The following is a 71,677-nucleotide window of genomic DNA, read 5'->3' as shown; positions in this document are numbered from 1 at the left end:
TTAATAAAAAGGCCATCTCTTTAATCTCCAGCACCATAAAAAAAATGTCCATCTCATTGTTTTAATTTTAATTTCTTTGTTTTAAAGTTTTTTATGCTTATCAACTATTTTTTTAATCAATTATTCTTGTTTATGACAAGCTTATTTTGCCCATTTTGCCTGTGTTTCTTTGTAATATTCCCCCACATATTAAGGACAATTACTCTTTCTTACATGAGCTGCAATTTTGTTTCCTTAGTTTGTCTTCTAACTTAATTTAGGGTGTTTTAGAAACTCTGGGTTTTCCAAAAGACATGCTCACATGTCTCAGAGCAGTATTCTCTGGGGTTTCTCTGGCTTGTTTGTGATAGTTTCAGACACCACAACAACCAGCATTTCTCAGAAAATAGATGGGCAGTTTGTAGTAAAAGAAAATTTAAGAAATAAAATTTCTAACAGTGAGCATCTATTTTGATCAGTTAATTAACTCAATAAAATAATATCATAATATACTACACTGCACACACACACACACACACACACAAGAAAAAAAAAGCTCTTGTACCTGAACAAAGAGAGGCACTTTGCATTTTGTTTCAAGTAGGTGACTAAAGGTTTTTGTTGTTGTTGTTGTTAAATATTTTTTTAATTTTCAATAGACCGCTATTTATTTTTTTATTTATATGAGGTGCTGAGAATCGAACCCAGTGCCTCACTCATACTAGGCAAAGAGTCTACCACTGAGCCACCACCCCAGCCCAACTAAAAAACTTTTCTTCTATTTCAAAAAGTACCCAATGTAGAATAACTTTGTCCATGGCCTAGGTAATAAATAGTCAATACTTTTATATTGCTCTTTAATGTGGTTTTTCACCCTTTATACTTTAATATCAATTGATTATAAAAATGAGTAAATGAAGTAAGAGTTATTACTTTATTGTTAAACCAAAATACTGTATCATTTTTTCTTTTGTTTTTATTTTGGCTACTTTGCAAAAAAGTAACCCAAAAATAAACTCTGAACATTTTCTTGTTCATCAAATTCGCTTTTAATTTTTATTAAAATATTTATATATGTGCATTTTTACACATTTTCAGTAAACATTCCCAAATGTACTTTGAATTCACCTCTTTTGCAGTTAAAATTATTTATGTGCATGTCAAAATTGTCAACATGGTTGTCATTTTATTGGCTGTATAGTAGTCTAATAGGATGATATCCCATAGACTATTTTCCAAAGATTTTTTGGTCCTGAAGTTCTTTTTAACTCATATCAAGCATTATTCTGTGCTTGATTTTGTCTACTCTATCTTGCCCTATACATCTCCCTCACCTCCTCCAGCTTCAGTCAACCAGAGCTTAGACAGATGGGACACAACAAAAAGAACACATAAATGATGTTTAATTTTCCCATCAAAACTGCTCTGCAGGATCAGGGGTGCAGCTCAGTGGCTGAGCACTTGTCTAACATGTACCAGGCCCTAGGTTCAATCCCCAGCACTGAAAAAAAAGCAAAACTAAAACAGAATAAACAATGTGCTGCTTTCATATTTATTTTCATGGAAGAATCACCTGTTCTCCCTTGACGGCTGGAATTACCTGAACAGATGGACATTTTCACTGGAAAATGGTCTTTTTTCCCCTCAAGACCCATTAAGGAGAATCATTGAATACTGTCCCGGAAACTGAGCAAGTGACTTTAGTTGCTGACACATCATTCAACACTGCTAAGATCATCACAATGTTACTCAATCATTAATATCTTTTAAAGGAGTCATGATCTCTATGTTTTAGACATGATTCCTTAAAATGGTGCCAAATTCTTTTCTTTAATTGTGTGCATTAGGGAACATTTCAGTTCTCCAGTTTTAGAGATTTCTAGTTCTCCAAAAGTATAAGGCATTTGCCAGAGCATGACACATTGCTCTCTCTAGACAATGTCTCAGAATCATTTAATTTTATATTGGGTACCCCCATTTCCCAGGCAGATCATATAGCTGAGTTCACAATCTTTAGAGGGATACCTGTTCTTTCAACCAATACACTCAGCATGTCCTCCCAGGTATCTGAATGGTGGGACACTCCACAACAGCCTTTCCACTGCATGTCCAGCTAAACCTTCACCTGTGGCCCAGCCCCCCCAAGAAGCAAGGCGGCCCCTAGGAAACCTAGATACTCCCCATTTCTCAGCCCTTTGTCTCAGACCCTATGATACCCCTTAACCGACAGCCTCTTTTTATCTCACATTGGGTTCAAATTCTACCCAACAACCCTTGGCCAAACCCCCATCAACCTCTAGCACACCTTGAGCACCTGAACCACCTCATCAGGTGCATATCCACCTTTCTTCTTTCTTTACTGAGTCACATCCCCAGCCCTTTTTAGCATTTTTTTTTTTTTTTTATTTTGAGACAGGGTCTCACTAAGTTGCTTAGGGCCTCACTGAGGATGGCTTTGAACTTGCAATCCTCCTGCCTCGGCCTCTCAAGCCACTGAGATTAAAAGTGTGGACCACCACACCCGGTCATAACCTACCTTTCTACAGCCATTATCAGAGTCAGAAACATTATTTCTCTACTTTATTCATTAAGATGAATAAAAAAAAAACACTAATGCTGACTGTGGATTTAGAAGATATCATACTAGGATCTCTGAATAATTTTTCATTTTACCTTTATAACAATGCTTGGAAACATAGGAATTACCATCTTGGGGAGGTGGAGACTGGACACCTAGGCAGGTGCCATGCTAGGAAACTGATGCAGCTGAGACTGGAAGCCAAGCCTGAATCACCTGCAAACTGAAGGTTCTCACTGGCTAGTAAATTATCGCCAAATATGACTTAAAATCTTTATGTGTTAAAACAAAAACGTCAACCTTCACTGGCATTGGTAGGTGATTTGCATGTTTTACAAAGTGCCTAACATGCCCTTATTGTGCTTTCTGATATCCAGAGAGGTGAAAGACCAGGCACAAGCAGCAGAGAAGGCAGGAGAAAAGGTCCTTGAGGAGATGAAGAATCTGCAGGCCAAAGCTCTCAACGCATACCTGATTCTAGAATAAAAATCACCAGGAGGTCAGTTCCTCTTGTTTGCTCTCTGCAGATCACTGTGGTCCTTTGTGTCCACTTATGGTCTGACCATTTGGGGAAGTTCCTACAGAGAAAAAAATTTGACATGTAGATGTATATATGTTTAAATTATAATTTTTCTTTCTAAAAATAAAATGTTATTAGTATCATGGCAATTTCGAAGCTTCTTGGTGCAAGATTTAGTGCTGGAATGTTGGAACAGAGCCTTCTTGAGCAAGAGGTGAGCCCCGGTGCCAAGGGACCAAGAGCCAGGGGCTGACAACATTTTGAGGGAGTCTTTTGGAGGGGTAGGGGGCAGGAGCCAGAGACAGGATAGATTTGGGAAGAAGGCTGCTCTCCCACCTCTGCACAGATTCAGCGTTGCTGACTTTGGCTTCGGGAGCCAGTCCCAGGAGGCATGGACACTAGTCCCCCAATGGCAAGGGGAGAATGGACCTGGAGGGGTCACTTTGAGATGACTAGAGCTTGCAGACTGGTACGGGAACAATAGGAAAATATCCCTCTGGGGACTCCCTGGGACAAGAGATTGTTGCAAAGGGGCCCAGAATCCCAGCTGACATAGGTTGGTAAGAATAGGACTTTCTTTCCCTTGTGGCACCAAATAAGTAGGCAGGCACTGTGCCCCTGAGCCTGGCCTTTCAATAGTGTTTGTAAACATGACCAGTGAGGCTGGCGATATTTGAGTTGTGTTGTAATAACACATAATTATCCAAATATATTTGAGTGTATGACTTCCACTCATTTTCTTTCTTTCTTTATTTGTTTATTCTTATTGATTTTTTAAATAAATGACAGCAGAATGCATTACAATTTTCATTATACATATAGAGCACAATTTTTCATATCTCTGGTTGTATATAAAGTATGTTGACACCAATTTGTGTCTTCATACAAGTACTTTGGATAATGATGTCCATCACATTCCACCATCATTGCTAACCTCCTGCCCCCTCCCTCCTGCTCCCAACCCTCTGCCCTATCTAGAGTTAGTATATTCCTCCCATGCTCCCACTTCCTATCCCACTATGAGTCAGTCAACTTATATCAAAGAAAACATTCGGCCTTTGTTTTTTGGGATTGGCTAACTTCACTTAGCATTATTTTCTCAATGCCATCCATTTACCTGCAAATGCTAAGGTTTTACTCTCTTTTGTTGCTGAGTAATATTCCATTGTGTATATATGCCACATTTTTTAATCCATTCATCTACTGAGGGGCATCTAGGTTGGTTCCACAGTTTAGCTATTGTGAATTGTGCTGCTATAAACATTGATGTGGCTGTGTCCCTGTAGAATGCTGTTTTAAAGTCCTTTGGGGAAAAGGTACACTCATACATTGCTGGTGGGACTTTCCAAATTGGTGCAGCCAATATGGAAAGCAGTATGGAGATTCCTTGGAAAACTGGGAATGGAACCACTATTTGACCCAGCTGTTTCCACTCATTTTTCTATGCATAAGCTATATATATATGTGTGTGTATGTGTGTGTATGTAATTATAAATCCACCACACACACAGATAATTGCCTCAGGACTTGCCTGGCCCTTTCAGGAGACCTGGTTGCCATGTCCAGGATCCCTTCGGCCAAGAGCCATTCCCAGGGCAACTCTGTTTTCCAGGTACAGCCTAAGTGCCATAATACCAGGTGGCTGGCGGGGAATGGGGGGGAGTTGAAGTGTTCACTTGAATCTGGTTATCAGAAAAAGTTGTTTTGGGTTTTGTTTTTGCCATACTGGGGATTGAACCCAAGAGCCCCCTGCCACTGAGCCACATTCCCAGCACTTTTTATTTTTTATTTTAAAACAGGGGCTCCTTAAGATGACCAGGCTGGCCTTGAACTTGTGGTCCTCCTGGGATTACAGGCCTGTGCCACTGCACCAGGCTAGTTGTCTTCTTTTTAAAACCACGTGTGTTTGCATCCTGTCTTGCATCAGGTCTTTCTGCACAAAGGAAGAATTGCTGTCTGCAGGGGTAGTGTGGGTAGGATAAATGGCTGGTGGGACAGTCAGGCCCTTAACTGGGCTTCACTGAGGACCACAAGGGCCTTCCCAAAGAACAGGAACAGCCCAGGACCTGGATGCTAAAGGCTTCACAACCCTGTACAAGCCCAATGTGGCTGGATCCACCTGGATTTCGGAAACCCTGCTTAGGGGACCTACTGAAAACTTCTATTGTATACACTGGTGCTAGATGCCCAAAGGTGCTTTTTTTCCTTTTGAATCGCACCACAGATGTGGGGCTGGCTTCTGGTTGCCTGTGTAAGTGGCAGGAAAAGGTGAGAAGATGAGAACTGGGGCCCTGGCATCACCAGGAATATGGCCACTCGTCAAGAACTCTGTTGGGACCAGCAGGTGGTGCATGGAGGGGCTAGCAGATTCCATAGTGGGCAGATGCCCATTGTGCATATCTGAGCATTGAAGTGGCACCCCCTTTCTCCACAGAAAAGTCTTAACTGGGACTCTCCAGAATTCTTCACCATGGCTATTTTTAGGACTGTCAGCAAAAGAGTCTCTGCAAAAGAGTTCAATGTAGATGAACTTCCTATTTTCATGTCGCCCTGTTTTACTTGGCCACTGACCCGGAAGATACCAGTGCTCCAGGTGCTGGACACCCCTTTCCTAGTTTTCCACAAACATATCCAGTATAGTAGTTTGTAGAAATGGGCAAACAAGGCCACTGGCCTTGAGCTGGGCTTCACAGAGATGTCTACATTTTTAAGATAAGAGAAGTTGCCAATTGGTCTCCTGGTAACAGCCGCAGGGGGAGGAAAGAAAGGGGAGAAGAAGCTCTCCTTTTCTCAGATGTTGTCCTTGAAAGATTAACTTGCCCAGAACAGTGAAAGAAAAGGCTGCTTTTATGTGAACTTCTACAAACTGTGAACTTCTGAGCCCCTCCCCTTACACGCTGGGTATAAAGCTCTGAAACTCCCTGAACACGGGGTTCAGGGGATTAATTGATTACAGCAAAAGCTGTGCCCTCTGAACCTGGCTGCAGCCAAATAAAACTGCTTCCTGCTATCTTCAGTGCCTTGCCTTGTTTGTCCCTACAACAGCAAAAGGCTCCAGAGAGCCCTCAAGGCCTGGTGTTCGGCCCTGGCCTATAGTAGTGCAGACTTATGGTGCCAGTTCTTGGTATACCGACTCTTGGCTGAGGACATCTAAGGCCAGGTCAGCCACAAAGGCCCAAACTCCTCTTTTCACTGAAGCTCAGGGGATGGAGACCAGACTCGATCAGGGGAACCCATTGATAATACTGGATTCCCTCAGCATTTGTCACCCTCCTTAACCAGAACCAGTAGCCACCTCTCTCTCCTCTTGCCAAGAGAACACACTTCCTTACAAATACCTCTTCCCACTCCACTCCAGCCAGTATACACACACACACACACACACACACACACACACACCCTAGTCTCTACATCACCTTCAGCTGCCTGGTAATTAGTACCAGGCAAGAGGGCAACTGCATCCCACCTCCAAGCACATTGTAGCCCCCAGAAGTAGCCTGAAATGACCAGATGGCCACCCCATGACCTGACCCCTCAAAACATGGGGAAAAGGCTCCTGTCTTCCACCCATCCTACCAGACCCTGCGGTAGAACATTCACACCCCAACATTCACAAGTGTGCCCCAGAGTTCCAAGCAACTAACTCCTACCACCTACAGCAGAGGAGACCTCCTTATACCAGAATCATGTGACAGGAACTAAGGGACAAAACAGCCCTCACCCTGAGTCTCCATGGGGAAGTCTGCATGTGTTCACTAGACCCAGAGACTCTGAGGAGTCACAGGCCTTTGGCACCACTAGTCACCAAATGCTCCAGGAAACAGCGTCAGTCTGCCGGCCAGGTGCTTTACACACAAAGCCAGGAGGCTAGGTAGAGCTCCTACCGTTAACTCATCCATTCTGACATTTTTCTGGGACTTGTTTTTCCATCAGGAAACCTAAACTCCAGGGACAGGATGCCAACTGTAGCATATCAGGCAGCTTTTCATAACAAAGGTTCTTAAGGACTCCTTCCTTGTTGTCATTCATGTTAAGTTCAATTTGGCCAAAAGTTGCCTCCATGATTCAGATCCCTACATTGCAAACAGCTATTATGTAAACAAACAGCAACTGAGGGAAGAGCAAGTTCTTCTAGCAACTAAGTGGATCTCAGCCAATCACAACTGCCAAACTTCCACCAATCACAGCCAAGCTCCAGCCAATCACTGCAGACAAACTTCAGCCAATCACAGCAGCCAAGTTTCAGCCAATCACAGCCAAGCTTCAGCCAGTAGCTAGCTGCCAACTGATCAGAACCCACCCCACCCCCAGCCCATCCACATCGGGCACATGCCTTTCAGTTTTGGAGGCTGGCTGATTGAACCCCAATCCTGCCCTTACTAATCATGTGGCCCTCTTAATTCCAAACTTCAATTTTCCCACATGCAAAGACCAGCTTCAGTGTTCATTTCACATAGGATTGTGAGGGGTCAAGAGCAAAAGGGAGAAGATGCATGGCATAAAAGAATTATTTTAAAATATGAGCTCTTCTTAACTCACAGGGCAGGACCAACGCACTGTTAATTTTCAAAACTCTTTTATTTTGGGAAAATGTTAAACTTAAGGAAAACTTGCAAAAATGGTACAGAGAGCTATTATCTTACCCAGCTTTCTACAATGTTGATAGCTACTATGATGCATTTTCCAAGATCAGGAAATTAAAATCAATAAATTGTTTTTTTTACTAAAGTCCCTTGTCTGTTCCAGAAATCAAAATCCACATTGCATTTAGTCATTGTGTCTCCTTGGTTTCTCCTAATATGTGACAGTTCCTCGAGCTTTTCCTTTTATTATTATTTTTTATTTTATTATTATTATTTTTTAGTTGTAGATAGTCACAATATCTTTTATTTTATTTATTTATCTTTAAATAAATCGAACCCAGTGCCTCACACGTGCTAGGCAAGTGCTCTACCACTGAGCCACACACCAGCCCCCCTTGATCTTTACCTTGACACTTTAGACAGTTGCTTTGTAGAATGTCCCTCACCATGTGGATTTAGCTAATGGTGATATTTACCTTGATCTCCTGGTTAAAGTAGTGTCCCTTGGTTATTAGTTAGTTCTCTGTAACTGTGATAAAATGCCTGATAAAACCAACTTATAAGGAGGAAATATTTATTTTGACTCACAGTTTCAGAGGTTACAGTTGGCTGACCCCATTGCTTTGGGCCTGTGGCAAGGCAGAGCGTCATGGTGGGGAATATGGAGGAAAGCAGAGCTGGCATCCAAGAAGCAAAAAGGAAGAGCAAAGGGCTGGGGGCCCATATCCCCTTCAAGCCTGTCCCCAGTGACCTAACTTTCCTTCTGTGGTAGGGACAGAGGAGGCAAGGCACCGAAGATAGCAGGAAACAATTTTCTTTGGCTGCAGCCAGGCTCAGAGGACACAGCTTTTGCTGTAATCAATCAATCCCCTGAACCCCGAGTTCAGGGAGTTTCAGAGTTTTATACCCAGCATGTAAAGGGAAGGACTCAGAAGTTCACAGTCTGCAGAAGTTCACATAAAAGCAGCTTTTTCTTTCACTGTTTTGGGCAAGTTAACCCTTCAAGGACAACACCTGAGAAGGGGAGAGCTTCTTCTCCCCATTTTTCCTCCCCAGGCCAGTTGTTACCATGGATCCCAGTTGGTGACATACCTTAAAAATGTAGACATCTCTGTGAAGCCCAGCTCAAGGCCAGAGGCCTTGTTTGCACATTTCTACAAACAACTATACTGGATATGTTTGTGAAAAACTAGTAAGGGGGTGTCCAGCACCTGGGTGCTGGTATCTTCTTGGACAGTGGCCAAGTAAAACAGGGTGACAGGAAAATAGGAAGTTTATCTACATTGAACTCTTTTGCAGAGACTCTTTTGCTGACAGTCTTAAAATCAGCCATGGAGAAGATTTCTGGAGAAGCCCAGTTAAGACTTTTCTGTCAAGAAAGGGGGCGCCACTTTACTTCCACTCGGCCCCACCTCCTAAATATTCAACCACCTCCCAGCAGTACCTCTGCTAGGGACCGAGGCTCCAGCACATGAGTCTTTAGGGCATTCAAGATCCAAACCCTAGCACAGCAATTAATAAAAATCTTGGGCGAGAGACTTTAAGAAACACAGATGTCAGTTACTCATGAACTTTTTTTCTCATTCTGTATCCACATACACTCCACTGTTTGAGTCAGCTTTTCTACTGCTGCAACTAAAAGACCCAACCAGAACAATTTCAGAGGAGAAAAAGTTTATTTGAGGGCTCACTGTGACAGAGGTCTCATTCCACAGACATCAGGCTCCATTCCTCAGGACAGAGGTGACGCAGAACATGGTGGCAAAAGAGTGTGGCAGAGAGAAGAGGCTCCCTTTCTGATCAGAAAGCAGAGAGAGACTCCACTCACCAGATACAAAATATATACCCCAAAGGCATGGCCACCCAATGACCCACCTCCTTCAGCCACACCTACCTGCCTTCAGTATCACTTAGTTAATCCCCATCAGAGGATTAATTCATGGATTGGGTTAAGACTCTCACAACCCAATCATTTCTCTTCTGAACCTACTTGCATTGTCTTACACATGAGTTTTGCGGGACACCTCACATCCAGACCATAACACACACACACAAAGATGTTCACATATGTATGGATATTTAGTCAGCTGTCACTGTGACAGAACACCTGAGAAAATCAACACACACACACACACACACACACACACACACACACACGTCTATGTTTATGTATGCATATAGATACTTCCAATCTTAATCCCACACCATGAGGTTCATTTTGGCCTTCCCCCTTCCTTCTTCTACAGTGATAAACTCTGTTCTCATTATCTATAACACATTAACTTACTTCTTAGATCTTAGTGCATTAACTGCTAACCCATCTCCCTGTGAGAAACACATTTACTCATTAAATTACTATTTACGTGTTCTTTTTTTACTTGAGCTTTATAGGGTTCAATTAAAACACACAGTTTTCCAAAGTCTCTTACGTTTCTTTCTTTTTTTTCCTCCACTCCCATCAGTGTGGTTGAGTTATTTATTTGAAATTTAATTAGGTTTACTTGTTACTATTTGGGTTCTATCTTTAGCTCCCCCACATCCTAGTGACTTGCTTGTTTGGTGGGAAGGAGAGCTGGGTATGGGTAATATTACTATGATTCTAAGAACCAGAACCATACACAGACACACAATCAGGGAAGTGCCATTCTTGCTGCCTCATTCCCACCCTCATCTTAACGTCCTATTTGTACTCACCCCCTGTGAATAGGTTCTGGTTTATCCTTTTCACAGGTAATTTTTAAGTCTCCCAAGGACTGAGACTCATGCTCTCCTTCTGCATTTCACCACCATATACACCAGTCTCTGGCCTTCTCAAAGACCTAGCCTACCAACAATTTCCTAAGCATAGCCCCTCATTCTTACCCCTGGGCCTTTGCACATGTTTTTCCCCAAGACTCCATCATCTTCTCATCTGAGTGCATTCCCAGCCCCAGCTTCCCAGCCCTCTGCACCTTGGGCCCTGCACTTATCTCTCCCTAGTCCCTGTCACCACAGAGGTGAGGCCCAGACAATGCTGTCCAGGGAATGGCCGCCACCACATCCATATTTAACACCATTTTGTCCATATTGCTTATTCAGCATCACCCAGCCATCAGTTACTGAGGCCCTGACCGATTTCACCCATCCCGTCCCCCTTTCTCCTGGGTGCCCAGCATTGCATTATTTATGTGGACATTCTGGCTCATGATTTTGAATCTGTTCACATCTTACTAAACATGTACTCCTGTCCATCTAAGTTTCCCCACCGATAAACAAGAGCTAATTTATCTTATTTCTCTCCCTGATCCTCAAGGGCCATCCTAAGGCTATGGCCCCTTGGAAAGGACTTGTTGACTGTGTTGAGAATCTGGTGCCACCTGGTGGATGCCACGGGAAAGGCTTCTCCTGACTCCCAAATTGTAACCTCAGTCCCTCTGTGAACCAAATCAACTCCCAAATATGAATTGTGTCTGGTGTTCTTTCTTTTCTTAGACCACCTGTAGGTGGAAAAAGGCAAGGAAACCTTAGCTTTATTTTTTTCTGCAATCAATCCCATGTAAGAAGTTCCTTCAGTGAAACTATAGGCCATGTGAAGTATAGAGGTTCTTGTGGGATTAAATATCCAGGGTCCTTAGGGATTGTGGATATAATGAAGAGCTGGCTGAATGAATGAGGATCTCAGGGTTCAATAACTGTCCTTAGAGACTTCCAGCTCCCTTTTTCTTGCACTCATTCAGATTATCACCTTATTCTTTCCTCTAAGGCTCAGGAAATATATTGTCAAAGATCCTCAGGATAATTCACCCCAATTTCTTCTCTGTTAGAAGTAATTATAATTGTAACCTTTTCAAAGATCTTCAGTTTGTGAAGAATTTTCTCAGTGATCCTCTAACATTCTGAAACACACAGGATAGCTACAGGTTGAGTATCCCTTATCCAAAATACAGGGGACTAGAAGTGTTTTAGATTTCAGGGGTTTTCTGTTGTTTCTTTTGGAATATTTCCATATATATAATGAGATATCTTGGAGATGGTACCCAAGCCTAAACACAAATTCATTTACATTCTGTAAATTTACATTTTTCATAGCTTTTCATAATAGTTTTAGTGCACTTGTGTTCTGACTGAAACCCATCACATGAGATCAGGAGTTTGTTGAATTAAAGAATATAAAATAAATATAGAAACTGTGTATCTTTTACCCACTTAGATTCTCAGGGATAGGTACATTTGTAGAGTATATCACCTATAGAAAACATAGAACTGGATGGTAACAGGAACTTAGAAAACAGAACCTCAGATGGAAGGATGTCATCTAGCCTCTCCTGGTAAATGTAGATATAGTCTCTGTAAATCTAGTAAGTTCAAGTAGTTTCCCTGACTTTTATCAAGTAGGTGGAAATAACAGCATTGATTCAGAGGTTTGTTGTGAGGTTAAATGAGATCACTGTGAATGAATAAATAAATTGTGGTATATATTCACAATTGAGTTTTGTGCAGCCATAAAGAAGAATGAAATTATGTTGTTTTTAGGAAAATGGGTGGAACTAGAGAGCATCATGTTAAGCAAAATAAGCTATACTCGGGTTATAATACCGAAAGCGTTTTGTCAGCTTTTTTGTCGCTATCACCAAAAGTCATGACAAGAACAATCTTAGAGGAGGAAAAGCTTATTTGGGGCTCACAGTTTCAGAGGCCAACTTCATTCCAGAGGCTTGACCTGAGGCAGTCCATCGAGGTGAAAGGGCATGGCAAAGGAAAGCAGAGCAAGAAAATCCACTCACCAAAGACAAAATAGGTACCCCAAAGCCATGCCCCCTGTGCCCATTTCCTCCAGCCACACCTGCCAGCAGTTACCACCCAGTTCATATCCGTGGATTAATGCACTGATTAGGTCAAAGCTCTCCCAACCCAATCATTTCTAAACTTTCTTTGTCTCATACATGAGGTTTGGGGGAACACCCAATATCTAAACCATAACAATAAGTGTCATATATTTCCTCTCATATCCATAAGCTAGCGGGAAAAACACTCAGGGAAAGGATCATGAAAATAGAAGTAAAGGCAGGGAATGGGGTGTGGGGCAAGAGGTAGTACTGGGAAGCCAAATTTATCAAGTTCTATACATGTGTGAATATGCCACAATGAAACCCAGTCTTCTGTGTAATTAATATGTGCTAATAAAAAAAAAACTTTATGGCAAAACCATAAAAAATTAGATTATGGTGATAGCGAGATGCACAATAAGAACACATTAACTATTAGCCACTCCTGAGATCACAGTATTTATTTGTTGAGGGAGTAAAACAGTCCTTACCAACCACTGTTGCCCTCCCCACCTCCATCCATCCATCTCTCATTTTCAGTAGCTGAGCTGGGGCCTGGGTATGAAAGAGGACTTTCCAGGTGGTGAGGGGAATGCAACACTGTCCTAAGACTCTCTTCAAGAAGGGCTCCAGGGATGGGTTTGGGTCATTGTTCAAAGATTGAGGACGGTGGGAGTGTGGACACCCTAGAGGAAGGAAGATGGTCTGATTGGCTCAATTCTCTCTCAGTTCTCTCCCAAGATATGGAGGTGTGGGTCTCAGGTCTCTCTCTTCAGCCCTTGCAGCCTTCCAGATGACATCGTGTTCTCTCCTAGAGGACATCCTGAGAAAGTCCCCTGTCCAGGAGCACCAAGGAAAGGGGCAGCCACTTACTAAAACACAAAGTACATTGGTCCCCTCCCTTTCCTCAGCACGGGGAATCCTATCAGAGCAGAGCAAGCACCTTACCCAAAGAGTGCGGGTCAGCATGTAAACGGGGCTTCCTGATAGGCTGAGCTACCCATCATTCTCTTGAGAATCCAAGAGAAGCGGGTAGAAAGAGATCTCAAGTTAGCAACAGGAACAGAAGCTAGATGAAATGGAGAAGTTGGGTAGGGCAACCACAATGGGCCTTGAGCAACCAAAATTAGGAGATCATGAGGAAATGGGCTTATGGTGTTTGGAAAACAGAAAAAGCAGCAGTTGCACCAAAAAACTGGTCAGGATGGAACCTGTGCATGTCCATTCTTGAGCTGCCCCATGCCTGGCCAGCACTGGTAGCAGGGCCAGGACTTCTAGCCATTTCCTTTGTTTCTGGACAAAGCTTAAGGGAGTCTATTGTTTACCTCCAAAAAGCCTGATCAGATCTTGGACATTGGTCAAAGCTTGGATGCAGAAGTCTGAAGAAATATTCTCCAAAAATTTTTCGTTTTAGATATTTGCAAGAAGTTTGTTAAAGCTGTGAGAATACATTAGAAGAAGCAAAACGCTGAAGTGATATAGGTGGTAATCAAAGGATGCTGACAGCCCCAAGTAATGAACAAGCCTTATACACTCACACACACACACACACACACACACACACACACACACACACTCCATCCTAGGTTCAGCTGCCAATATCTCAACAACTAGAGGTCTACCAAATGTGGGGCTCTTTTGTAAGGACTTCCTCTCCCTGATGGTAGAGGTGGACCTGGCTTAAGGCTGAATCTTGGTACAGGCTTCTTTTGGGTCCCCATTAATACATAAATAAGAGTCTCTATTACCAGGAGCCCCAAGCTGCCACCTTGGGCTCCAGTGGTTCTGTTGAACCCCTCCTCTTGCCCCTACCTTCCAGAAGTCCTTACCTCTGCTGTAGGTTCATACACCCACCTCCAGCCACAAGCCTGACCAGGTGCCCACCAGACCCTGTTACTTCCCTTAATCACTCTGGACTTAACTAAACTGTTCACCCACTTTTCTCTGGGTTCTAAGTCTGAAATACTTACCAAGACTAACCTCATCTTGCCTCCCACTCCTATTTACCTCCACCATCAGGAGCAATCAAATCAGATTAGTAGAGAGGTTAACAGAAAGCATGGTGACTTAGCCTTCACCAGCATGGATTTTCACATGATGACCCACACAGGGGAGGACAGCCCACAAGCACCCATGTGAGGAACCATCTTTGTTTCTCTTTCTGTCCTAGTTACCAGAAGAACAAGCCCTAGGAATAGATCTGTGGGTCAGAGGACAGACCAGCCCTCTCCACTTCTGAGCCATTAGAGCAAAGGGTCTAGTCTCATGGGTGGTGAGGTTCTGGCATGGCAGGGGCAGCTTTGTATGAAATCCAAGGATGAAGTTTTAAAGGATAATAAGACTGAGTCTTAATCAAAATGAGACTGTCTTAGAAACTGGTATTGACTGACAAGCTACAGATTTAGACTGTGCATTATTAGGAAAGGTAAGAATTAATAATAATAATAATATAGTACATAATAATATATAATAATAATAAGCAGGAAATCTGATAGTTTGAAGAGCATGGTTGGTTACAATTAGTGGAAACCCCAGTCATTTATTCCTCCATGAGCAGATAATAATCAAATGAAATACACTGTATTCGTTACCAAAAGCCCCAACTTCTGATGTCAAAAAGATACCCAGGAATGATAGTCAGTGGAAAAACTAGGATCATGGACAGAAAAGGGAAGTGCAGCACAGCCCAGGCCAGGGATCCAAGATTGGATTTGTTCTCTTCCTGTCAATATATGACAGTAAAATGTGCAATGTACGTGGCATGTTAAAATTGGCAAATTGTATATCGTGGCAATAAGAGAAGATGATATCTCAGAGAATACAAGAAAAAAATGAAAAATATACAATATTTGAGTAGGTTTAAGTACTTACTGAGTTTAGTTGCAGATAATATGGTCCCATGACATTTTAAAATGTATCTTTTCAGCATTGCCCTCTAATGTGGCCCACTGTAATATCACCTACTTACAGTATCAAGTAGAGTGATCTAACATGTGCCCAAAGCACCAAGATTTTGGTCTTAAATACAGTTCCCCAGTAAAAGAAAGCAGGAGTCCTTAGTAAGTATCTGCTTTTACAGCTCAAAGCAAGGATAATTAAGATGAGCCTGGAACAACAAATATTTTTGGCCAGAAAGAATGCCTCCAAAACTATCCAAGGCAATCAATCTTAAGGGAAAAGGGAGCCAGTTTTAAGACAGTTTTAAGTGGCTCCCACTGAGCAAATTGTGACAATTTTGGCATTTTAAAAAAAAGCAATATTTCTTTGCAGAACCTATGAGGCATGCTAAAAAGAAAATAAAAAGAAAGGCATGTACAAGTCTTTAATGATGTTTACAGTGTATTAACTATGTGCATACTATATTCAAGTTTTGGTCCACATCACAATTTCATCAATGCAAATCAAGCTGCTAAAAAATTCATTGAAATCTTGGTAGGGGGTGAGAAATCTCATCAGCTCTACTCAGGCAACAAAAAAATTATAGGAAGTCTTACTATAACAACAAAAAAGAGACTTGGAACGTTTAATCACCCCCACAAAGACTCAGCCTAATCAACACCAACTCATAATGAATGATCCTGGGATCCTCACCTAATCCCTGCCCTAGGCATTATAAGCCCCCTCAACTCATGGCAGTGAAGTGTAAAGTGGTCACTATGATGGGCTGAGAGAACATGTAACCCAGTGGAAAATCTTCTGCTGTATTGATCCATATTATGGTGCTGGCCAGGTTGTCTATAATAAGAATTCTGTGATCATTCCCCTGTTTGATATGTACTTCAGTTTTAAGATGTTTTAAATAATTAAGAGAATCAGTTGTATTTCTTGTCATACTTTTTTATAAGAGTTGCTAAAAGGTTAGGAAGATTTTACTCAATAGATTTGAAAGCTATAAGAGATCTGGGTGGTCTTTATGGAATTTGATTCAGTAAACTGAGTCAAGCACATGGCCCTTCCTAATGTAGATGTGCCTCATCTGATCCATCAAAGGTTTAAATAGAAGAAATGGCAGCGTAAGAAAGAATTTCTCTCTCTCACTTTCCCTCCCTCCTTCCATATCTTAAAATGGGGACAGGGGGCTGGAGACGCATTCAGTGGTTGAGCACTTGTCTGTGCCATCCCCAACACTGTAACCAGCAAAACCTGGCACATCTGTCTCCTGTCTCTGGACTCAGACTTTGATCCAAACCTACCCAATTGGCTCTCCTGCTTCTCCGGGCTTCTGATTAGACTGGAACTATATATCATAGGCTCTCTTGGGTCCTCATCTTGCTGATAGCAGATCTTGAGACTTTTGAGTCTCCATAACTGAATGAATCAGGTCCTTTCTCTTTAAACACACACACACACTCGTTGTATTGTTTCTTTTTCTCTAGAGAACTCTAATGAATGCAGGGTTTCTTGGATTTAAGAAAATCAACTGAACTCAATTTGAAAGTGTGATTTGAAATGTCTACAGAAATCTGATTAATTAAATAGAGAAATTGTGTAATATAAATAAGGAATCTGTGAAGTCAATGAGCTAACTGAAAGTTAATGAAAGAAGAAAAGAAAGTCTTATTTTTATACAAAACTTTCTGGCCTTATTAATAAGATAATATTTTGTAAATCAAGATTTTTAGGCTTAAGAGACATAAGATATTCAAACTTATTAATCTAATCGATTGAATAGTAATTAAAACATTAGTAATACTTATTACTTTCATTCCCCCCAAAACCCCCCGGGGCTGGGGTTGTAGCTCAGTGGTAGAGCGCTTGCCTAGCATGTGCAAGGCACTGGGTTCGATTCTCAGCAGCACATATAAATAAATTAAAGATCCATCAAGAACTAAAAAAAATTTTTTTAAAAAACAGAATTTTTTTTGGAAACTGTCATCTACCATTTCCTAGAAACTTGTTTTGCATTTATTTCCTATCCATCCCCCTAATCTGGTCTCAATCACTCACACCTTTGCAGTCCCCACAAGGTCACTTCCCTGTGAACTTTCAAATGCTTGGTCTATCATCAGAAAATGCCCTCCCCCTTCCCTCCTCCACTTTCCCCTAATCTATCCCTTCCCTTTCCCTTCCCTTCCCTTGTAAATCAGGGTAGAATAAGTGTCCTCTCCTCTTGCCACAGCCATTTTCTCCTTCACAGAGCCCAGCTCCTTTGAAGTGCATGCTATCAGACTTTTCCATACATGGCCCATTCTTGCTGCTATTATGTGCCTACCTCCTGGTCACTTCCTTTCATTCTTGAGGTTTTTTTTGTTTTTTTTTTTTTAGCACCTGGGCCACTATATTCTTTACCACTCCCCCTTCAACCATTCTTGCCAACCGCAACTTCCTCAGAGACAATCCACCTGGCCACCTGTTACAGAGCCTGCTGTTCTGATTGCCCCTGGAATTATGGAGTGACGACACAGAGAAGTCATGCCATCACTGTCTCTGGTAATTATCTAGTCCTGGGAGAGGCAGGATTAGCAAGGTCCCCCAAATGTTAAATAGAGGGGGAAACATAATTAACATGCCTCCTCAACTCCTAGCAATCTCTTCTTCCTCCCCACCTGGGCCATCTGCTCTCACAGTCACAGCCTTGACTCTGTCACCACCAAAATGCTAGGGATGTAACTCAGTGGTAAAGCACTTATCTAGCATGTATGAAGCCCTGGGTTTAATCCCCAGTACACAGATACACATATACCACCCTCTTATCACCTCCTTTTTACACTTCTACCTGGGGTGACCCTGTTCCAACAATCCTTACATTTCACTGGGTCTATGATCTTGCCACATCTTCCTTCTGCAAAGTGCTAAAAAACAGTACTGGGCATGCCACTTTTAAGTGTTAAGTAGATAAACTACCCCTGGGCCCTCACTATGTTCCTCATTAGCTTAAAGTTCAAGGTTCAGGCAATCACTTCTCTGCAAATACATACCCTCACCAACATTGCCGCTTTCTTTCCACTTAGTAATTGACTGGCAAATCCTAGCTCTGATTAAACTCTACTAACCATCACCCATCCCTGTACCTGAGTACCCAAACACTATTGGAGAAAATCACACAACACTAAATAGGCTCACAACGTGTTTTTGACTCAGATCTCAAATGAGCACTCAAGGCTGTACAATAATCATTACATTTTCCTGGTGGCTTCTCCCTCTTCTTAAAGCACAATTTTTCTCTTTTTCCAGGTTGGGATGGAACCCAGGGCCTTGTGCATGCTAGGCAATCTCTCTGCCACTGAGTTACATCCCCAGGCCTCTTTCTCCCTCTTCAAATGAAAATTTTACATCTTTACATCTGCTCTCTTCAAACCTCAGGTCTGTCTGAGAATCTGTCCTCTCAACCCAAGGTCACTGCTCCTCCCTCGTGTCTTGTTGTCTCCCATACTCAGGAAAAGATCAGGCTGAGAGGAAACCACCTCTTCCCTCCTGGAACAAGGGGCCCAGTGTCCACAGGATAAGCACCCCACCCTGCCCCCTTGACCACCAGCAATTCCCACAGCCTTCCCAATCTCAGGTGCAATGGTACCTTCCTGAGGAGAAGCATTCATTCCCTCCCTCCTTTGTGGTCCTATCAGAGGAAAGGGACAAGGGCTCTTTGCTCTCATGAATTTGCTTGTCTGCTTTATTGACCAGGGAATGGCTAAGGGCTGTGTCTGACTTTTATCTGTCTTTTACTCCCATCACTTGGCACAGGATTGGAGTTGAATGAACAAATGAAATAGAATCTGAGAAATCCACAAAAAGGCCACGGAGGCATTGTCAGAGATAGTTGGAGTCCTAGGCACAAGATGAACATGAGGACACGCTCTTAATGAGAAGCCCAGCCTCAAGCAAAACATTCACCTGTCCCCTGGGGCTCTGCTCCTCTTTCCTGAAAAGTAACTTTCCCAGGTGCTTCAGAAGAATGAGTGATAAGTATTCTATCTGATCTGTAGTATGGTTAGCCAACCTACTTTTCTTTATCGGGGATGGAACTCAGAGGTACTTGACCACTGAGCCACATTCCCCAGCCCTGTTTTGTATTTTATATAGAGACAGGGTCTCACTGAGTTGCTTAGCGCCTGGCTTTTGCTGAGGTTGGCTTTGAACTCGAGATCTTCCTGCCTCAGCCTCCTGAGCCGCTGGGATTATAGGCCTGTGCTATGGGGCCCAGCCCAACCTACTTTTTTAACATATGCATTGGTTATTGAAATAAAATTCATATAATACCAAAATATGCTGGGGGTGTAGCTCAGGGGCAGAGCACATGCCTAGCATGAATAGCAAGCACATAGTTAGCTATTATGCAAACAATGCTGGGCATTATACAAACATTAACTTATTTTATCCCTCTCAATGACAATAAAAAGTAGGTAGTACTCTCATCCCCATTTTACAGATGAGAACACTAGGCCCAGAGAGGGAATTTGCCAAGTCTCACACGGCTAGTAGGGATGGAGTTGGGATTTAACCATTTTGAATTGGCTTCAGCATCAGGTTTTTCATCATTGCCAGATTTACATCCAGTCTTGAAGCACTTTGTGATAGGGTGCTTTTCTAGGTCAAGATAGAAGGGACAATTCCAGGTCAAATCTTCCTTTTCAAGGACAAGTGACATGAAATGCTCCTCCCCCTAGATATATAAAATGGCAGTGTCTTATTAGCAGCTATTTTTCTAGGATTAGGGTGGAACAGGGTCCTTGAGACAGATATTATCTTCACTTTAAAGAGGAGGAAACTGAGGTTCAGAAAGGTGACAAACTTTACAGGTTCTTTCCCCTGGGCCACAGTGATCCTAAGCACTGATTCTGGGCTGAGAGTGTGGACCAGGTCTGGCTGGCAGTCACAAGGAGTCCAGTGTCTCCCCTAGAGTCATCAGGATCCTCTCTGCCTGGCCAGCCTATGATTCCATAAGAGGCTGCTGGGCCACTTCTGAAACAGGAAATAATGACTTCAGAATGCTCAGGGTTACAGGATCAGCTGTGGGACTCAGGTATGGTCTGCTTGGTAGCCTGATTTGGTTAACCACTACCACTTGTCCTTTGGTGGGAGGGAAACTGCAGAGAGAGTTTGCATTGGTGGTTTGGAGTTACACAGTCCATAAATTGCTAATCTTCAGAAGTCCAACCCCAAAGCTCATAAGCCTCCAGATCTCCTAACATCTTCACCTTTCTGCCCAGGAGGTGAGCACTCTTTCCCTACTTCCCCAGAGGCTGGAATGGAAGTGAAATCTTGACATATTGGAAGAGAATTGGCTAGCCCCATCGGAGAGAATTTTTATGAAGGCAAAGGAAGCAATGTAAAATACATAGCAATCAGTGTCTGATCGGGGTCCCAACCTTGCTCCAGTGCATACTAAGTGCATATAAACTGGGTGCCCTGTTCAAGTTCTGTGCTCAGTTTCTTCATCTGAAAAGTAGGAATAATCTGTTTTAGGGATCCACAAATTATTTTTCAAAGCCTTTTAAAAATATTTTTAAATGGACACAATCCTTTCATTTTATTTATTTTTTATGGGGTGCTGAGGATCGAATCCAGTGCCTCACATGTGCTAGGCAAGCGCTCTACCTACCACTGAGCCCCAATCCCAGCCCCAAATTATTTCTTTAATGGACCCGATGGCACGTGTTAAATTCTATGAGCCTAATTGTCTCTGTCCTAGCCACTCTGCCCTTCTACCAAGAAAGCAGCCACCGACGCATAAAGGAATGGCGTGGCTTTGTTCCCATAAAACTATTTATAAAATCAGGTGGTGAGCTGGATTTGGCGTATCAGCAAACCGATCCCTGATCTACCTCACATTGCTATTGGGAAGAAGCGACTGACAAGCTGTTTCTCTGCGGACTACACAATGTGGGAGCAGCTGGAAGGCACCGAACGCGGTTAATGAAAATAAAGCTAGGAGCTCGAGAGCGCTTCCGGATGGGAATGCCCGGGGCTGACGGAGCTGACCGTCAGGTAGGCATGGGCCGCAGAGGAGGCTCGCACGCCGTCCAGAGTTCAACCGGATGATCAAAGTACCAGCACCGCTCCTTCGGCAGCCAGCAGATCGCTCCAAAAAGTTCCAGCCGCCTTCTCCAAGAGTCCCTCTCCAAGCCCTTTCGGCTGGTCCTCTCCCTCAGATCCCAGCCACAGAGCCGGACGCCGCAACTGGGTCTCTCAAGTCCCCGCCCCCAAAGCCTGGACCCGCCCTCTGGAGTCTCCGCCCCCAGAGCTCAGACCGGCGAGTGACGCACCCGGCCCCGCCCTCTGGAGTCCCCGCCCCCAGAGTCCGGACCAACAAGCAACTCACCGGGCCCCACCCTCTGAAAACCCCGCCCCCAAAGCCCGGACCGGCGTGCTTTGCGGTCGCCCCTGCCGGGCTCCGCGCACGTGTCGCCGCGTACTGGGCAGCCGCAGAGCAGGTGAGCGCGCCGAGCCAGGCGGAAGGTACCTGGACTCGCGGGCCGAACTTTCGTCCCTAGCTTCCCTGCCGCAGGGTGTTCGGGGGCCTAGGGTGTAGGCATAGCGGAGCCCCTGTGCGAAGGTCCTGGAGCCCCTCCTCGCCCAGCCGCCCGCGGGGGAGGCCCCAGAAGCTGCCTTGGCGTCGGCAGATTAGGTGCGTTAGAGCTTCGTCCAGGATCCTTCCTTTCCTACGCTAAGTTTCCTCTTTGGAAAGAAAGGCCCAAATGAGATGACGTTAGTATGATTTCCTTATTAAAACAGGCTAAGCAGTACCCCGCGTTCTCGTTTGCTGAACGTCATTGCTAATTAAACATTTTTCACAGACAGGAAAATAGTAAGTTTCAACCAAAGTTATGTAATTGTGATTATTAGGTGACATGCCCAGATGAAATGATAAGGTGTTTGGAATGTTTCAAAATAAACCAGTCAGGGATGTGGGGTAGGAATATAAATGAAACAATATTGGCTGAGTTGATAATGATTGAGTTTGATATATTATTTTCTCTACCTTTGTTTATGTTTACGATTTAGCATAACAGGTTTTCTAAAATGAGTACATTGCTGTGGTGCCTGACAGCCCATGCTCAAATATTGTGCCTGAATTAACTGTTAGGGCTAATAACAGTACTGGGTGGCCTAACTGGGAGACATTTATTTTCTCACAGTTCTGGAGGCTAGAAGTCCAAGACCAAGGTTTGATCAGGTTTGGTTTAGCCTTGATTTGCAGATGATCTCCCTGTGTCTTTGTGATATTCCCTCTGTACATGTATTTTTCTTTTTTTTTTAATATTTATTTTTTAGTTTTAGGTGGACACAATGTCTTTATTTTTTTATTTTTTATTTTTATGTGGTGTTGAGGATGGAACCCAGCGCCCTGCGCATGCCAGGCAAGCTCGCTACCGCTTGAGCCACATCCCCAGCCCCTGTATATGTGTTTTTCTAATCTCACTTTTATGAAGACACCAGGCTGATAGGATTAGAGTCCATCACAATCTCATTTTTCCTTTCCTTTGTAATGACCCTATCTTCAAATACAGTCACATTCTGATGTACTAAGAGGCCACAATTCAGTCCATAACCCTACACTTTACTAGCCTGGGATTTGGGCCAGTCTTCTTAACCTGGCCATGCATCAATTCTCACAACTTTAAAAAAGGGGCAATCATAGCATAAGTCTTGGGGTTATGAAGATTCAGTTGTTTGTCCTACAGACAGCTTTTTTTTTTTCTAGGTGGACGTAATATCTTTATTTTTATGTAGTGCTAAGAATCGAACCCAGTGCCTCACGCATGCTAGGTGAGTGCGCTACCACTTGAGCCACATCCCCAGCCCATACAGTTAGCTTTTTATCAGAGGGTTCACCTCTAGGGATTCAACCAATCACAGATTTAAATATTTAGGAACAAATTTTTTCATCTGTATTGAGCATGTATAGACTTACATAATTATTCCCTAAACAATACAGTATAACAGCTATATACATGGTATTTGCATTACATTCGGTGTTAAAAGTAATTAGAGATTATTAAAATATGTAAGAGGATGTGCATAGGCTATATGCAAATACTAAGCCATTTTATACAGAGAAGAACATTCAGAAATTTTGGTATCTGGGGGGGTACTGGAACCAGTCCCCTGTGGTTACAAAGGAATAATTCTCTGTGTATATATGTTTAAATATCTCTCAAGTTATTAGTAGTACAAGTATATTTTCCTAATATAGCCAGCCCTCCATATCTGTGGGTTCTGCATCCATGAATTCAACTAACAATCAAAAATATATTTTAACTGTATCTGTACTGACCATGCAAACTTTTTTCTTACCATTGTTCTCTAAACAATATAACAGCTATATACATGGCAATTACATTGTGTTAGTTATAAGTAATCTAGAGATGATTTAAAATATTCAGAAGGATGTGCATATGTTATATATAAATATTATATCAACTTATATAAAGAACTTGAGCATCCTTGGATTTTTATATCTGCAGGGTGGGTCAGAGGTCCTAGAATCAAACCTTTACAGATACTGAGGGTCAGCTATATATGTAAAGCTCTTACAACTGTGCCTAGCATAAAGTACCCAATAAATTGAACATATGATTCATTTACAAATTAATGATAATAAGGCTTCACAATGAAATGAATGGTGGGTGGAATGAGGTAGTTGGGTACTTAGTACTGTATATGGCCATAAGAATAAAAATAAGAATTATAGCTGTTTTTACAAGGGATGTCTGCTACTAAGCCAAACACGATTGTTTTATGTATGTTCATTTATTTACTCATTGCAACCACCTTTGAGGTGGGCCACTGTCACACGCCTATTTGGCAAGTGGAGAAATGATTCTTTGAACCCATTTGGTCTGCCTGTAGAGCCAGCCCATGCTTTAAACCTCAATGCAGAATTGCCTCAGTAAAGAAGGATTTTGCTCTTGTTCTCTTTTTCTTAGCCAGGTTGTCAGCAGTGGCAGCACTCATGGCTGGTCCCCTGTGGCGGGTCTCAGCCTTCATACAGAGACACAGGACAGCCCTTTTGGTGGGTTCCTGCACAGGCCTGTTTGGAGCTCAAATCTCGTACCACCTCTTCCCGGATCCCGTGGTCCAGTGGCTTTACCAGTACTGGCCCCAGGGCCAACCGGCCCCACTCTCCTCAGAACTACAAAGCCTCTTCCAAGAGGTCCTGCAGGATATGGGCGTCCCTTCTGGCCACTACTACAAGCCCTTCACCACCTTTACCTTCCAGCCTGTGAGTGCCGGCTTCCCAAGACTCCCTGCCGGGGCTGTCATAGGCATCCCTGCCAGCTTCCTTGGTGGCCCAGTAACCAACAGTGATCATCCTCTGGTCATACATGGGCAAAGAGTAGACTGGCAGACCCCAGCAGGCACCCGTCTAAGAGATGCCCTGACCCTCTCCCGTGACGCCCAGAAGTTTGCCTTGGCCAAAGAGGTGGTATACCTGGAGACTAGTACAGCTGCCCTGCAGGCCCTGCCAGCCCCAGCTTGCCTGGCAGGAACCTGGGCACTGAGTGTGGGTGCCAAGCATGCACTAGGGCTCTATGGAGGCCCCATGAACATACGAGCTGCCTTCAACTTGGTGGCAGCAGTGGCAGGCTTCGTGGCCTATGCCTTCTCCGCAGACTCTCTTACTCATGCCCTGGAAGGTTGGCTGGACCGCCGCACTGCCTCCCTGTCTACAGCCTACGCCCGAGGTGGAGTGGAATTCTATGAGAAGGTTCTGTCAGGCAACCTGGCCCTGCGCAGTCTCTTGGGCAGACGCGGGGAGAAGCTGTATACACCCAGTGGGAACATTGTCCCCAGACACTGGTTCCGCATCAAGCATTTACCCTACACAACCCGCCGGGACTCTGTACTGCAGATATGGAGGGTAGCACCCAACCCAGGCCGCTCCTGAGGTGCTCATGACCAGGACAGTTCCAGTTCATGCAAATACCACTCTGGCATTGTCTGGGGGAATCCCTTGGGACCTCTGGACCCACAGACCACAGTCAGAAAAATTATAGGCTTTGGAGTTAAATATCCTAGATTCTATCTTCTCCTACCACTTATGAACTCAGGGACCTTGGGCAAATCCCCTTTATGAATCTGAGCCTTGGTTTTCTCAACTATAATGTGGAGAGGATATAAACTACCTCACAGGATTATAGGGATATATGAAGTCATGAATAAGAGGACCTGGCAGAAAGAGTACCATGAATAAACAGGATATCACTCCTCCTTTATCTTTGAATTCCGTTGGTTGTAGGAGTCAGGCCACATCTTCCCAACTAGGTGCTGGTAATAGTCAACCCTTTCCTACAGTGAAGAACCCTCCTCTGTCTGCCCAGTGGTCAAATTCCAGTCTTTCTCCATTGAGGTAGAGGTTAAAAGATTTAAAAGGCTAGGGGCTGAAGTTGTGGCTCAGTGGCAGAATGCTTGCCTCACATGTCTGAGGCACTGGGTTCTCAACACCACATATAAATAAATAAATAAAGGTCCATCAAGAACTAAAAAAATATGTTTTTTTAAAAGAAGATTTAAGAGGTTAAAATGTGAATTTGGTGGGGCTTTTAGAGTGGTGTGCCAATAAAGTCCTATGGATGCAAATGGTACACCCAGAGAAGGGAAACCAGGGAAGAGATGGGGCACCAGGAAAGGCACCTGACCAGAAGAGGAAGGGAGGTGTTCCTGGAACACAGCAGAAGCTCTGCCTAAAGATGGAGGAAAGAACAAACCATTGCAAGTCTGAGGCTCTGCTGGGGAGTCCAAAGCAGTCAGCCTCCTGGGGTACAGAGCAGGATCAGGGCTTGGAGAGCAGAGGGGGTTAAGTGGCGCAGCTTTGCTTGGTGAGGACACTGGGGACAACAGAGGGTGGAGGTAGGCAGTGAACCAGGCATGTGTCACAGGATCCATGGGGACTGTATCCTTGTTCCCCATGAACCCTCTGGTGGTACAGAAAGCAGCCCCTCAGCTTTGATCTTTGGACAGGAGACCCCCAACAGGGCAAAGTGAGGAGAGCTGTAACCAAGACTAATTTGGCCATTCATGTCATTTTTACATTGGAAATTATGTTTTTTCTGGAAGAGTTTTGAAGAATTCAGGCATGGTGCCAGTAAAATTCAGGACAAAGGGATTAGGTCACACCCAGGGAAGGCACTTGGTGGTGGTAGACAGTTCCTGGCAGGAGACCTTGTGAAAAGAGTAAGCCAGGGTGGTCATGGTACACCTTCCTGCTAGGATTTCAGTGTGGTCTAGAGCTCGGTGTGTTGTGCCAACCTGCAAGTCCCTCCACCAGACCTGGGCTGGCTGAGAACAGGGGACCCCTGCTCATCTCACAGATCCCTAGCACCTAGGACAACATAAGGCATAGGCTTGATAAGTACAGAGACAGATAGATGAGGTAGAACTAGGTGAATAATAGTCCAGTCTGGCAGATAGCACTTTACAGGGCTCCTTGGGATGTCACCTAGCCATAGCTGCTGCTGTACATCAAGGACCATCATGCCAAGGGGGTCAAATATGGAGTCTGAATTTGATGGACTCCACCTTCTCGCCACTCCCTGCCCCCACCCATCTACTTTTAATGTTGGCATGAGCCCAGATGGCAGCATCAGGCCTTCATGCTGATCTGCCCAAGTGCTATGATTTGTCCCCCAATGGTTGATACGGTAGAAGTTTCCCTGTGCAGCAGTGTTAAGAAGTAGAAGAACCTTTAATAGGTGGGACCTAGTAAGGGATAATTAGGTCACTGGGGGCATTGTCCTCAGTAACAATGAATACTGATCTCTGGAAGTGAACTCTGGTGAGAGCAAGCTGTAGTTTAAAAATAATAATAAAATTGGCCACTCCACCCACACTTCCTGACTGGTTATGGGATCTTTCCTTCTTGAGTGCACTCCCACCATTGTGATGCCATCTGCCATGAGCTCCTCACCAGAGATGAAGAGAAGTTGGTCCCATGTTCTTGGACTTCCACGATATGAGCCAAATAAACCCGTTTTCTTTATAAATTACCGAGTTTCAAGTATTTTGTTACAACAACAGAAGATAAACTAATATAAGAAGGTAGCCCCAGTATGGGGGAGAGTAAACCCCAGAACTGTTCCTTACTCTCTCCTTCCATTCCCAAGTCACAGTCTTTGTCCCCACTCATTGTTCTTCCTAGTCCCCACACATGCTTAATGTGCCACTTACTTCCAAAACCTAGGCTCCCAGAGGCTTCACCGTGTGTGGGTATGTTGTCCTTTCACCCCACAGCCACACACACATACTTCTCCAGCCACAGCCAGAATACAAAAAACAGAGTTCCAGAGTCATCCTGATCCTGGCTGGTCCCACTATCTCTGTCCCTTCTGGTGTCCACAGTGCAGGGCCCAACTTGAAGCTGAGCACACATGGAAGCCATTGCAGCACATGAAGCCTAGAAGGGTATATAGTAGAAAACTGGTTCCCAAGGTGGAAATGTAGCTCAGTGGTAGGGAAACTGCCTAGCTGCCTAACATGCAAGAGCCCTGACTTCAGTTCCCAGAATGGCAAAAAAACAGTAAGATTGTAGCCGGAGGGGCTGGGGCTGGGGCTATAGCTCAATGGCAGAGTGCTTGCCTAGCATGCATGAGGCACAGGGTTTGATCCTCAGCACTACATAAAAATAAACAAATAAAATAAAGGCATCCTGGCCATCTACAACTACCAAAAAAAGGAAAAGATTGGAGCTGGACTTGGTAGCACACCCCTGTAATCCCAGCAGCTCAGTAGGCTGGGGCAGGAGGATCACAAGTTCAAAGTCAACCTCAGCAAAAGCGGGGCACTAAGCAACTTATTGAGACCCTGTCTCTAAATAAAATACAAAAAGGGCTAGGGATGTGGGTCAGTGGTTAAGTGACCCTGGATCCCATTACCAAAAACTAAAAAATAAAATAAGATTGGTTCCCTTTATTTTAGTGCTTTTAAGTGGTACAAATACTAGGGTGTTCAGGTCTTAAAATTACTTCCCAAAGGCTCGTAATTCCTTGAAACCAGAATCCCTCCCCACCCCTCATCCCACTTCAGGAAACTTTGCTGCCTAATACAGCTCTACTTCATAGCTTTTCAAAGACCCAGTCAGGGCACTTCTTAGGTTGCTATGAATTGGCTCCTTTGGGAAATTACAAAGTTGCTGCCCATGTAATTTCTGAAAGATGGTTGCTTAGAGCAAAGGATCCAGGTGGTCCTATGGGAAGATTCCAGGCTAGGAGAGAGGGCATTTAAGTGGGAGGTGGTCTTTTACACATACTATACTAGTCATATTTTAACTCTAGAATGTCCATTGTTAGGTTGTGGTAAGAATGACATGAGCAGACATTCTTGGTGACATTCATAGTACGCAGCCCCTAGCCATAGAGATCCCTGGTCCTGCTGTTCTTGGCTACGGGCAATCTTGCTGCCTTTGGTTCTAAACAATGCAATGCAGCAACACTGAGGATCCTGTAGTTTGGGTCTGGAATGTTCCCCATAGACCCAAGTATTAAAGACTTTGTCCCCACTTTGATGCTACTTGATCCCCACCATGGTGGGAGGTAGGGCCTAGAGGGTGTGCCCTCAAAGGGATAGTGGGACCCTGCCTCTTTCCACTTTATCTTTTGTCCCCAGCTACTGAAGTGAGTGGTTTTATTCTACCATACACTTAGGCCCTGATGTGCTGCCTTACCACAGGCCTAAATGCAGCTCAGTAGGCTGGGGCAGGAGGATCACGAGTTCAAAGCTCACCTCAGCAAAAGGCAACCAACTATGGACTGAAACCTCCCAAACTGAGCCCTGTGAGAACTTTTATCTTTATAAGTTTATTATCTTGGGTAGCAGACTAACAGGAAGGATATATCATTGCTATGATTAAGTTCACAAAAGTTTGTAACTTCCATCTTGCAAGCTGATTACTGTCTTGGTTTTCATGTCTTAATGAAACAAGCAGCCATGTTGGAGAGACCCAAATGCCAAGAAACAATTGTAGGGTGGCCTTTGACCATTACCCAGCTAAGAATTATGGACCTCATTCCAACAGTCCACAAGGAACTGAGACCTGGCAGCAACCATATGAGCTTGAAAGAGAATCCTGCAGTCCAGCTTTTAGAAGAGACCCTAGCCCTAGTCAACATTGCAGCCTGTAAGAGCCCCTGAGGCAGAGAACACAGCTAAGTTGTGCCTGGACCCTGACCCACAAGTACAGCAAGGCAGCAATTGCATGTTGTGGTAAATCATCTTGTTTTTGGCAACTTGTTGTACAGCAATAGATAATTATGTTATTAGCAGATAAAATATTTTTAGAAAGCAGTGTGGCAAAACTTGATAAAATCACAAGACTATATCTTTTAGCCCTGTAATGTCAAACCTAGAAATTTATCCTAGGGCAAAAACCCAACAGACATTAAATAGTATATGCCCAAAGATGTACATAAGAGCTTAGCCATAAATATCTTTTTAAATACATATAATGGAAATGTTGAACAGCAGTGACTTAGAAAATGGTGAATATTGTTCAGACACTGAAAAGGATAATTATAAAACCTATGGTAAGAACATGGGGAAATGTTAATTATAAATAGCAAATCATTTTTTAAAATGAAATGTTACCTGCATGAAGATTATAATAATGTAAACATTGTAACCTGGGAGGAAATTCACAAAATTAAAAGTGATCCTATTATGGTGGATTTTTTTCCATGCTGGAGATCAAACCCAGGGCCTCATGCATGCTAGGCAAGTGCTTTATCCCTGAGCTACATCCCTCTCTAGCCCTGTTAAGGTGGAATTTTGAATGATTTTATTCACCAAAGTAGGAGGCAGATAAATGTGTATTTATGTGTATATATTTTATATATAACATATATAATGTATAAATATATGTGTGTGTATTTACATTGTGTGTGTATGTGTGTGTGTGTGTGTGTGTGTGTGTGTTAAGTGAAGTCCTACTCAGAGGAGCCTGGACCTATGCCCTATTTCTTCATCAAGGTGACAGATTCTGGCATCCCTGCCTTGGCCTGTGTTCTTGGGGTGTGGCCAATTTTCTGTCATTAACTATGGCAGCCATGAAAATGTGCTGCTCAGACCTGCTGCAGGAGGAGATTTGACCGACAGCCCCAGTTGTTGTTTCTCTAGATCTGCCACCATGTTAGCACAGAGACCAGGCCTCCATGGGCTATTTTCAGCCATTTTCAGCCAGTGACTGAGCATGGTGGCAGTACCACTGCAGGTAATCTGTCAGTCTCCTACAGGTAGCTGCCACTCAAGGATTCCTTATTGGCCTGGACAAAACCTTTCTTAGAACTCTCTAAAGTCTGAGGCACTTCCTCCCCACTTGTGGTCTGAAAGATCTGCCTACTTTCCTCTGTGTTTTTGGTGTTAATGGGTTCAAACAGGAGACTGAAACCACATGCTGAAAAGGAAAACCAATCTGAACAGGAAAAGTTCTCTAGAAATAATTATTGTTGCTAGGCGCAGTGGCACAGGCCTGTAATACTCAGTGGCTCAGGAGGCTGAGGCAGAAGGTTTGCAAGTTCAAAACCAGCCTCAGCAACTTAGCAAGGCCCTAAGCAACTTAGTGAGACCCTGTCTCAAAATAAAAAACAAAAAGGGCTGGGGATGTGACTTAGTGGTTCAGCTTCTGTGGGTTCAATCCCTGGTACCAGAAAAAAGAAAGAATTGTTCAATAAGGCATGATGAGGGACTAACTAAGAAGTGTTCTCTTGAGAACTCTAAAGAGTTTATGAACAGTAGCTATAAGGAGCAGCTCCTTCTGTCCTGCCAGGGATGAGATCCAGATCTCACTGTGACCACACTCACTGGTGCAAACAAGTTGCCAAGGTATGGCCCCAGCACAACTTGCTAGAAATTTACCTTCTGAGATAACAGAGAAACCATCCACAGGAGGTGAAGCAGTGTGTTGGAACTTGACATAAAGCCACAGAAAAGATGCTGGGGAGCTGTCTTTAGGGAAGGGGCCTCACCAGAGCTCACTGCTGCAAAGCCCCAGATGGATGCCAGGGCAGGACCCTGACTGGCCAATTAAGCACTAACCGTTCACAGCATGGCTGTAATTATGCTCACTCTTACCTGGAACAGCCAGGAGCATACTCTTTCTGCTCACTGGCTCAGTTTTCCAAGACTCAAGTCACTATGAGTGTTGAATTTTCCTAAATTCATCTGCATGTGAAAAGACCACAGCCCTTGCCCTATTTCCCAGCAGCATGGACTCCTCACTTTCCAGACCCCTGAGCTGAAGCTCCCTGATCTGGTCTAAATCAGGTCAGAGCTACACTCAGCCGACTGGGAGGCCCCTTCACAGCTTGTGAGCAGCCCTGTGGGCCTGAAATGTGCCTGTCTTTGTCAAATTGCCAAGGCAGGAAAAAACTGGAATCAGGGCCCTAAGAGAATGGGGACCCCAGGGTGCCCTTGGTCAGGATGTGAAGGCCACCTTTAGCCTCAGAGTCAGACCACGTGGATTAAGATCCTGACTCTGCAACTTTATACTCTGAGCTTGTTACTTTCCCTCTCTATGCTTTAGTTTTCCCCATTTGCAAGTTGGAATAGTAACAGTGCCCACCTACTTGCTCCAATGAATTGTTTGCAAAGCACCTGGAACAGTTCCTGGCCCAGAATTAAAGCTTGAGGAAGTTGAGCAAAATTTTTATCTACTAGTCATTCATTGCCCAAGGCACAGTGGTCAGGAAGGGACTGAATCAGAGCCCAGCATGGCACTTTTGGAAGCATCTCAGGTGACTGTGGTATGAGTCAGAGTTGGCAGCAGGCCCTGCACAGCCTTCTCAAACCGCAACAGAGTTTTGTTTATGTCTGACTCCACCCCAGCCTGGGACCCCCAAAAGGGCAACAGGCAACACCACCTCCTATTCCTGGAAGCTGACGGGAGTTGGTGTTCGGGAAGTGTTTGCTGAAGACAAGACTGTATTTGCTGTAAGGTCAGCTCAGTGTCCCTTTCTCAGAGAACCTCCCATCAGAGAGGCTGCTGTGGCCAAGCCTCTCAACCTGACTCGTTCCTTCTGGATAAGGCACCGCTAGGGCCCCAGCACCTTTCAACTTTGCTCCTAGCCACCCTGTCATTGCTCCTCAGTGCCTGGCACACTGATTACCCCGCACTGACTCCTGGGGAGCAAAGTCTGTCCAGCATTGAGGTCCACAATCGGGCCCTGCAGAGGAAGCATGTGCAGGCGTCCTGGGTAGCAGAGAGCTCAAGGGCGCAGAGCTCACCAGAGCTCACCAGGAATTTGGGCCCCAGCTGCCTGACCCCAGCCTGTGGGGCCTCCTCTCCTAACGCAGGAGAAGCGCAGCTCCCCCCACCTCCAACTTCTACTCCAGGCATCTTGAATCTGGCCCTCAGAGCTCTCCCTGCCAGCCAAAAGCATGTCAGGAGCCATCTGCTGCCTGAGCTGGTGGCAGCTGCTGGGGACATGCTTGCATACATATGAATTGATGTTGTTTTGCCTCGTGATAATATCTTCAGTTGAGCAAGGGGAGATATGCTAAATTATTCAGAGGTAACCTTGACCTGAGGAAGGCAGACCTGACAGCCCAGGGGAAGCAACAGGGAAAGGCTTAGAGACAAGCAGGCCTGGGCCTGAGGAGGAGAAGTTGTATTGTGGCCCCAGGATGCAGTGCCTGTGAGAGCACCAGGCCCACATCCCTGATGACACCAAAGCTGGGGTGGCCCTCACCAGAGGTGGCAGAGGTGGTCCATTGAGGTGACTCTTCTCCTCAGCCCCACACTGGAACTTTTTCCATGAGACAATACTACAGCTCCCGTGTAAGGGTAGGGACAAGTGCATCGTGTGCTATCTTCTCCATCAAGGCTGTGGCCTCAGTGGGATGGAGGGATCACAGCAGCACCCTTTTTTGGAGTGGCAGAGCCTCCTGGAGACTGTGGCAAACCCCGAGTGTCCTGGAATGCTCTTGGGAAGTGCATATGGAACATGTGAGCCACGCAGGAACCTCAAATGGGCATTTCAGTCATAACTTTGTCCCCATATGATACTGGTCCAACATCTCACTTCTAAACCTTCCGGCAAGAGAGGAAGATGGAGAGTACAATGAGATCTCTTTGGGAAAGGAAACTATGAACCACCTGGGGCACTTGTGGGATGCCAATCCCCAGGCTCTGCTGAGACCCAAGAAACTGCTGTTGTCACCAGTTTCTCCCTGAGGTGATTCATGTGAACCCCAAAGTTGAGGTCACTGCTTTTAGATGAGCTGACCCTAAGGTAATGTTCTTTAACTGATCGAGGAGTCAATCCATCAGCTCCTTCCAAGAGAAGAGCCTCACCACACCAGAGGCAGAGTCTCCTGCAGGCACCAGGAGGCCTGCTCACAAGGCCCCTGCCCACAAGCTGGAGCCACAGAAGACACTCGCACCACATCTACAACCACACACACACACACACCCCATACACACACCCCATGCACACACCAACAACACAACTCATACAAATACCACACACACACTACCATGTTTACACACTACATGCAAACCACACAATCCACACACACCCCACTCACACAACACACACACCACACACACATCACACATACACCCACAAACACATTCACGTCATACTACACACATCCCACCACCCGTCCACACATATCCTACACACACACCTCAGATTACATTAGTAAGTCCAGCCCAAATAGGGGTGCTCTTAATTCACTGGCCCCATCACATTCTGAGGTGCTTAAGCAGAGCAGCAGGGAGAGCTGGTCAGGTCTCAGCAGGGTCTGAAAAAGGTGAGGGGCCTTCAGAGCCTGCTCCTCTGCCCTTTTAAGTATCCTGTCTGGCCACTGATGGTGCCACCCACTTCCCTTGGAAGGTAGGCAGCGAAAGTGACTCCACCCCTGAATTTAGTAAGTGAAGGGCCACGTCTATGCGAAGCATCATTCGCCACCTCGCAACCCCTAACAGGAATCCAGAAATCAGATCCCTGAATGAGGAAGCCATGAGCAAAGCCCACACCCGGTGAACCCCTGGGGGAGCCAAAAATAAACCTTGGTGGTTTCCAGGCACAGATTTGGGGGTCATTTGTCACCACAGCATTATCTACCCTATCCCGCTGCTATACTACACCTAAAAGCCAAACCACCGCAAAGGTTAAATTCACTGTGCCTTGACAAGTAGTGTAATTTGGACGCTGAACTAGAGGTGAGTGTGTGTGGAGAGGCTCCTTAGTAGGAGGTGAGGATTCTGCTACTTCTGAGAATCCTTTCAGCCCAGTGCCCACGGATGCTGCAAAGCCTTGCTGAAAAACAAACATCAAAAAACGATCACGCAACATCGAGCTGTAAAAATGCTTCGCTTGTGAGTGACAAGACTGCCTTTGTGTCTTTCTCCCTGCTCCCTACTCCCCACCCCCTTGGAAGGAACACACAGGCTCAGTGAAGGTGATCGCTCCCAAACGTGAACAAATGGGACTGGGACTGGGAACACTCCATTTCTTGATTTTTAGCCCTCCCTCCACTTTTCACACCCACCTCTTTGAAAAGCTGAAAGCAACGCACAGATGTAAGGAGCTGTTTTCCTCCGCGTGGTTACAGCCCCGCCCCTCTGTTCCCATGGCAGCGCACTCGGCGCGCACTCTTCGGGCTGCGCTCTGTCTGGCTCCTGGTCTGGCTCTCCCAACTGGGCCGTGAATGGCTCACGGGCAGGCCCCCGCCCTTCCTTCTTGCATCCTGGGCACCTGGCTCAGCACCTGGTCCGCCGTAGGTGCTCAGTGGCTGGTGGGTGGGCAGGTGCGTGTGTGGAAAGACAGAGCCAGAGCAGAGAGGTGGGGAGGGCGCGGGGGAGGAGAAACCTGGGGGCCTGAGAGTGACACCATAGGAAAGCATTTCCTCAACACCCACTATATACAAGTCACAATCGAAGCTCTGGGGGAAAGTCTAGACTCACAAAAATGCACTGACCAGTTTACAAACACCTTGACATACGTTGTTTTGGAAACTTCTCAGTACCCGGGTGTAAGTCAACTGTACGGAAATTATCCTGTTTTGAGAGTGGATGTACAAAGTTTATGTGAAGTGGCAAAAAGGGCAGCGGCCTTGAACTGCTTGGAGTCCTGGCTCTTCCCTCAGCCAGCTGTGTAGGCTTTGGAAGCCTCAGCATCCTGCTTTATAAAAGGTGGGGGCGGCTCTGTAACTGCACAATTATGGCAGTGTCCTCTCTTGGGCTGCTTCATTCACTCAATAAGAGGTGAGCAGCTGCCCCAGGTCTGAGGGCAGTCTCAGGCCTGGGGGATAAGCTGGACCAGGGAACGGTGCAGAGACCAGGACTGCCTCATCTGTGTCCACAGAGCATCCTCCAGGCCCACCTCAAAGACATGCAGTAGGTACATTCAGGAGCAAAGGATGGGCAGCCTGCATGAGCCCAGTGTCCAGAAATCCCAAGTGCTCAAGAGCCTGTGGGCTAGGTCAGTACTTAAGGATTAAATCTGAGCCACGGAAAGGGGATAGCTGTGTGGACAGCAGCTAAGATGGTTACTGAGAGCACTGTAGGACTTGGCCTGAGAAGAATATCTATCGCTGGTGTTTTCACTTTGTCCCTGACCTCACAGTAACCACAGGACAAGAGGGCACTTGACACAAACCTGCCCTGTCTTCAGTCAACAGCACACATTCATTGAATACCTACTATGCACCAGGCTCCATTCTAAGCTCTGGAGAAACAGCGTTGGATAGAAATCCCTGCCTTTATATTTGTGTTCTAGTGAAGGACACAGACAATTAACAAGGAATAAATTATTAAAGAGCACATAGGATGAAAAGCAGGCCTGCTTTGGGACAAGGGATAGGAAGTACTGGGTGGGGGGAGCAGGTGCTTCCCTAAATAGGCTGATGAAAGATGGCTGATATCGAGGAGATGACATTGGAGCAAAGATGGGGTGGGCCAGGTGGAAATTCAGGGAAAGAGCACTTAAGGGCAAAAGGCCCTGGTGAAAGGAAAAGGGGGGAGGGAAGGGAATGGAGAAGTGGAGGAGTCACATCACTCTGTTTTGGAAATTCTGTTTGGAAATTCTCCTGTTTCCAGGAGAAGCCACCTTGGAGAAGACAGCTCATGGTTGCCTTTGGCCAAACCCAGACCTCACTAACCACCTTCTTGTCAGCGCCATCACTAGGCTGGTGCTGACAGTTCATGCATTGGTTTCTCTGGAAAAACCCAAAGACACAGCTCCCAGAGGTGAGGTCACACCCAGCTTGTCTTTGAATGACTCTACAACAAAATATAGAACCAAACTTCTTAATGGGATTGAGGGGTCCAAGATGGCCTCTGTCTCTGCCTGTCTCTCCCCACATGCCTCACTTTAGGAATCCAGCTCTATCCATCTACAGGCTACTCTTTGTCACCTCCATATTTTTGCACAGGCTGTTCCCTCTGCCAGAAGCACTGTCTGCTTCCCTTCCCTGGGAGACAAGGCAAGAGGGACCCATTCTTCATCTGTCCCTCCTGCCCTGTCTGTGCCCTGTGGCTCCCTCTGCTTCCTTATCAGCGATTCCCTCTATCGTTCTGCTCAGCGATTCCCTGTCTCTGGCTCCCTCCTCTCAAGGATAGCAACCTCCCAAGAGCAGGGGTCTATTTCCTTCCCTTGCACACAGCATCTGGCATCATTGAACATCTGGTTGAACATCTGGAGGAAAGGAGGCAGGTTGCTGGTTCACTGATTCTAGTGATCAAATTTAAGGGCAGAGAGGAACCGCGGAGGGAAGTGGAATAGGAGATGAGGGCAGGAGGTGGGCACTCAGAGGGATCAAGCTGGAAGCTGGGCACTGCCGGAGTCCGCAGGCCAGTGACTTGCAAGGTGAAGCCAACCTCACTGTCTTGCTGTTTCCTTTAATTGGGAGCCTGAGAACTCCCACTGCTCTGTCCTTGGCATTCCTGATGGTTAAGTGTGGTTCCTCCACATAGGGAGAATGACACATCTCACGTCCTCAGTTGGGTCTTTTTACACCTATGGTCATTCAGTTCTCATAACAATACCATCATGGGAAGATTCTATTTTGGTTTTTCTTGGGTTTTGGTGCTGGGAATCAAATGCAGGGCCTGAAGCATGCGAAGCGCTCTGCCACCGAGCTATACCCACAGCCCAACAATAGGGAGGTTCTTATTCTCACTTTACAGATGAGAAAAATGAAAAATGAAGGTCAAGACCTTGCCCACAGTCACACCCACTGCTGGACAGAGCAGCATCAACTACAAAGACCATCTCTTCTACTTCTGCCTTCCACACTCGATAAGACCTGGCCCACTTTAAAAAAAAAAAAAAAAAGTTTACTTTTGGCCTCTAGTTTACTTTTGAGTTCTTGGCTCCTGGTCGGATGCTCATTTCACTACAGGCTGTTCCTCCTAGCAGATTTCTCTCCCAGGAGCCTGTGTGCCTTTGCTTGTGGGTTATTCTACTGGTCCTTGCAGCTCCCTTTCTTGAGCTTTTGCTCTTCCTGGTTGTTTCAAGATCTTTACTAAAGTCCACACCTTTACAGTTCTCCAGGCCAGGCCTGTGCTAGAGGCCGGGGTTACAGGGAGGACCCTGCCCCTGAGGGGCTCAAGGCCTCTTTGTGGTCTCTAACAGCAACCACATACCTGACTGGCTCCCAGGGACAGGAGGGGCCAGGACAGAGATGCAGGCAGGAACGTGTGGCGGCTTATTCAGAAAATGAGGTGATTCCTCCCCACACACATACACACTCCCCCCATTTTTCTTTCCCTTTCTTTCTCTTTTCTTCTCCCCTCTCACCTAAATGTGGTAGACTGGTCTCCTTACCAGAGGCCTAGAAGGGTGGGGGCCGAGGAGGATGAGCGGTTAACAGGTGCAGGGGTACAAATGGAGAGGAGGACTCTAGCACAGCAGGTAACTATGGATGACAATTAGTTACATATTTCAAAATTGCAAGTTGAGAGGATTTTGAATGTTCCCAATACAAAGAAATGACAACTGTTTGAGGTGATGGATATGCTAATTACCCCGATCTGATCATTACACTTTGTATACATGTATTAAAATGTCACACTGTACCTCACAAATATGTACAATTATTATGGGGCAATTAAAATAAACATATATGTTTTAAAATAATTTTCTTCCATGTTTTTATTTTCCAAGGCCCTCTTAGACCTTCAGGGGAATAGACATTCTCTTGGGCTTAGATGAGAAATCTGGAGGAAACGGCAGAAAAGTAGCAGCGAGGTTTCTCACCCAGGCTAAGGTCCTTTGGGCTGATGGAAGGAAGAGGTGAAAGGTCAGCTCAGGACCCTGCTTCCAAACTGAGCCCCTGGGATGTGGCAAGATCCCATCAGTGGGCTGATGGGATGTGAGAAGAGGGAGCCTGGTCATGTTTTCCTGGGAGGCACCAAGTTGAGGGGCAGACGTAGGCCAAGGTGACTAGAGCTCTCCTTCACTCCAAAATCATCCAGAGTAAAGTAAGTCCACAGAGAGTCCCATGAATCCAAATCTAATAAGCGCTAGGGTTCCACCATTGGGAACATGGGGCCTCTCCTGGGGACTCCCTGGCTGCTGCCCAGGAACCGCTCCACAGACAGTTGCAAAAACAGACAAGGAGGACTGGTAGCTGTACATGCCTAGGTCTGGGCACTGGGTAGAAGTTCCTTTCCCCTCTGTCTCCCTCTCAGACACAATTGAATGTTCCCAACACAAAGAAATGACAACTGTTTGAAGTGATGGATACGCCAATTACCTGATCTGATCATTGCACTTCGTATACATGTATTAAAATGTCACACTGTACCTCACAAATATGTACAATTACTATGGGGCAATTGAAATAAACATATATATTTTAAAATAATTAAAGAAAGACAGGGGAAGACCCTGAAATGATTAAAATCAAGTTGCTTTCAATTTCTTGGTGGAATTGGAGTTCCAGATAAAAATGTAAAAATTAGAGCAAATAAAGTTATTTTGCTTGTTCACCTGAGTCAGAGACAGGCAAAAATGGTATGGAAGCAGGGAAAAGGGTCACAGAGATTGCACTGGGTGTTTGGGGGATATGATTAACAAAGGCTTCCTGGAGGAGGTGACCGCGGTTCTTGGCATGTATGCCAATTAAAATTTCCACTAGTGTCAGATCTTGTTGTTCTAAGACACATCTCTGTGCCAGAGAGGTGAAGCCAAACATGTCTTGGATGCTCAAAGTCCTGTGCAAACTTCTCAGAGGGTTTCTCAGAGCCTAGATGCTTAGGATTAACTGTGTCCAGGTAGCAAATCCCTTGCAACCTGCAGGAACTGGCTGGATGTTGTTTTCTGCAGATGCCCTGTCTGGCCAGCAGGGGGAGGAAGCTCACCATGGCCCAACGTAAAGTGGGCTTTGCTGGAGCCCCAGGATGAAGGGCAGAAGGAAGCCCAGAGGGCGGAGAGACTGCTCGAATTCATTAGCCATCTAGGGAGTGGGCACCTTTGTGATCACTAGACCAACTCCCAGATGTTTGCCCTCCATCCCTCAGCCCTGGGTCCAGCCTCAGTTCTTCCAGGTACTATCCAAGCCTTCTGCCGATGTAACTGGGCAGACAGGTAGGGGCTGATGGCCCACCACAGTTTCCAGGGCACCTTGGGATGACTGGGTAGTGGGACTGGCCTCTGAGCCTGTGGGACTTTCCAGGCCTGTGAGCTAAGGGAAGATCTCCAATATGAGTCACATAAAATGGCAGATGTCAACAAATAATTAAAGGCAAAGATGACTATTGTATTAATTGATCAGAGATCAATCCAAATGTCTTCTAATATTACTACTACTAATAATAAATTGTAGACCCACCATATACTGAAATGTTATTTAGCCATGAAGAATCCCGTCTTCAAGGAATAGTTAATGACATGGGACAGGACTCACTTGTGCTAGTTCTCCATTTGGCCTTCCAGAATTATGCTCTGCCCTGCCCTGGAGGTTGACCCCAGTAGTCTACATCACCCTAACTTGGCCCTGTGATTGCAAACTGGTCTCAGCCAATGGGAGACACTGGTGGGAACTGGAAGGGTGGGAGGAGAGCTGGGCTGGGGTATGTCTGCTCCTGTCTCTGCCTGTCTCAGAGCCTCCAGCTCTGAGCTCCCACTAGGCAGCCCCATCTGGATTCTGGTGCCACTTTTTTGCCCTTACTCCTTGGGTCCTATGGCTGATAACAGCTTCCTGCTCTTGCCAGCTCCTGGATGCCTCAGCATCCTTTGTTACTCTTCTGAAACTTGCCCACGTATCTGAAAACCATGCTTCACTAAATGGCTCTTCATTTGGACATCAGTATGAATCTTGTCTCCTGCCAGGACTCGGACCAGCTCACATGTTAAACAAAAAGAAAAGAATACAGAAGCTTTTTTTTTTTTTTTTTTTCAGAAAAAAAGGCCTGATGCTTTATCTGTATTATTCCACTGAACCCTCACAGCAATGCAGAGAAATGCAGCCAAAAGGAACGTTGATACCAGATTCAGATTTAGAAAGCGTTTGAAGAACAGTCTAATAATGTCTCTGTAGAAGGCAAAGAATATACTGGCAAAGGACAAGGGAGAAGGCACCCTAGACATTTATTCAATTTAAAAATTACCATAAGTTACTACAGCGTTGTACTTTTTAAAATTCATAATACCTTAACCTTTTATAAATGTGCTTCTGATTAAACGAGGTCGAGGAGGTGGTGGTGGAGGGACAGGTGGGGGAGGCAGGCAGCTTGGTAAAGTAGGCCACATGCGCTCAGATGACCTGGTTTTCCCCTAAGCCAAATTCCTACCCAACTCAGAGTGGGAGGAGCTGACTTCTCAGAATCCCTGCTCTCCCGCTGAATGGCCTCAGTTTTCTAATCTGTAAAATGGTTATACGGATGCATGCCCTGTGGGTCGCTGTGAAGCCTGATGGAATCAGTGGGTACGTGAAGCATCCAGCCCTACAGAGAGGTCACCTTGGGGACTCAGGAAATGTGAATCTCCCTTCCTGCCCCTTCCACCACATCCAGGTGGATAAACACCACTGCTCTGGCTGCATGGCAAAGGAGAAAGGAGGGGGTGAGACAGAAGCTTCATCTGGTGACCCAGGGCTGGCTTACCTGTGGCCTTTCACAAGCAGTGGACAAATCCATGAATGAACAAATGACTCTTCTGCCCAGAGTTACTTCCCAGGCCAGGTCCTAGCTGACTCTTCTTAGCCTCTTCCCTTTCTCCAAAGTATCTTTATTCTCTGTCTCCTCTGATTCGTTTTTTTACTACCATGTATGAAATTTCTGTGGATTTGACAGCTTACAATAGCACACATTAATTACCTCCCAGCTCCTGGGTCCTTTCTGGTTGGGGACCCACCAGGCTGCAGTCTCAGCAGAGGCTGGACCAGGTGTCTCAGTGCCTCAGCGCATACCTGCGTTTGGCCCCAGATTCAAGTTGTTGGAAGAATGTATGGCCTTGCACGTGTAGGACCGAGGGCCATGCTTTCTTGCTGGCTGTCAGCTGGTGCTCCTCTCTGGTTTCCTGCCACAAAGTCCTCTCTCAACATAACCGCTTCTTCAAAGTCAGCACAAAAGAGTCTCTTGCTCACTCGAGTTGGCTTAGAGCCGTGTGTGTGTGTGTGTGTGTGTGTGTGTGTGTGTGTAAAAACACCTTTGCCATACGACACAGTCTAACCCAGGGTTGGCAGTCAATCGCCTTTGCCATATCCTGTTGGTTAGAAGCAAGCCCCAATTTCCTCCCCAATCCAAGCACAGAGGGTGGGAGCTCCACAGGGCATGACACAGTGGGGGTCTCGTTAGGGTGTGCCCTCCACACCTGTCCCCTTGGAGTCCTGCCATCTGCTGGATTAAGAACAAACAGATATTTTCCTCCAAAGGGAGCTATTTGCGTTTTTACCATTCCATTCAGGAAATCATTTCTTAACCCCAGATATTTGTGATGACATCAGGTATCTTCACAGTGTTTGTTGCTGGTCTCCTTTGGAGGCATGGAAGGTGGTGTCACTACTAGAAGCCTTCACACCCTTCAGATGCACTACTCAACCGGCCACTTGCTGGGCGTGTCCATTCATTCATTCATTCATTGTTATGTCTTTCCTCTGCTGGGCGCTTAGCACTGTGCCATACAGATAATGCTATGGATCTTTTCCTTGGTTACCCACTGATTTACTTCTTCTTCCCCCCACCCCTTTTGTTGAGTAAAAAAGAAAAATGTTGTTTTTGAGTCAGGGTATGTACTCAACAGCAAACAACATAGAACCCAACAGTGGATTAAGTGTATAAATGATTTATTTTAGTCACCTAACAAGAAATTTCTGAGTAGGCAGCCATGGGCAGGGGAGCTGCCATTGTTCCAAGCTCCTCCTTGTTCCAGCACCTAACTTTAGTCCTCATGATCACAAGACTGCTGCTGCCTCACCAGGCATTACATCCACATTTCACACATGAAGAATAGGGAAAGCAAAGAGACTTGCCTTTGCCCTCCCCATGGACTTTCATCTACATCAGATTTAGCCAAGAACTTGATCACAAGGTCACCAGTAACTCCAAGAACACTGGGGAAGCAATTATTTTTTTTTTAAGTTGGGCACATCGTCAGCCTGAACAAAGTCAAGTTTCTATTAGTAGGAAGACGGGGGAGTAGATTTGGGGTAGGTCACCAGCAGGACCACTGTGAAAAATCAGGCCAAATCTCCATGGTCTCTGAAGGCTGACGGCTCTGCGGTGATGGCATTTGATGCTTTCTGGGTCCTCGGTGACAGGCTATGCTGATGGGAGAGTGCTCTTGGTCTATTTTTCCAGAAAGATGTTATCTAAAAAAGTTAGCTGCTCTAAAATGGAACTGACGGCAGCTCTGCCCATCGGCCTTTCCTTCCGGAGCTCTCTGGTAGGTGGCAAGGGATCTCCAAGCCACGCCAGATGCAATGAGATGTTAACTGCAAACTATGCTGCAGGGTAGAGAGCTTTTATAAAAAGTGTGTGCAAACAGAGAGAGGATGGTGTGCAGGGGCAGGACCTGTCCACCTTCCCTCCACGCCTCTCTCCCACTTGGCCCAGGGGCAGCACTGGCAGGAGACTGGGAATGAGAGGAAGGGAGAATCCAGGGTTTCTCTCTCCCTTTCCCTGTTTGGTCATGTCCCCACCACAGCCCCATTGTGACTCCAGCTCCTGTCCAAAGATCTGCTGTGGTTTTAACTTAGCGAGGCGACCCTGGGCCCCAGGGACAGCACCTTCTCCCTGGCCCTCCAGCCCAGGGCTGGTGGTGACTGACATGAATCTCTGGGTTCTTTGTTGAACTCCTCAGTCTCCATCTACCGGGTAACCAAGTTCCGCCTCAGCGCCCTTCTGCTTTAAATACACTCCAGCGGTTTTGGAGTCCTGGTTAGATCCTGACTCATACAGACAGCACCATAAACACTCAAACACCCATCACTTAGCTTTAACAATGATTACATTCTGCCACACTTGCTTCATCTATTTTTACATTTGTGGGGAAAAAAAAAAAGTCCCAGGCCTCACAATGTTGCTGAATGATTTCATCCTGGGTCTCTAAAAAATAGGGACAGTTTCTTACATAACAAGCACATTAAATCGTTCACACACCTGTGTTTACATATTAACATCCCCAACAAAATTATCTAAAGTTCTACATAGCTATCTAATTCCCAATCCATATTCCAGTGCTCCCAAATGTCTCAGAGATGTCTATTTTACAGTTGGATGCTTTAAGTGGGGATTTAAGCAAGGTCCACACATTGCATCTGGTAGATACATATCTTGAGCATCTTTTAATTTCCAACAGTCCTCCCATCAGAAGGTGTGTGTGTGTGTGTGTGTGTGCCTCACACACACACACACACACACACACAAAGCATGGCTTTGCTGGCACACTAATATCTGAGTCCTAGACTTGGGCTGCTCCTGTTCCTACTATTTCTCACAGAGTCCCTTAAACAAATGTTTCCACAGCATCCCTCTCACAGGGGACAGACCCAGCCCTCCCTTTTCCAGATCCCTAGAAACTTGAAGTTCATGGTACTGCACACCTGAAATCCCAGTGGCTCCGAAGGCTGAGGCAAGAGGACAGCGAGGTCAAAGCCAGTCTCAGCAACTTAGCGAGGTCCAAGCCAGCAAGACCCTTTCCCTAAATAAAATATTAAAAAGGGCTGAGACTGGGCTGGGGCTATAGCGCAGTGGTGAAGCACTTGCCTTGCAAGTGTGAGGCACTGGGTTCCATCCTCAGCACCACATAAAAATAATTAAAGATGTTGTTTAAAAAAAGGTGGGGGGGGCTGGGATGTGATTCAGTGGTTAAGCGCCCCTAGGTTCGATTCCTAGTACCAAAAAAATTAAAAATAAAAAACAAAAAACCTCCAAGCCATTGCACCACAGCTTGGTGCCAACTTTTATTTTGTCGACCTTTGTTTGGATTTTCCCTAATATTTTATGGAGCCACATGGAGATAAGAATAAAGCCTGTGTGGCTGGGGCTGTAGCTCAGTGGTAGAGGGCTTGCTTTGCACGGGGGAGTCAGTGGGTTTGATCCCCAGCACCATATAAAAAATAAATAAATAAAATAAAGTTATTTAAAAGATGTTTAAAAAAGGGGCTGGGGTGTGGCTCAGCAGTAGAGTGCTCACTTAGCACATTCAAGGCGCTGGGCTCGATCCTCAGCACCACATAAAAATAAATAAATAAAATAAAGGTATTGGGTCCAACTACAACTAAACAAATATTCTTAAAAAAAGTTTAAAAAAAAAGAATGAAGCTTTTTAACGAGTCTCAATCTCAAAGGACCTTAAAGATTGTCTACTCTAAACTTTGCTTTTTCTTTTTTATGGTTTTACAACTTGCATAAGTGGTATATCACTGCCCATAGTACAGATAAGAAGAGAGGCCCAGAGAAGCTAAACAATTTGATCAAGGGTGCACAGCAGGCACCATGGCAGGTGGGCTTCCCCTTAGACTATGCCCCTCTCTCTTCCCATCTTCCCATGGCACCTGGTCCTGTGTTATCAGATGTAAAAACTGCCCGTAAGTGCCTGTCCCTAACAGTTATATACGGCCCTGGGCAACTGTGGCTGTGCAGAGGTAGTTATTGAAAGCTGACAATTGGTGGTTCCTGGCTAAAAATCCTACTCTATACTCCAATCCCTTTGAATTTGGGGGAAAATAAGCCTTTGATGATGATTAATAGAGTCACCCAGATATTCTTAGGAAAAACAAGAAAATGTAACAATGCACTACACTTTTAAAACCATCCTGACAGAAAGCAGATTGGTGGTGGCCATGCCTGGGGACCAGAGTCACTGGTGAATGGGTACCGTGATGAAATGGGGGTGATGCAGATGTGTGGGGACCAGAGATGGTGGTTACACAACACTGGGAACCTCCTAAATGACACTGGATTGTTCACTTTCAAATGGTTAATTTTATGTGATGTGGATTTCACCCCAATAAAAATAGATATGCTGTGCTTAACCAGTTTCAGTGTCCCAACTCGGCTCTGCTAAACCCAGCACACCCCAGCCTCGCCACCATCTCAGACCACATAAGTTCAACAGAGTTGGGGGAGCACTATGTAGGGGAGTATTAGGGATTCCTCGCTTAGTCAAGGACAGCCCTGCGAGAGAATCGCCCTTCCAGATGATGGGCGCCTGTCGGAGGCGTGCTGCTGAGCTGGGGAGAGGCTGTGGGCGGGATGAAGATCACAAGCAAGCAGCCCACATGCCTAAGAGGTATCCCCAAGTTTGGGGGGATAGTATGTGTCCTGAGCTGTCCTCCCAGCACTTCCCCACAGGAGAGCCCACCCTAGGCACAGGGACTCCAGCTGTCAGTGGGAACTGAGAGGAGGCAAAGAGTGGGGCCCGGATGCCCCCTGGGGAGATGGCATTGGACACCTGCCATCCCCAGAACAGCCATCAAGAACCCACAAAACCCACAGAAGAGGCTGCAATCAAATAACCTAGTGAAGCACAAAGATTCTCATCCCTCCCCCATCCTTCTCCAAATCCTCCAGTAGAAAGGGGCCAAAAGGTGAGAGAAGCTGGGTACCGTGGTGTGTGCCTATGATCCCAGATACCAGGGAGACCAAGGCAGGAGCAGGGGAGGATCTCCTTTGGAGCCCAGCCTGGGCAACACAGGAGGACCCCATCTAAAAATATGCATAGGGGGCTGGGGATGTGGCTCAAGCGGTAGCGCGCTCACCTGGCATGCATGCGGCCCAGGTTCGATCCTCAGCACCACATACAAACAAAGATGTTGTATCCGCCAAAAACTAAAAAATAAATATTAAAAAATAAATCAATAAAAATATGCATAGCTCAGAGGTATCAGGGCTGGGGATGTAGATCAGAGGCAGGGTATTTGCCTAGCGTTCACACGATGAAGAACAGCCACACTCCGCCTCATCCCAGGCCCCTTTAGAGGCAGACTAGTGCACAGAATGCACAGGAAGTGGACATTACATCTGGTTCAAAGCATGAAGCTTAGACTGCACTGGAGGGCTTGGTTTTTTGTTGCTGTTGTTTGTTTTGTTTTTTAATACCTAGAAACAACCAAAGAGCTTAGGATCAGCCAAGGTTTTGCTACAGATTATGAAAACGAGATTTGGTATCTATCTACGAAATATGTATAGACTAAACAGAATAATTTCACATTTGTGCCCCATGGAGTTCAAACTATTAAGTAAATTGTTTCATATGAGTCTCTGTAAACATATATAAAATATTGGCTAACAGCCATCAAAGTTGAGTGTTATCAAAATGTCATCTATGCCATGGGTGTGACCTAAATCCTGGAAGGAGTCTGTTCCCTCACTGGTCTCTTGTAAATTTTACTTTCTATCTACCAGCCAATTCATAGCCTAGTTTTATCAAACTTGACATTCTTAGGACCTACAATAATTACAAGTAGGGCTTTGATGTTTTTATTCTCTTTTCCCTTTTTCTTTCCCTGCTTCTCCATTTTGGTACTGAAGAACATTGCATCTTATTTCACTGAACTCCCACCGCTACACTATGAGATGGGTATTATTCTTCCATTTTACAGATGAGGAATCTGAGGATCAGAGAAATGATTTGCTAAGCAGCAGCAGAGCTGGGTTTGGCAACCAAGCCAGCCAACTCTGGGAATGAGGCTGCTGTACCCCTTCCAAAGCTGCCTCCTGAAAATGGGATCCAGGTCACGCTGCTGGGAGACGATAAAACGAGAGCGTGATGAGACAGAGATCTGTTCCGTTGGAGACACCCTGAAAGGTGTTGCACAGAACGGGGAGCTGGAGCCAGGCCTTGAAAGACAAATGGGTACTCATTAGGTCCCGAGGAGGAAGGGGGAAAACAGAAGGGCATTCAAAGAGGAGGGAACTGGAAGGAATCCCAAGGGGCGGGTAGGGAGGGCAGAGCTAGGGGTGGGGCAGGTTCTCTGAGCATTTTCTCTGCAAGTGTCTTCTTTTCTTCTCTTTTTTTGGGGGTTGGGGTGGGGTGTGTACCAGGGATTGAACCCAGGGGCACTCAACCACTGAGCCACATCCCCAGCCCTATTTTGAATTTTATTTAGAGACAAGGTCTCACTGAGTTGCTTAGTGCCTCACCATTGCTGAGGTTGGCTTTGAATTTGCGATCCTCCTGCCTCAGCCTCCCAAGCCCCTGGGATTACAGGCATGTGCCCATCTTTTTCTTCTCTTTTCTTTTCTTTCTTTCTTTCTCTCTCTTTTTTTTTTTTTTTTTTTGAGTGCTCGGGATGAGACCCAACGCCTTGCACATGTTAGGCCCATGCTCTGCTGCTGAGCGACACCTCCAGCCATGTAAGTGAATCTTGTCTACACTTCTTTAAAAAGAGTGTGTTTGCATCAGTGGTAGGCCAAGGGGTCTTTGCCTCTCTGCAGGCCATAAGAGGTGCATTGTCTGTAGATTTTAAAAATGATAATAATAAAATTACTTGGCACGGATTGAATTGTGTTCCTCCAAAATTCATAGGTTGAGCCACCCAACCTCCAAAAGGACTGTATTTGGAGATAGGAGCTTTATGGAGGTAGATGGGGTTAGAAGAGCAAGAGCCTGACCTGAGAGGATTAGAGTCCTTACACAGAGACAGAAGTGAGATGATCTCTGCCATGTGAGGACACAGCAAGAAGGCAGCCATCTGCAAGCCAGGAAGATTGCCCTTACCAGAAACCGAATTTGCCAATACCTTGATCTTGGACCACCCAGCCTCTAGAACTGTAAGAAATAAATATATGTTGCCTAAGTCATCCGGTATTTGGTGTTTTGTCATAGCAGCCCAAGCTAAGACAGGCATGGATGTGCTTTTTATTATCAGCATCCTCCAGTTATTTTAAACAATCCCAGTAATAAAGTACTACTTTCTGCAGCCCAGACCACTCCCATCACTCCAGTTCTTGCTACATCACTTGTTGACATGACTATGGGTAAGACCATTTGGGGCTGAAGGGATATCTCAGTGGTGGGAGCACTTGCTTTGCATGTTCAAGGTCCTGGGTTCAATTCCCAGCACAGAAAAAAAAAAAAAGAGAGTATTATCTGGACATTATGGTACACACTGTCTGTCGCCCAGCTACTCAGGAAGCTGAAGCAGGAGGATGGCTTGAAACTAGGAGTTCCAGAACAGCCTGGGCAACAGAGTGAGACCCCCATCTCAGGAAAGAAAAGATTACTGCAGGCATCAGCAAGAAAACAAGAATATGTGGTAAAACACCAGTGGGTAGATCTCATAATGAGTCAGCATTTATGTATTCTAAAAACTCACAAAACAGCATTAGATATTATTCAGGTATATAGACACATTAACCAAAGTACAAAGACTTTCCTAGAAATACTGGATAATAAATTTAAGACAATGTTTTTCTCTGGTAGGGAGAGTTGGAGGAGAAAAAAAAAAGAGATCCATAGATTTTAAAGTAACATTCTATTTCTTAAGCCAGGTGGTTCATATACTATAGTCATTATATTATTCCCTGTACACTTTCTTATGTTTTAAATATTTTGTTTTTTTTAAATGTGCATTAATCAGCCAAGGCACTTGCTCTCCCATGCATACTGGGGCAGGCCCCCCGTTAGACTGACTCTCTATTTTCTATGATCTGGATTCCCTCCTGGCCTGTAGGCATGACCTAGTTGGGCACTTTGGGGACTAGTAAGTAGTTCAGGATTTCTAAGCCCAGGTGTGGTAGGTGACAAGGCAAGGAATGTGTGACCCACTGAATCATGGAGAGTCTTGTGTGCCATGTTGGAGAACTTGGCTTTGTGTGAAGAAAGGAGCAACTGGACAGATCAGAGGCTTGGCAACAGGGAGACAAGGTGACTTTAGAAGCACACCGTAATGGTGAGGGTAGGCTCTGCAGTAGAGGGAGGGAGGTGCCAAAAAGGGGTGGTCAGGAGAAATAGGGGCAAATCTATCCCCATGGTTGGTCTACTGTAGAGTGATAGCCCATTCCAGCCAGAGGTGGAGTTCTCTTGGGTAAAAATGGAAACAGCCAGCAATTGCTATTTATAAAAATAACTACAAAGGCTTGACAACCCAGGGAGAATGCTGAAAAAGTAAATTGAGGGCTGTTGAGAAAATGCTCAGTGATTCTCATCTTCAAAGCATTTCTGAGACATGAGCTCATGAATCCTCCTTCCAGAGCCCTGAGAGAAATATAGGGAAGAAGGGAGGTGGGGGAGGGGAGGTACAGAGCCTGGTGACCTCGCCAGTGCAGCAGAGACTGTCCCCTGGAGACAGGAGCAAGTATGCCTGTCAAATGCCCAGTATCCGAATGATCCCTTCTATCTGCCCCTCCACCCTGCTCCTTATGCCCCACCTGGTGAGGGGCCGGGGTGTGGAGCCACAAAGGGTAGGGCAGCCACAGGAAGAAGAGAGCTTCAGGCGGTCACAACAAGCTCCCTGGGGTTCAGATCCAGGTGATAAAGGCAAGAAAGGGAGTGGAGAAGCTGGGGGAGAGGGAAGCATGTGCTTCCTCTAAAGAAGGCCAGGAGCAGGTGATAGCTTCCACCATGTGAATGGCACATGCCTGGAGTGTGTAAGACATTTCCATAGAAGAAGGATCCAAGGCTGGGGGCGGGGAGCATCTCATACAGCGTCAGTGATGGAATTGGAACCCAGTTCACGTTGCATAAGTGCCCTTGTCTTTGCAAACTCCTACTCACCCTAAGTTTACGTTCTGCATCCGCTCCTCTGAAAGCCTTCTCTGGCTGCCCCCAGAGGGAAAGAGCAGTTGCCCTTCTGTGTTTCTAACAGCCCAGAGCTGACCCTTCAAGAGCATCTATCTCCCTGAGCTCCATGGTCTGTTTCATTCACTGACACTTCTCAGCCCAGGCAGGAACAAGGTTCCTCTGTCTGCTCCTAGTTCATGCTCCCCGGAATTGGCTCACCCAGGTCTCCTGCAAGGTAATCCGTAACAGCCTTTCCTTGTGTCTCAGGTCAGCCTCCCAAGAGGGAGGGGTGGACAGGCCAGGAGCTCAGGTTAGGCAGCCACTCCTATGGCTGAGGCATAGGGCAGCCAACTCGCAGGTGTAGCTCAGTAGGTCCAGGACAAAGACACACTATACCTATATATACATGATATGGTATGACAAAGAGTGCTGAATATCTGAGTCCCAGGGGCTGGAGAAGTGTCAGTGAATGAAACAGACCATGGAACTCACATTCCTGTGGGGAGATACCTGCCATGTCCCCAAATCAACAAGGTAATCCCAGCTGGCATGTGGCCCAGTGGTAGAGCCCTTGCCTAGCATGTGCAAAGGACCTGGGTTCTTTCCCCAGCTCCACAGGCACAGAAAAAAGAAAAGGGCAAATAGGGTAACCTCAGCAAGGATCCTACGCTGCGAAGAAAGTAGGACAGGGACATGCAATGGGACTGACTATGGGTTTTATTAGGCAGGGGACAAACCTCTCCCAGGAGGTGACACTGGACAGTCTGGGAATTAAACTTCCAGGGACCACTCAACTTGCTAGTGTAGCAATGCTCAGAATTGGTAACAATGGGGTCTCTACTTCATGCCAAATTATACCCAGACCCAAAAGCATTGTTTAAACTTCATGGATCTGAGCATTTTCTCCAGCCTCTGTGGTGACTGGAGAAAAGATTATTTCATTGCCTTCAACAGAAGGCGTATTTGTGTGTGTACATATGCTTGAGAGAAATTTACTGAAAAGATGTGGGTACGAGACCAGCTGGCGGCCCATTCCACGCCAGCATTCTCTCTTAGCAATCTGCCCGAGAGCTCTAGTTTGCGACACTCCAATCCTGCCAGGGAGAAATAAGGTAAGAACACCCAGGGGCACTTTGGTGCCTACCCAGGAGTGCCCATGCCCCAGAGGGAGGGAGGTCCTAACCTCTAAGAGAAGGGAATGAAGATATCCCAGAAAAATGGAAGGGTCCATTCAGAGCACAGATTCCACATTCAGAAATGAAAGCAGGAAATGCAGTCACAGTATCTGGGATCTCTCTCCTAGTCTCCTTCTACATAGGTCCTTTCCCAGGACCTCAATTGCTGTAACTATGCAATGGGTGGAATTCCTTCCCTGTCTCATAGGTAAGTTTTCTAGTAGACAAGGTGCAGGAGGTGGAGGAAGTTCTGAAATGAAAAATCATCAACTGAGAGGTTCTGAGCACCTTTATCCCTTCCCCTCTCTCCCTTTTTTTTCTCTCCTTCCTTTTCCCATCAATTTCTCCTGGCGGTTAATATAAAAAAGCTAAAATAACAACAATGACTTGCCAAGGTCCAAGACAAGCTGGGACCCCAGATTGGGAGAAAAAGAAAAAAGATATGGTGTTAGATAGGCTGAAAGTGACACCCTCTCATAGATATCCCCATCTCATGCCCAGAAGGGACTCCTGGCAAAGGGGAATTAAGGTTTAGATGGGCTGAAGGGTGCTAATCTGCAGAGCTGAAGATAGAGAGGCTCAAGGTAAATCACAGGGTCCTTGCACGTGGAGTAGAGATGCAGAGATGAGGCCAGGGTGGTGCTGGGAAATGACTCCGCCTGCCCTTGCCGCCTTTGAAGACGGGGAGGAGGGGGCCATGGGCCAACAAATGGAGGTGGCCTCTGGAGCTGGAATATGCAAGGAAAGGGATTCTCCCCTCTGAGCTTCTAGAAGATACTTTGATTGTAGCCCAGCAAGACCCAGGTGGAACTCCTAACCTACGGAACTGTAAAATAAGAAATTTTTATTATTGAAGCCACCAAGTTTTGCAGTAGTTGGCTGCAGCAGCAATAGGAAACTGATACATTGAGACGGAGAGGAAAGAATTGAAAACAAGACAGAGGGGGCGGCAAGAAGCAGTGAGCTGGCGTTCCAGGGGGCAGGATGAGGCAGGGCAAGTTGGATACAATTCTTCAAGGGGCTGCATAGGTCTTGGGATGGGGGGGGGGCAAAACTCCCCTTCCTGGCTGTTCTCGCATTTAGGACCAGTCACATAACTCGTGAAGCTCAGTGCAAAATGAAAATGCAGGGCCCTTGTGTAAAGTGATTAGGAAACTCTGAGAGAGCAAACGGGTCTCCTCTGATTGTGCAACCCTGTGCGACTGCCAGTCACACCCCCAAGAAGCTGGCTCTGTTCATCGTTATCAGTGGCTGCTCCACCATCTCCCGGATGTAGGAGTGGGTTGTTCAGGACCTCCTACATGCCCCCTCACCACTTCCTCCACTCTGAGCCTTGGGCCAGTTCCCTTTAGGCCCTCTAGGTTCTCCCATAACTGACATTGCCCTTGTATGGGCTGTATATATTAATGCCCAATACATATTAATGCAGGCATACCTCATTTTTATTGTGCTTTGCTTAATTATGCTTCTCAACTGGGTGTGGTGGCTCACGCCTATAATCCCAACGACCTGGGAGGCTGAGACAGAGGATGACAAGTTTGAGGTCAGCCTCCACAACTTATCGAGACCCTGTCTCAAACTAAAAACAAATAAATGTGCTTCTCGGATATTGCATTTTTTTAAACAAATCAAAGGCTTGTGGCAACCCTGCATCATATAAGTCTATTGGTGCTGTATTTCCAAAAGCTCAAATAACTGTGAACATTTTTTAGCAAAAAAAATTATTTTAAAAATTTTAACTTAAAGTATCTAAATTGTTTTCCTTAGTTATAATGCTGTTGCACAATCAGTATGTGACAGTATAGTGTAAATATAATTTTCAGATGCTCTGGGAAACCAAAGGAAATATGTGACCTGTTTTATTGCAGTGTTTGCATTATTACGTTATTTATTTACGCATCGGTCAGGAGATGCACTGTGGTATCTCTGAAGGAGGCCAGCAGCAGCCTCCCCCATGCTCCTGCCTATCTGCTTGTCAAGTTGTGCCCTCCTGTTTTGCTCAAACTCTTCAGCACCAACGTGAGGGTCTGAGACCACTCGAATTATAGGCAGAAATCAGAAGCAGAATTTTTGTCATAAAGCAAAAGAAATGAATGTGCCATTGCTAACATGCCTGTTTCTGGAGTTTAGAATCCTAATTTATGTTCCTTCTGGCAAAACATATCTTTGCCAAACAAATATGTTCCTTACCAAACAGTTTCAGGCTGTATCACCACAAGGCTGATGTGTATTTAAATTGTCCCCCCGACATGCATTTGTGTGGGTGAAAGATTTAGCCACATTTGGCCCCACACACCCAGCCTTCATGACCACCACCGCACCAAGTCCCTGTCCCCACCAGCCATGGGCTGAGCTCTTTAACCACAGATTCCAGCTCTGTTTGAATCTGATGGCTTCAGCTACTTACTGGCAACACAATGGGTTGAGATGGGCCTTTGGCGCTCACTCTTCCCCAATGAGGGTAAAATTTTCTTACCATTTCCCCCAAATCTCTGGACAATGCAGAGGAATGAGGGTCACCTTTCATAGGAAATTGCCATCTGTTATGGCTGTAGATGTGGTATCCCCCAAAAGCTCACTGTGAGACAATGCAAGGCAGTTCAAAGGAAAAATGATTGGGTTGTGAGAGTCTTAACCCAATCAGTGACTTAATCCCCCCCATAGGGATTAACTGAGTGGTAACTGAAGTGGGAGGTGTGGCCTGAGGAGGTGGGGATTGGGGCGTGGCTTTGGGTATATATTTGTATATCCAGGGGCAGCGGAGTCTCTGTCTGCTTCCAGATCACCATGATGTGAGCTGCTTCCCCCCAAAACCCCACTCCATCATGATGTTCAGCCTCCCTCGAGCCCTGAGGAATGGAGCCGGCCTTCTATGGACTAAGACCTCTGAAACCAGGAGCCCTCAAATAAACCTTTCCTCCTGTATAATTGTTCTGATCAGATCCTTTATTCACAGCAGTGAAATAGCTCACTAAAATATCATCTCACCCCCCACTTCCAGGCTGTCCCTGCCACATGACCCGTTCAGCATCAGCGCTGTCTGAGCCCCTGAACCGGTACAGAAAATCAGACTGTGAACAGGAAAGGAAGAAGAGCGAGGAGGTGGGTTCCTGCCTTGCACTGAGTTAGGCATGGTATGTGCTATAGTTCTGGCCAGTGAGGAAAATCTGGGAGTGTTAGAGTCTGTAAACAAGTCTGGATGGCGCCTGGCATTTTGCCAGAGGGAGTGGTTTGTGAAATAATGCCAGTGAGCCATTAAGTGTGGAGATTCCTTATTGGTTGATTGCTGTATCGAGTTTATGTTAATTAGATAAGCTGTGTGGAATGTATAAATACCTCTGTTGTCCTACAATAAAAGGCTCCCACTCCTGCTGTATCAATCTACACAAGTTGCTTGTCACTCCCCGGTTATTTTGCTGCAGCCGGACTGTGGCATGGGAGCCTCTGGGGAAATTTTCCATGCTGGAAAAGATGCACGGAAAAAAGGCATCCTGGCTTCGGTTTAATATGGTCATTCCTGGGATTGTGGAGGTCACCTTACAAGCAAGAAAGGAAGCAGCTAAAGCCTGGAGTCAACTTCTCAAGAGGGAATAAGTGGGATCAGGAGAAGAGGAGGGAGGCACTCGCTTAGGGCCCAGAATTTAAGAGAGTGTCAAAATATAAGTAATTAAGATAAATTACATTCTTTTTAAATTTTTATATATTTTTTAATATTTATTTTTTAGTTGTAGTTAGACACAATTCCTTTATTTATTTATTTTATGTGATGCTGAGGATGGAACCCAGGGGCTCCCACGTGCTAGGTGAGCGCTCTACCTCTGAGCCACAACCCCAGCCCATAAATAATATTCTTTAAAAATAAAATTGGGCTGAGGATGTGGCTTAAGCGGTAGCAAGCTCGCCTGGCATGTGCGGGGTGCTGGGTTCGATCCTTAGCACCACATAAAAATAAAAAAAATATATTGTGTCCACCAAAAACTAAAAAAATAAATAAATAAATATTAAAAAATTCTCTTTCTCTCTCTCTCTCTTAAAAAAATAAATAAAACTAATGTAAAAAAAATCCAGAATGAACAAAATATCAAAACTTCAAATCAAGACAAGGTGATTAATACTATCATGCCCAGCAATATTGAAAGCTGAGCCAAAAACAAATAAAATCAGTAATACACATCCTGTCTTTATTTAAAATATTGATACTTTGTCCACTATAATTTTTGTGCTAATTTTCATCCTTTAACTTTTTCTTAAATTTTAATTACTGAATGTATTATACCTCCTTAAATCTTGTACCCAAGGCTAGGAACCTACATGCCTCTCCTTATCCTGGACCTGAGTAAAAAAGTTAAAACTCTAAAATTATTTTGCCCCCAGACTTTTCATCATGTATAATAATGGAAGTTCTTATTGTTCAAGTTACTTTTAGTTGGGATTTCTGCTTCTTATAGCTCAAAGGATAATGACACATATAAGATCAGTTGGCTGCAAGTGACAGAAACCCAACTCAGTCTTGTTTACATAATGAGGTAAAGTGCCATCTCACATTTCAGAGAACATGAAGTAGAATGGGCTGCAGGTAGAGGTTGACCAGAGCTCTGGCTTTGTTTCTCTCCTGTTCTACCAATATTTTTTTCTATCATCTTCAGATCTGTCGGTGTTACATAATAAAGGATTTGTCTGTACTTGTTCAAGGTTTCTGGCACAGAGCTTCTAAAATCCTTGGAATTTTCCAAGTGATACGGGTGTTTCTGGTATTTATGATCCTCATGAATTACACCTGCATTTATATGAATGAGATGGCTTAGAATGGGGGCTGGTAACAAGAAAGACCATCCATGGGATTAGAGGGCTGAGGTTTTGAGCTAGCCCAACTGACCCTAGCGTGGGGAGGTTCAACCATGTGGCCAATATTCAACCATTCATGCTTATGTAATGAAACCCTAATAAAAACTCTGGACTATGAAGCTTGCTGGAACTACCTGCTTGATCAACACATATATGTTGGAGTGTGATACACCCCAATTCCACAGGGAAAGAGCCCGTAAGCTCCGCATCTGGGACCCTCTTGGACCTTGCTCTATGGTTATATTCTTCATAATAAAGCTATAATCATAATTAAGGGATTTGTTGATTCTGAGTTCGATGAGCCATTCTAGTGAACTAGTAAACCTGAGAGGGTCGTGAGAACCCCCCAGATTTATACCCAAATAGTAAAAAATGAAAGTGGCCTAAGATCTCATTTGGGACTGGCACCTAAAGTACAGCAGTCTTTGAGGAGTCTCTATCCTCTAATGTGTAGAGTCTGCTCTGACTCCAGGTGGGATTTGCATTTGCTTTTGTATCTGGGGAACTCTATTGCAGTACCCTAATAGGTGCCAAAAGGGTTCATATCAGAAAAAAAATTTGATTTCTCCAGTCATAAAAAGGCAGGTGGCAGCAATATACCTATGAATTAGTGTATTTCCAGCAAGAAAGAACAACTTACCTGAAACATGGAATACACGATTTTTCCTTTGGTTTTATTGTGTTCACTTATGTCATCCTAGACCTAAAATAGCCACAAGGAGAATGTCACATGTTGATTGGTTTAACCAATCCCCTGGCAAACACAGGAATTACTATCTTTAGCTTAGATCAATCAACCTTCCCATCAAGCTCCCAAGAGTTAGAAAAGGGCTTGTCATCCTGTTATGGTTTGGATCTAGGAATAGCGCCTGAAAATCTCCTGTGTCAGGCAATGCAGCAATGTTCAGAGGTGAAGATATTGGATTACGAAAGCTGTAACTTCATCAGTGGGTTAATCCACCGAAGAATGCTCTGCTGGGTTAAGAACTGAGCATAGGTGGCTGGAGGTGTGCCACTGGGGACTATGTCCTGTCCCTGGCTCCTCTCTTGTTCTCCCTACTTACTGGCTGCCATAAGTTGAGCAATTTGCCTCCACCATGCCCTTCCACCATCATGCTCTGCCTCACTTCAGGCCCAAAGCAATGGAGTTGGCCAACCGTAAGCTGAGACCCTTCTGAAACCATAAGCCAAAGTAGACTTTTCCTCTTTTAAGTTGTTCTTCACAGGTATTCTGGTCTCAGTGACAAAAAGTAAACTAACACGTGTCCCTTGACCTAGTTATTCTGAGGAGTGGTAAAAAAAACAAATGAAGTTTAGTTTCTGATAGTAAGGGATAAGGAAATAAATAACAGAAGCTGGAGAGACTACCAACAGTTTGATGCTCCATAAGAAAGAAAATGACCTTGACCTGAATCCCAACTTCAATACTGACCAACAGTGGGAGCACAGTCAGTGCATTTTCCTATCTAGAAAAAAGGAGATAATAATGTCTTCTTGAACTGAATTGTTTATGAGGGTTAATAAAAAAAAATGCAGTGTCTGACAAACAATAGGTGCATAATTAACTGAATAGTGTCTGACACATAGTAGGTGCACACATATAGTTTCTTCTCCCGGTATCCCTTAGCTGCTGAGCTCCAGGGCTGAGCAGAGTCTTTTGTCTTTGATTGGCTTGCCTGGTCCTTGGCACATGGTGAGCATTTAATAGATCCTTAATACATGAATGGACAAGAGAGTATTCCTCTGAGTAACTGGAACTATTTTCTTCTGCCTAATACTAAGAGTTATGCAACTGACTGTGTAGCTCATTCTTGTTTTGACACACACACACACACACACAAAAAAAAAAAAAACTTAGGTAGCTAAATTTGAATTCCAACTATGACAGCTATTCGGCCTTCATTGTCTACACATCTGTGCTCCTCTTTTATCTGATCTCCATTTTCTATTTCTATTTTCCTTGGGCCGGCTCTCTAGCTGTTTTTGTTCTTGTTTTCCCAGGATCATTTTGTTAGAAGTGTCCTTGGTGTGAGCCATCTTTGTGGAAAGAGATGGGAGAGAAGCAGACAGAAGGCAAATCAAATCTTAGCTTTAAAAAAAAAAAAAAAGCCACTGAAGACATAGGGAGGCCTTTCCGCCATTATTAAATGAATTCTTTCCCAGGCCGGTCTGAGTAGCACCCAGACTTTGCATCAGGCTTTGTTCCAAGGAGGTGGGGGGTGCCAAGGGGAATACTGCGGCCTGAAAGACATCCAAGGAGAAAGGCTTCTTTTACTGACAAGCCCGCAGTACATAGTTGGCAATGCTAAGCCAAACGTTCTCCCAGCTTCCAGGGGGAGATGAAAGACATTCCCCCCATAGCTTCCCTTCCAAGCTCTTACAGCTGGAAGGGCAGGAGAGCCAAGTTCCGCCCTTTTCAGTGCAGGTTGTCACTTTGATGCCAGGATCTGCTGATAGATTAGCCAAACATCCAACAGGAGAAAAAGGCCCATCACGCATCTTTTTGCTTATCCATCATTCAATGCTCCATTTAACCCAAAAGAACCTGACTTTCCCTTTTTTTCTTCTGCCATAGCTTAAGGAGAAGGCCATTACTGATTTTTTTTTTTTGTAAAGGGAAGTAAAAGAAAGAAACATGATTTCTGAGCAGGCCTCTCATTTGTAATTCTGCACCTGAGGTCATTTGTATTTCATAGAATCTGAGAACTGGAAGGGAATGTGAGGATTCTCTAGCGGTACAGATTGAGAAGCAGATTCTCAGAGGGGTAAAGTGACTCATTTAAGGTCACACAACTGTTTAAGGACAGGGGCAGGCCCAGACCTAAGCGAGCAGCTCCTGATTCACTCACTCAACCACATCTTTTTCTTGCTTTTCAGATTCATATCACCCAAATTCCAATCCACTCGCCAAGCCATACACTTTCCCAGTACCATATGCTCTTTCACGAACTCTTGTAAGAGAGTTAATGATTCCAATAGATGCTGCCCTTGCAAAAGGACAAACTGCAGCACAGCCTCATGTCTGTTATTTTAAACCAACAACCCAAATAGCATAATGAAAGAGGCCAGTTTATTTTTCTTGTCATACAGAATAAAATAGTTTACAGGCAGACATTCCCTAACTTGCAAATTAGCTGTGTCCTAACAGTGTGTTTGGAATTTGCTATTTAGAATTCAGGATGTGTTTTCTTCCCCGGGAAATCACATGATCAAGTGTGGGTAGAACCCCAGGCAAGGTCACAAAGGCCAACTTAACCAGTCGGTAGCCACAGTGGATGGAGGTAACCCTTCATCATCTTGTTTCCACGAAACAAACACATTCCAAGTTTCAAAAGGGAATAGTGGGAAGAGCAGGCCTTCCCAGGTCCTGGTGGGAACATGTCTCCCAAGTACGTAGGTAAGTGGCGGGAGGTCAGGCCAGGGAAAACTAGGAATCTAGGGCTGGGTATAGCTCATTGGCTGAGGGCATGCTTAGCATGTGTGAGACCCTGGATTCCATCACCAGCATCACACACACACACACACACACACACACACACACACACACACAGCCAGGTAGCCAGCGGAACTTGTGAAAGCTTTGGTGTGACCTTTTGATACAGAAGGAGTTGGTTTCAAGTCACCTCTGCTACTTCATAGCTGAGCAAGCTCCTTAACCTCTCTGAGCTTCTGAGAAACAAAGAGGATGATGATATTTCACAGGTAAACTACAAGTGAAGACACTTCATGTTATTGCTTCTTACAGAATCTTGCCTATATCAGCAAGCTCTCTATTACTGTCACTGCTTGGAGGACAAGAAGAATGGGCTCTGGCAGTTTGGAGAGCTGATCCCAGCTTTCCCTTTGAGGAGGCAGAATCAGGGATGGGGAAAGGCTCCTGATGCAGCCTGATGGACAGGGAGCATCAAGGGGACCCTGAATTCTTAGCCCCTGCCCTTGCCCCTTGGCAATAGAAATGGCAGCAGCTGTGGTCCCATCCCTGGCTGAGGTGGGTGGCGAGGTCCTTGGTGGAGCACACAGTGGCTATTCCGTGCAGCCCTGTTATAGGAAGAGCTGCATGGAACAGTGTGCAGTCATGAGCAGCTCCGTCTTTCCACTGCCCTCTGCGGTCATTCTTCCCCATTCCGCCGGGACATCCCTGGCAGCCGCCACAGTGCTTCTGGGCCCTTTCAAGTCTTGTTTCGGTGACCAAAATGTCCAATCAGTGTACAATCAAACTATAAATGTTGTTAAATGTGAAGCTTCATCCCCCTGTTCCTGCAAGCTGAGGCCTGTTTCAGGTTTAGAAGCCTTCTGGGAAGGAGCTGGGTCTATTTTGCTGGTTTCTTCTCTTTCCTGGCCCCATTCCCAGTCCTCCTACTCAATAGCTGAGTTTTGGACCATCTGAGGTCAAGCCCAGGGGGAGAAGGAATAGGAAAGGAGAACATAGCAGCTGGCCTGGTGTGGGGTCCCTAGGGTGTCTAGAGCTCAGGAGTTAGTGCTGTCTGGGACCTATGGCGTCAAAGTGGGCCCTGGAAGCCCCTTGTGCTTTGTCTTGGGCGAGAAGGGAGCACAGGCACTTTTCCCTGAGGATACAGAGCCCAGATGTCCCAGTTTTCCTAGGTCCAAAGGCTTTCCCAGGATGCAAGGCTTCTTTCTAGTGCTAAAGCCAGGACAGCCCCAGGAAGTCATTGCCTGACCCCAGGGGATGGACAAATGACTCTTTGCAGCTCTCTCCTGGGAACCCTTTTCTCTCAGGACTCTTCAGCCCAAGGTGACCAGGGCCAGAGCTAATGGATCAGATTTACCCTCCCTTAGCATGTCCAGCTTAGATGGCCTACCTCCCCCTGGGATGTAGATTCTTGGCATCTTCTAAATAGTTCCTTTGGGGTCTCTTTCTAAGCTGAGACATCCTCACTTAGAGACCAGAGGAATTTCTGATGCCATGGTAAACCCTGAATTGAAAAGCCCCACAGAGATTTTTAGGTACATCTCAATAGGGACCCTCAGAAAGCAACTGCACACTTTGATGTAGGCCAGGGTCTGGTATGAAATCTATTTTTTTTTCAGTTGTAGATGGACACAATACCTTTATTTTATTTATTTATATGTGGTGCTGAGGATCGAATCTAGTGCCTCACATGTGCTAAGCAGGTGCTCCACCACTGAGCTACAATCCCAGCTCCTGGGTTGCAATCTTAACTCATCCACTCATTGCCTTGGCTGTGTTACCTTGAACAGCTCAGTTTGCTCACATGTGAAATGGGTTGATAATGGTACATGCCTTATAGAAGTATCCAGAAGATTTATAAGAGTTCATTCATGCAACATAGTGCCTGGGATGTGGTGACTGCCCAATAAATGCTAGCTGCTATCAAAGTCATTATAGTGAGGATTGGGTAATAAATAATAAATTCCAAGTCTGTTGCAGGTATCTTTTTCTTATTTTTTAAATTTTAAAGCAAATGGATAATTTGGTGTTGGCAAATGCTCCAGAGAAAGGACACGCACGCACTCACACACTTGCTGGTGGCAGTGTAAACTTATAGTCTCCTGGGGAGATCATTTAGCAATCAGTTTCAAAAGCTCTAAAAATGCCTTTGACCCAGCAATTCCACTTCTAGGAATTTATCCTGAGGAAATAATTTGGAGAACTGGCTAAAGATTAATGAGCAAAATCATTCACTGCAGTGTACTTGAAACTAGAAAAGGCTGAAAGCCATTTGAATGCCTCATAATAGATCAGTTAGATTTTGGTTCATGTATACAATGAAATGCCGTGCAACTATTAAGAATGGTGTGGCACATCTACATTGACTTGGGAAGGTGTATGTGCTATAGAGTCTACATATGTATAGAACTTTTGTGTGTGTGTGTGTGTGTGTGTGTGTGGCGCTGGGGATCAAACCTAAGACTATGAGTTTGCTAGGCTAGTGTGCTAACACTGAACTACATATCTCCAGACTTATCATGTACACTCAAAAATAATGTATATTCCAGAATTTTCCTGAAAGTGGGGATTATTATAACCTGTGTGACATTGAAAGGTATATATAATTTTGAATCTTGCTTTTGTTTCACTTAACAGTATGTAAGATCCATTTTGTACTTTATAACAAACTTATAAACTTCAAAAGTAGTAACACCCATCAAGTTGATGTTTCCTGATTCAGATAATCATTTATCACTACAGCAGCTTTTTCAGAGAATAAGAGGAGGAGAAGGAAGAAGAAATTTATGGAATGCATGGTGAACATCTTTGTACATAATAATTTTTTTATTTTCAGAAACATTTTCTTAATATTAATATCCCAAGTCAAATTACCAAATCCAAGTATAGGGATGTGTAAATGGTTAAGGTGGGGGACTTAAGTATTTTCAGGCTTGCAATACATATTGACAAACTGCTTTCCAGCAAAGTTACATCAATTCAAACTGAGGCTTAATTTGGAAGTCGGATGCTTGTTCACTTAACATGATTGTTCACTGCAAAGAAAGGAGAGCCCACTGCTCCTGTGATATTTTCTGCAGGTTTATCAACCCAGCTGAATAGATTGCCCTTAGAGTATGTGATCCACCTGTTGTGATGAAGTGTGGCAGTTCCTGATGACACTGTGCACAAATAGCCATAAATACAGAATGGGGGAGAATGAGGAAAAAATATCCATTGAAGGGCAATGAAACCCCTACACATCATCACTGATAGATCATTCCATGTGGCACAAGAGCAATTTGATTATTCAATAGGTAACTTATCATATTTTGACTATTTTTGAATGCACTGGAACTACTCTTGAGAATGTTGTTATTTCGGAATTATTCATTATACAAAATCCAAATGTGTCTAAAAAGAAGCATCCTTGTGGAAGCCTTAGGAAAAAACCTGAAAAGATAAAAGAGTAGAAGAATTTTTAAGATGTCAGAAACTCTCTTGTTCTATCATAACAGAAGCTTAAAAAAAATTTCGATGGATAAAAACATGAAATTGGACTGGGTTGTGGCTCAGTGGTAGAGTAAACTCTTGCCGAGCATACACAGGGCCCTGGCTTCAATCCCCAGCACTGAAAAAATTCACAAAGCTGAGGAAGGAATCAAAATAGCTAAGAAAATACAAATAATGGAGATGACCAAAATGAAGAAACTGTATAAGAACGAGATTGTGCTAAAAGCAGTACGTGATTAAGAGAAAGAGATATATAAATCGAATAATCCAACTTCATGAATTAGAGCAAATCATACGGATATATTGAAAACAGATTTGTAATATTTCTTCAGAAACCTTGGAATGGAACCACCATTTGACCCAGTTATCCCACTCCTCAGCATATACCCAAAGGACTAAAAATCAGCATATTACAGTGATACAGCCGCATCAATGTTTACAACCAGCTCAATTCACAATAGCTAAGCTATGGAACCAATCTAGGTGCCCTTCAACAGAAGAATGGATAAAGAAAATGTGGTATGTGTACACAATGGAATATTACTCGGCCATAAAGAAGAATGAGATTATGGTATTTGCCAATAAATGACTGGAACCAGAAATTATCATGCTAAGTGAAATAAGCCAATCCCAAAAAACCAAAGGCTGAATGTTCTCTCTGATACGTGGATGCTAACTCACAATAAGCTGGAGAAGGAGAGGAGGGGAATAGAAGTTCATTAGATTAGACAAAGGATAAGGAAAGAAGGGAGGGGGAATGGGAATAGGAAAGACAATAGAATGAATCAGACTTAACTTTCCTGTGTTCATACATGAATACATGATCAGTGTAATGTCACATCATGTAAAACCAAAAACAGGGGAATATACTCCATGTATGTTTGATATGTCAAAATACCTTCTGCTGTCATGTATAACTAAAAAGAACAAATAAAAAAATTTAAAAAGATTTGTAATCTTGGTGATTTGACTGTAAAATACAGACACCAATAAGAATAATGTAAACTTCTAATAGGCCCTATAGAAGGATGTTAATCAAACATTGAAGGAAAGAAGATGGTAAAAAAAAAAAAGTGGGGAAAAAGTATATTTTAGTCCAAGTAAGTCAAAATAAATATTAGTTGTTTTCCTGGATTTTGTAATGTATGTGATATTTGCCAGTTTTTCAAAATTTGCAATCTGTTGTGATTTCTCCTAAATTAATGTTTACATTTATGCCTAATTTTGTCTTCATAATTTAATATCCATTTCCATGTTTTTAAACTTTTTTTAAATTGACACATTAAAAACTCTACTTATGTATGGGGTGCCATATGATGTTTTATATATGTGTATATTATGTAACATTCAATCAGGATAAGCATTTATCTGTCTCCTCAACATTTATCAGTTCTATTTGATGAAACATTCAAATTTTTTTTCTTTTAGCTTTGTTGAAATACTTTGATATTCTTTTTCTTAGAAAGTTTATATAAGCCTAGGTTTCCCAAAAACCTAGATCTGCCCACAAATGTTCTTAGAGAAGATTCCAACTTTGCTATCTCCAGCCTCACACCTGGATTTTTTTTTTTTTTTTTATGTTTAAATATTTTTTTGGCAGGACTGGGGATTGAGCCCAGGGTCTCACACATGCTAGGAAAGCACTCTGACACTGAACTACACCCACAGACCTTTTTATTTTTTATTTTGAGACAGTTGCACAGGCTGGCCTTGAACTCTTGATCCTCCTGCCTCAGTCTCCTGAGGAGCTGGGGTCCTGGCACGTTTTGTAAGGAGAAGGCTTATGCAGCTCAAGTGCCTCTGAGGCTGATACAATGCTAAGGACTCTCTCTTGATAGGTCTCAGAAAAAAAAAAAATGGAGGGGGGTTCACTGAAGGTTTCAACATTCGACACTTGAACATTTACTGAGCATCTACTACCCACACCAACAATTAGGAACACAGATAAATGAGAAGACACAGATAAATGATAGGACCCCAGAGATGGATGTGCAAACAAGCAATCAGTTTGTGAACCAGCACCTCGCAGCAGGGCACAACTAGAAAGGTCTTTTATTCTTTTACCGTCTTTTCATCTTGGCTCCAGGGTCTGCTTCTTTCCACACCCCAGCATGGACATGACGTCTTTGGCCACACCCCGGCACGGACGTGACATCTTTGGCAGGCATAATAGGTTGCTTTAAGTCACAGGAAGGTTAGTTGTATGTCTGGTCCAGGTAATGATCAAACTGTTGGGTTTCATTTGAAGTGTCTCACCGCTCTCTCTGTCTCGGAAACCTGAAGTGGTGAGGTGTGGATTTATTAACCAAAGTGACAGATGGGGGCACAGCAGCAAGAGAAGGGACAGGATAAGGGCATAGAAAGGAACTTACTTGACTTTTAGTTACTGGGACTCAATAACTGACTTCTCTTTGGGGTACTTGAGTGGTTTTCTTAGAGAAGCCACTAGAATTTCTGCTGTGAAGCTCCCAACTTTGGGTTGCTGGGTAAAATACAGAATACTGGATCAAACTGGAAGTTCAGAAAAACAATATATAATTTTTTAGTGTAAATATGGCTTGTATATTGCCAATGAGGTACTTACATTAAAAATGTATCCATTGTTGGCTGGTCACGGCGGCGCATGCCTGAAATCCCAGTTGTAGCTGATTACCTCGGCTTGGGAGGCTGAGGCACGAGGATCTGGAGTTCAAGCCAGCCTCAGCAACTTAGCAAGTCCCCAAGCAACTCAATGAAACACTGTCTCTAAATAAAAAACCAAAAAAAAAAAAAAAAGAGGCTGGGAATGTGGCTAGTGGTTAAGTGCCCCTGAGATCAATCTCCAGTAATAAAAAGTGTCCATTGGTTATCTGAAATTCAAATTTAAATGGGTGTCATGTTTTTTATGTGTGAAATTTGGCAACTATTCCAATTCTGATATCCATTATGAGGTTGGAGAGTGTGTATGTTTTGGAAAGTAGCTCCGAGGCCCCTGGTGTTCCAATGGTCCAACTCTCTTCTTGGTCCCTTTGCCCACCCACCCACCATGCAGCCATCCTGGGGGAGGTCCCTTCACAGGAGGCTCCAGGTAGTCTTCCCACCTGGTGGTCTACACCTGTCCCCAGGAGCCAGGCACCTTAGACCCACTGTCTTCTGGGGCAGGACATCATTGACCTGGTGCCGCTCTAGCTTCCCAGACCAGTTATCACGTGTCCTTAAGCACTTACAGGCACAAGGGAAGCTCCCCTATAGCCCTTCTCACATGCTTGAGGTGGAGGGGCAGTACTTGTGCCCTGTGCCCTGGGAGGGTAATGGGGTAGTCCATTATCTCCCAGGAACCCCTGCCCAACTCCTTTGTTCACAGGCGGGGAGTGAGTGAAGGCTGGCAGAGGCATCTTGACGTTCTCTGAGCTTGTCTGGCACAGGATTGCCACTCCTGTGTGGATGTGGGCTTCTTCGCACCTACTGTTTTGTTCTCTGCCTTTGAGGCCTCTATTGAAATTTCTAGGTAGGAGGAGAAGTTCCTTTTACCATCTGCTGTAGTTCAGATCTTAAAAACCCTCTGAAGACTCATGTGTTCATGGGTCCAGCCTATGGCACTACTGGGAGGTTGTAAAACCTTTAAGAGGCGGAGCCTAGCGGGAGAAAGTTAGGTTGTTGGGGGCGGGCCCTTGAAGCTGATATTGGCACCCTTTTCTTCTTCTCTTCGCTGCTAGGAGGTGAGCCACTTGCTCCACCATATACTTACTGCCATGATATGCTGCCTCACCTCAAGTCTAAAAGCAATGAGCAAATGATCATGAGCTGAAACCTCCAAAACCGTGAGCCCAGATAAACTTTTCCTCTTTTTAAGCTGATTACCTCGGGTTGTAGTTATGATAAGCTGACTAACACAACATCTATTTGTACTATTTTCTTATGAAAGAAATCCAAGTGGGCAAAGAGGGAGCAGGAAGACAATTTAGCTGGAACTGGGGACAGTCAGGAAGGGTTTCACAGAAGAGGAGCTGTCCCAGTGGGCCTGCCCAGGGCTGCTTAAATTTAAAAATTCTTACGAATCCCTGGGAAGGTATTAAAAAGCAGACTTGGCTTCAGTGGCTCTGGAGTGGAAAGAGATTCTGCATTTCCTACAGCTCTCAGGTGATGTCCTTGGATGCCCTGTGAGCAGACAGGGGCTAGAAGGTTGCATTGGAAGATGGGGGCTGGGCCCCTGGGGGAGGTGGAAAGGATTGGGCATTGCAGGCTGAGGGAAGTATGAATGCAGAGGAGATCAGGTTCACCCTGTAGGTCAGAGGCTAAGAGGGACTAAGTCATACTGGTGGAAGGGGGGCAGGGGAGTTGGCAGTACATGCAGTTCCAGAAGGGTCCTAATTATGCCTGGAAAAGCTGGAACAGGAAAAGCAAGCTGAGTGGGTTCCATTTGTGTCAGGTCTTGTAAAAATGCTTTACGAGCTAGCCTAGATAATTGCACATCACAAAGCCATGTGAACATAAGTTGCTCAGTGCATCTGATGGCTTGACCACAAAGGGCCTGTGACAGACACGATCAAGTCTTGCTTTGCACAATGCCCAGCTGGTACTGGCTTGCAGCAGTTCAAAAGACTGTGTCTCCACAACGCATAGGTGACATGAGTCACCTGATTTACTGCCTCAGTGAAACATCCAGCGGAGGGTCAGCAAACGTCATCATCTAACCCGACTGTGGGAGACAGAACAGAGGCCTCCAGGGATGTCCGCTTTCTAATCCCCAGAACCTGTGGATCTGTGACCTTACACGGCAAAAAGGGACTTTGCAGATATGATTAAGCTAAGAACCTTGAAGATGGTGAGATTATTCTGGGTTATCTGAGGGGGCTCAATCTAATCATATGAATTCTTAAAAGGTCAGAGGAAGAGATATGGCAACAGAATAAAGGTCACAGAGATGGCCTTTATGAAGACCAGACAGACGTCTCTAAGAGAGAGCTAAAGAGCCCTCAGCTGACAGCCAGCAAGGAAATAGAGATTTCAGTCCTATCACCTCAGGGATCAGAATCCTGATAACTGGAAGAAAAAAAAAAAATGGATCCATCCCTCCTGTCTCCAAAAAGAGATGAAACCCTGCAGCCATGTGAGAACTCTGTCTGGCCTACAGAAGTATGTGATTAAAAAAAAATGTGTTATTTGAAGCTGCTAAATTTGTAGTAATTTGTTACAGCCACCATTAAAAAAACAATAATTTTTTAAAAACACTCTGTTAGGGGCTGGGGATGTGGCTTAAGCGGTAATGCGCTCACCTGGCATGCGCTGGGTTCAATCCTCAGCACCACATACAAATAAAAATAAAGATGTTGTGTCCACCAAAAACGGAAAAATAAATATTAAAAAACATTAAATAAAAACACTCTGTTATGAATGAATTCTCCATCCTTATCAGAGGAAGGGTTTGTGTCTCTGCTGAAAACCAGCTTCCCCAACTTGTCCCTCCTCAGCGCTGAGTGCTCTCCAGAAGCAGTTGTCTTTTTCTGAGAAAAACAAGCTGCTTAGAAGCCTGAAAGCAGGATGAAAAAGTCACTTTGCAAACAGCCCTGAGTCTGCTGGGCAGGCTGCAGGGGGCAGGTTGGTCTTGGAATATCTTCTTTCTGTCCTGCCCTTTTTACCCCATGACTTGCTGAGTGACCCTTTGGACTTTCCCACTTTGTCCAGAAAGCCCTACCAGCTCTTCCTGTAGGAGAAAAGCTGTGTGGACATCACATGTGGGGCAATGTCATGCCTCCCTCAGTGGTTTCAAGGAGGGGCCCTGCCTAGATGTCTCTGTGGCCACCCTCATCAGGGTCATGGAGCAGTTAGAGCAGGAGGAGCCTTGGGAGTTGGTCCAGTCCAACAGTGTCCTTTTACATGGAAGGAGGGGAGAGAGGGAGTTGAGGTCAACTCTTCTTCCACAGTGAGTCAGGCCACAGCATCCCGAGGGATGGTATGACACTAAAATTAAGAAAGGAAAGTGGAGAGCTACAGGAAACTGGGCCCAGTCAGCCCAGTGGGCATTCCTGAGGGTGAACAAAGCTGTCTGAGTTGGGTATCCACCAGAGGTCAGAAACCGGGCACCCAGAGAGTCAAGCAGCCAAGGAAAAGGGGAACAGGGTTCTGCTTTGGTCACTTGTGTGCACCCACCTGGCAATGGGTGGGAGGACCTTGGGACCAGGTGACCAAGGCCACATACCTGATAAACAGGAATACCTGGTCCCACTGAGTGTCATGGCCCCATAGCCATCAGCTCCCATGAATCGTACACATCTGCTCAGTGTTATTAAATGTACACACTCTTTCTCCTGCCCTTCTTTCTGCCTGCCTAAACAAACCCATGAAGATCAGCCTGTTAATTTTCTGAGCAATTGAATAAATTCAACTTTTCTTCTACTCCTTCTCTCTCTCCACTTAACACATGTTCTATAGCCTGTTTGTGCGTTAAAGTATCAGAGCAGTAGACAAATGCCCACTTTTTCCCCGTTTGAGACAAATGAAGACTCACTAAGGTTTTCTCATCTGTGGGGAGTTAGGTAATTCAAGGTTACCTGTTTCCCCCTAATTACAGTGAGAACCGGTGATTGTTGCTTGGACTTAGGGACAGAGAATCCGTGACATTGGAGTTTGAGGATCTGGAAAGACACTCCCTGTCGCACCCTGCTAATCACACCCCTTTAAAAAACCACTTCTATTCCCTAAAGACTGTCTTTGATTGCTGAACTGTTAAAATAATTATTTCAACAAATAGCCATTGGTCACCTGCCCACTGTGAGGCACACAAGCCCAATGAGATGGGCGATGGGCACTTCACGTTACTCCCATTGGCTATTAACGTCACCTCCCTGTACCCCCAATCCTTTAGAACCTTCCACTCGGATCAGAACTTAACTCTAGCCTCTCTTTCAAGGTATGTTAGTCAGTTTTCTGTCGCTGAGAAAAAATACTGAGTTAATTAACTCATAAAGAGCAAAGGTTTGTTTCCTCTCATGGTTTCAGTCCATGGTTCCTTGGTTTTGGGGCACATGGTCCCAAGGCGTCAGGGCACAAGCACATGGAGGAGAAGGCTGTTGAGCTTAAGGCCACTAAAAAGCAGAGAGAGAAAGGGGCCAGTACCCCCCTCAAGGACATGCCTGAAATGACCTTACTTCTTTCCATTAGACCCCCACATCCTACAGATTCAACTATCTCCCAATAGAGCCAAAAGCTGGGGACAGAGTCTTTATTTACCACATGGGCTTTCTGGGGACATTCTAGATCCAAACTATAGGATGCATAATTAGAAAGGGGGTCTATTTTGACTCTTCCTCCTTGGATCAATAAACAGATTGGCAATTCTACACCAGTTGTACAGGCAGCTTCCCCACCTCCCCTGACTTTGGCCTTGGCCTCAGGGCCAGATCAGGATCCTGACCTGCTAATAGCACTTGGAGCTTCAGTCCTGTCTCTGCAGGTGGGAGCAGCAGACGGCACTCACCCTGGGTGACTGAGTCCAGACACCTGCTCCTCCGCACAGTGGAAGCCTCCACCCAAGCCCTTGGAATGGTGACTTCCCATCACTGGGGGGTCTCCTGACAGTGGCCAGGGGCTGCCCGTCTTCCCTGAATCCCATCCCTCTCCTGCAAAAGCCGTTTGCACTGTTTCATAATGATTAATGCTGAGGCTCTCTTTCCACTCTGTGGAGATGCCTTTTCATGCTGTGTGCTCACAAAGGGCTCAGCCATCTGCAGTGGACCTGAGCGGAAATGGGGGGAAATGACCGTGTGTTTATTTATGTCATCCATTGTTAGCTAAGAATATCTAGGTGTTCTAATAATGGAGGTACCAAGAAAGGAAAAAGTGTTGGGTGGTGGGAAGGATGCTGGGTTCAGGATTCAGACAAGCCCCACAGCTGAGTTGAGTGACCTTCTGCAAGTGACTCTAGGTCTTTGGCCTCAGTTTCTTCCTCTGAGGAAAATAAAATGAGCCAACTAGTACTTGCCCTGTAAACCTTAAGGGGATGTGTTGAGAATCTGATGACAGGATGTAGGTGCATCCCACGTTTCCTCAGGCCCAGCAGTCAGAGGGACAACGAATCCACATGAACAGATGTCCCTATCTTGTGCCTTCAACCTAATGACACAGGGCTGACAGCAACCTGCCCCACAACCCCCCAAAAAGTTTCACCAGAGATATTGTTTGGAGCTCTTAGGGGTGTCTCAGGAGAACCCCGACACAATCTTCTCTCTTAAGTCACTGCCTAA

General features: G+C 45.0%; 2 protein-coding genes and 2 long non-coding RNA genes across 9 annotated transcripts in view; 3 read left to right on the top strand and 1 right to left on the bottom strand.

The window, feature by feature from the left end:
* Positions 1–3,226, top strand: part of Cfap221 (cilia and flagella associated protein 221) — a 105,248-nt gene extending 102,022 nt beyond the window's left edge. For all 3 annotated transcript variants that reach the window (XM_015501698.2, XM_048810414.1, XM_048810415.1), the window contains one exon: positions 2,935–3,226. In XM_015501698.2, the coding sequence (XP_015357184.1) occupies positions 2,935–3,043 (109 nt within the window). In that variant the 3' untranslated portion in view covers positions 3,044–3,226. The remainder of the gene's footprint in view (positions 1–2,934) is intronic.
* A 17,351-nt stretch (positions 3,227–20,577) lies between these two features.
* Tmem177 (transmembrane protein 177) lies at positions 20,578–27,392 on the top strand. Of its 4 annotated transcripts, none has more exons than XM_015501695.2 (2): positions 20,578–21,836; positions 24,337–27,392. In XM_015501695.2, the coding sequence occupies exon 2, from the start codon at positions 24,359–24,361 to the stop codon at positions 25,292–25,294; it is 936 nt and encodes a 311-aa protein (XP_015357181.1). In that variant the 5' UTR covers positions 20,578–21,836; positions 24,337–24,358; the 3' UTR covers positions 25,295–27,392. The 4 variants fall into 4 exon arrangements, with proteins under 4 accessions (XP_015357181.1, XP_015357179.1, XP_015357180.1 ...); XM_015501693.2 differs by having other exon boundaries at positions 24,333–27,392; XM_015501694.2 differs by lacking the exon at positions 20,578–21,836 and adding an exon at positions 21,843–22,030.
* Positions 27,393–46,790: 19,398 nt separating this feature from the next.
* Positions 46,791–48,579, top strand: LOC125618891. Its single transcript, XR_007350264.1, has 3 exons — positions 46,791–47,645; positions 48,074–48,145; positions 48,318–48,579. It is a non-coding gene; the product is annotated as an uncharacterized LOC125618891 (long non-coding RNA).
* Positions 48,580–65,120: 16,541 nt separating this feature from the next.
* LOC125618890 lies at positions 65,121–66,187 on the bottom strand. Its single transcript, XR_007350263.1, has 3 exons — positions 66,040–66,187; positions 65,828–65,937; positions 65,121–65,732 (listed from the first exon to the last, which is right to left on the bottom strand). It is a non-coding gene; the product is annotated as an uncharacterized LOC125618890 (long non-coding RNA).
* Between the last annotated feature and the right edge of the window lie 5,490 nt (positions 66,188–71,677).

The sequence above is a fragment of the Marmota marmota genome, unplaced genomic scaffold (assembly GCF_001458135.2).
Source record: "Marmota marmota marmota unplaced genomic scaffold, marMar, whole genome shotgun sequence".
In the NCBI taxonomy this organism is placed as follows: domain Eukaryota; kingdom Metazoa; phylum Chordata; class Mammalia; order Rodentia; family Sciuridae; genus Marmota; species Marmota marmota.
Note: the sequence above shows the minus strand (reverse complement) of the source record. Positions and strands in the feature narration are given on the sequence as shown.

What these genes read in the sequence shown, in the direction of transcription:
- Tmem177 (XM_015501695.2), top strand. Translation starts at nt 24,359, where the DNA reads ATGGCTGGTCCCCTGTGGCGGGTCTCAGCCTTCATACAGAGACACAGG.